Source organism: Oryza brachyantha, chromosome 2 (assembly GCF_000231095.2).
Source record: "Oryza brachyantha chromosome 2, ObraRS2, whole genome shotgun sequence".
NCBI lineage: Eukaryota > Viridiplantae > Streptophyta > Magnoliopsida > Poales > Poaceae > Oryza > Oryza brachyantha.
The window spans coordinates 7911991-7976508 of NC_023164.2; the positions used below are offsets into that span (position 1 = coordinate 7911991).

The 64518-nt window shown below is 42.3% G+C and overlaps 5 protein-coding genes and 1 pseudogene across 6 annotated transcripts; 3 read left to right on the forward strand and 3 right to left on the reverse strand.

The window, feature by feature from the left end:
* Positions 1–3128, reverse strand: part of LOC102717041 — a 6987-nt pseudogene extending 3859 nt beyond the window's left edge.
* A 1054-nt stretch (positions 3129–4182) lies between these two features.
* LOC102717319 lies at positions 4183–4986 on the forward strand. The gene has a single exon (XM_006648491.1). The coding sequence runs from the start codon at positions 4183–4185 to the stop codon at positions 4984–4986; it is 804 nt and encodes a 267-aa protein (XP_006648554.1).
* A 14710-nt stretch (positions 4987–19696) lies between these two features.
* On the forward strand, positions 19697–23107 carry LOC107303615. 2 transcript variants are annotated; one of them, XM_015833664.2, is made up of 7 exons: positions 19697–19815; positions 20830–20929; positions 21090–21369; positions 21579–21675; positions 21999–22123; positions 22619–22697; positions 22772–23107. In XM_015833664.2, exons 3-7 carry the CDS (start codon positions 21099–21101, stop codon positions 22803–22805), a joined length of 606 nt encoding a protein of 201 aa, XP_015689150.1. In that variant the 5' UTR covers positions 19697–19815; positions 20830–20929; positions 21090–21098; the 3' UTR covers positions 22806–23107. The 2 variants fall into 2 exon arrangements, with proteins under 2 accessions (XP_015689150.1, XP_015689151.1); XM_015833665.2 differs by having other exon boundaries at positions 20865–20929.
* Positions 23108–28782: 5675 nt separating this feature from the next.
* LOC102705404 (glutelin type-B 2-like) lies at positions 28783–30568 on the reverse strand. The gene is made up of 4 exons (XM_006647114.1): positions 30241–30568; positions 29882–30144; positions 29307–29777; positions 28783–29208 (listed from the first exon to the last, which is right to left on the reverse strand). The coding sequence occupies exons 1-4, from the start codon at positions 30566–30568 to the stop codon at positions 28783–28785; spliced, it is 1488 nt and encodes a 495-aa protein (XP_006647177.1).
* Positions 30569–39333: 8765 nt separating this feature from the next.
* Positions 39334–42015, forward strand: LOC102705692 (ubiquitin-conjugating enzyme E2 variant 1C). The gene is made up of 4 exons (XM_006647115.3): positions 39334–39496; positions 40919–41058; positions 41329–41454; positions 41556–42015. The coding sequence occupies exons 1-4, from the start codon at positions 39457–39459 to the stop codon at positions 41694–41696; spliced, it is 447 nt and encodes a 148-aa protein (XP_006647178.2). The 5' UTR covers positions 39334–39456; the 3' UTR covers positions 41697–42015.
* An 897-nt stretch (positions 42016–42912) lies between these two features.
* LOC102705977 lies at positions 42913–55562 on the reverse strand. The gene is made up of 18 exons (XM_015833892.2): positions 55522–55562; positions 52862–52991; positions 51915–52064; positions 51652–51768; positions 51495–51579; positions 50755–50863; positions 50589–50656; positions 50354–50479; positions 49563–50259; positions 49130–49445; positions 48434–48637; positions 48282–48342; positions 47898–48011; positions 47609–47722; positions 47444–47530; positions 44773–44829; positions 44398–44558; positions 42913–43311 (listed from the first exon to the last, which is right to left on the reverse strand). The coding sequence occupies exons 2-16, from the start codon at positions 52966–52968 to the stop codon at positions 44803–44805; spliced, it is 2382 nt and encodes a 793-aa protein (XP_015689378.1). The 5' UTR covers positions 52969–52991; positions 55522–55562; the 3' UTR covers positions 42913–43311; positions 44398–44558; positions 44773–44802.
* Between the last annotated feature and the right edge of the window lie 8956 nt (positions 55563–64518).

Consider the following 64518-nt stretch of genomic DNA (forward strand, 5'->3'; position numbering starts at 1 on the left):
CTAATAGTGTTCTAATGAGACAGCTTCAATTTCTCATTAAAATTATCATCCTGATGGTAATTACTTACTCTGTTCAAGATACGCCCACTAGGAGTGGAGTCAAAGAAAGACATTGAAGCTCAGAATATACATCGGTGCATCTTGTTGAATAGCATCATTGCAGTCTTACATCCAGTCATGACAAGAAGATGGGATCTTATGAAGATGAATAACGAGCTAACAAAAGCTAATGCAACATATACAAGTACTGTCATCAAGCTATTCACCGGAGGATCCACATCTTTAGATATTGGAGAAGCCCAAGCCATCCATAAATTGCTTCCAATTTGAAGGAGTTGAAAAATTATCTGAGCAAGCAAAATAAGTGGTACAAGTGCTCCACTATATGCCATTGTAATATTATTTCCAGTAGACAGCGAACCCAACCCGCCCTTTCTCCCTCTCTTCTTGAACCAACTGACCATTTTGAACAATTCCTTCTGGCCCATTGTTGACTATTTTCAAATTATCGCTTGGGTGTTCCAACCTGTCAAGAGTAGATAAGGCGTCCTTATGGGAATAAACTAATTTTTTGAATTCTTCTCCAGAATTAAGAATTTCAGCGTAATCCCCTAGTTGTGTTATCTGTCCATCTTTCAAGACCTAAAACAGGGAAAGGAATTGACAAGGTAAAAGGTTGTTGCATGTAACATAAATAAATAGATACACTTGAAAATTCTTGCTAGCTCACCATAATAAGAAGCTGAGCATGCACTCCTGAAAAATACAGGTTGTAGTCAATAATTTTCATGCTGTATATCTGCTGTTGAACCCAAAAATCATGGTCTAGAAAAGACTACTTCAAAACAATTTAGCTAAACATGCAATAGAAAAATCAACAAAAAGAAGTATGAAATGCATCTGCTTGGGGATGTAACGTGTAAATCATTCATCATGGGATAGACAGATACAATATACAGCCATTGTCATCTAAAAAGTATATCTTAACTTCTTGCTAATCAAGACGGTACTCTTTGTATGCACGATATGTAATCGATAAGGGCAAAGTAGGTCAAAATACAGGGAATTAATTGTCAAAAACTAAGCAATTAAGCCATATATTGTTCCATGTACATTGAAGAAAATCATCTGTTTTGGACTCAGTAGAGTAAATAGCTAGCAGATAACGGCACAACTACTGACAGTGTAAGAGATTTTTTTTTTACTAAATTGACTAGGTGGAAATGGAGTGTTAATATTTGAAAACCGTGAAAATGCAAAAATCAAATTTATAGAATCACAAGTATAATGAACCAACAATAAGTTTCTAGTTTAATGATCATTCAATTATGCAATAAAACATATTAAAATACAATTTACAGAATGAAAAAATATACCTTGAACAAGTAAGACTCAGTATGAGCATCAACTGCACTGAAAGGGTCATCAAACAGAAAGATATCAGCATCTTGGTACAAGGCCCGTGCAATTTGTATCCTTTGCTTTTGGCCACCATTTAGGTTAATGCCTCTCTCTCCTATAATTGTTTGGTCACTTAATGGTAATATTTCCAAGTCCTTCTTAAGACAGCATACTTCAAGGATTTTTTCATACCTTTCCCTATTCATTTCTGTGCCAAAAAGTATGTTATGTTCAATTGTACCACTTTGTATCCATGCCGATTGGCTAACATAGGCAATCCTACCACAAGTTTGAACCTCTCCAGATAACCTTGGTATCTCACCGAGAATGCAAGACAGTAGACTTGATTTTCCAGATCCAACAGTTCCACAAATAGCAACTCTCACCCCTTGCTGAATACGGAAGTTCAAGTCTCGGAGAGTAGGCACCTCGGAAGATGTGTTCCAAGAGAACTGACCATTACTCACCTCAATCAATACATCGGTTATACCTCCTGGAAGTTTAGTTACAGCATCACTCGAAAGTTCCTCAAGGTGCATGAAAGAGCATATCCTATCAAGTGATACTTTGGTCTGGATGATCACAGATACCATGTCTGGGATACTATTGATTGGTCCTTGTAGCTGCCTAAATGTTGCCAAAGCAGACAATACTTTCCCTATTTCTAATGGAATGCCTAGAAGCAAACAAGTTCCAAAGGTGACCACTGCAACAAAAGCAGGAGCCCCAAAAAAGACAGATATTAGCATCGCTGAGGTGTATACATCTTTCTTCAACCAATTCATCTCTACCTTCCTCAAGTCCATGATCTTTGACAGGAAGACCATTTCCCATCCTTGAAGCTTGAGAATGCGCATGTTTTGTAACATCTCAGACATTGCTCTCATTCTAGCATCCTTGGCATTCATCATTTTCTCTTGGTAATTTTGCTGGACCCTCCCTGTAGGTAGATTAACTAACATTGTCAAAACAGTGGCAGCAAGGGCTGCAAATGCTGCCAAACCAAGAGTAGAGAATAAGATCAGCATTGCTAGAATAATTTGCACAGGAAACAGCCAAAGTTCATGCATTGACCAATTGAAATCTGCCACACGCTCGGCATCAAGGCTAACGGCATTGATGATCTCTCCACTCGAACTGCTTTGCCTGGACTGCCTGGAGAGGCAAAGGCCCTTTTGGTAAATAACAGCAACAAGAGCTGATCGCACACGCACACCAAGTTGTTGTGCTCTGAAGACCAAATGCCTTGATGAGAGGCCTTCGATGAACTGTGCAACAACAAAAGTGAACACCAAAAGGTAGCCTTCTTTAGGGGAGCGTGGGCTTCGATTCAGGTAGTCGACAACGTACTCAATCAGGTATGGACCAACATAGGAAGAAACGGTACGGAGTAAGGCACAGATTGCAGTAACAAGAAGTAGTTTCCATGTTGTAAGAACAAGAGCTTTGACTAGTTTAATTGCTGTAACACCAGTGTACTTCCCTGTAGCAGAAACTGAGACGAGCTTTGCCTCAAAGTTAGGCAGGATCCCATGGACACAGTCATTATCATGCAAATTTGGCACGTCATCGAGATCTAGCGATTTCCTCCTTCCAAGATCAAGTAACGGCCCCATCCAAGAAAAAGTGATAATGCTAAAGAATCCAGCATCTGTGAAAACTGATCTACTGGCTGAGGCCTTAGATGAGCAAGAAGCTGGACGGTCCAAAAGTGGCTGCTGCTCCATGATAAATGAGTAATTCCTGAATGCATAACAACAGACTGAACATGATTAGAATTTAGAAATAAGAACTTATGGAAGAAGCAAACTAGTGCTAAGTGTTAACATCCAAGAAACATGTAATTTAAATATGTCCAGTAATATGAATATAAATTACAGGTAATTTGGTTAATTCACATAAATGAACAAAACTGTGAGTGTTAAAGCCATATTAACAGGCACAATAAAAAATATATTATGGATGAAACAACACCATCCCACTGAATTCCATTGCCAACTATGGTAAGGATGACACTAGGGAGCTCAAAGAAAACAAAAGTGGGACTTCGGTGAAGGAGCCAACCCAGATTACATAAACAGCATATGGAATATATATTTTAGAAAAATGTATCCGACATCACAATCCCCATATAGAAACTTTTATGCCCTAAGATATATCAGGCGAATATACAAAACTCCTATGGAGCAAGAGGAACTAGAACGGTTTCAGGCAAAGATCAAAATCAATGCGAAAATTTGTAACGTAGTCGCGGACTCTAGCCACAGTTGGAAAGATACCGTTCGTTCTAGGCTATTCGGCGGGAGAGGAGATGCAAGAAAAGAAGCCGGCGATCTCGATGTTGCGCTAATTACCAAGTCACATCGTCCAATACTGCTCTATCTCCACTTCTCGCTCGTGGCTCACGTACGTGAGTTCATGGCGATTGTATCGCTCTGACCGCATGCATGCAAGTTCATGCGGGAGTATGCTTTGTTTTTCTGTTAGGGAGTGCGTGCGCACGTCAAGTCTTCCGCCGTGGGATGGCACGGTTTCCTCGGGGGGCATGGCGAGGTGCCGGGTCAGTAGGATCACATAGAAACAGCTCGATCGTGGGATGGCACGATCCGTTAGTGAGCTGCCAACGTGTGTTGTGTTTTCCCTTTAAAAGTTCAAGCAATGAACTGAGAAAAGCTGTCAAGTTTCAGCAGCTCAAAACCTTGCTCCCGCGCACAGAATTGCCGTAGGAATTCCGTCGTTTGCTGACAGTTGGTATAAGAGCTTGGTTAGCTCCTTGGTGCCATGTCGCCGCGCGCGCCGCCGCGACCATCCCGCACACCGCCACGCAATACGCCGTCACCAAGACCATCGCGTTCACCACCCCCTCGCCCCTCACGCACGCCACCGCGGCGTCGTGCTCCGGAGTCACCACTGCGCTATGAGCGCGGGCGTGGCTACGGAACCCAGCCACCACGCATCGTCCGGGAGTCGAGCGGCTCCATCCAGTACCCAGTCCTGACGAGGACCAACTACGAAGAATGGGCGCTCCTCATGACGGTGAATCTACAGGCACAAGGGCTCTGGCACGCTGTGGAGCCATACGAGGATGAAGAGGTCGAGTATCGCGATGATCGGCTGGCGCTAGCCGCGATATTGCGTGCGGTGCCACCGGAGATGTTACGCTCCCTCTCCATCAAGCGAACGTCGCAGTCTGCATGGGAGGCAATCAAGACTGTCCGGGTCGGCACCCGGCGCGTACGTGAAGCGAACGAGCAGCTACTTCGTCGGGAGTTTGGCGATGCTCGGTTTAAGGATGGCGAGAACGTCGACGACTTCTCCATGCGCCTCAACGGGATCGCCAACAACATTCGCACCCTGGGCGGTGATCTCCCCGAGGTAGATGTTGTAAACAAGCTGCTAAATGTTGTCCCTGAGCATCTCTCGCAGATAGCCATCTCGATCGAGACACTACTCGACGCCCGCGATCTATCGATCGAGGAGGTCACCGGCCGGCTCCGCGCCGCCGAGAAGCGCAAGCCCAAGCCCAAGGAGATCGTTGATAGCGGCGGTCGTCTGCTGCTCACCGAGGAGCAGTGGCAGGCTTGACTCAAAAACCGCGACCAAGGTGGTGACGGCGGCGGAGCCACGTCGGGCACCAGCGCCGGCAACGGCGGCAAGAAACTGCGCGGGAATCGGCGAGGGCGTGGGCGTGGCCAGGAACACCCCGGCGACAAGTGTCGCAGCTGCGGCAAAATGGGCCACTGGGCCAAAGATTGCCGTTCAAAGCCCAAGAAGGCGGAGGCCCACGTTGCAGCCAAGGAGGAGGATGACGAGCCCACGCTGCTCATGGCTCGTGCCTACATGGTTCAAAGGCGGTGCGCGCCCGTTGAGCCGGAACCTGCATGCAGCACGGTGCTCGTGACGACGAGCGCTACGAAGGGTGCCACGACGCCATCGCCGGTCTTCATCCACGAACCAAAGGTACTTGCGCACTTCGACGGTGATCCAGATCCCCCTGATCTGTGGTACATGGATACCGGCGCCACCAACCATATGACCGGCACACGGCGGTGTTCGGCACTGTCAAATTCGGCGATGGCTCCGTCGTCAAGATCGCCGGCTGCGGCACAATACTGTTCGCGTGCAAGAATGGCGAGCATCGCGGCCTGACCGGCGTCTACTACATCCCGCAACTCACGGCGAACCTCATCAGCATCGGACAACTTGACGAGAATGGCTGTGAGTCCCTGGTGCGGAACGGCTTTATGCGCGTACGCGACCGGGATCGGCGACTGCTGGCAAAGATCCCTCGAGCAAGAAACCGCCTGTACTCCATCCGACTCACGGCGGCGCACCCCATCTGCCTTTCCAAGCGTAGCTCCGACGAGGCGTGGCGCTGGCACGCGAGGTACGGACATGCTAGCTTCCAGTCACTGAGGAAACTTGTGCAGGGTGACATGGTGCGTGGATTGCCATTGATCGATCATGTTGATCAAGTCTGCGACAGCTGCCTTGCCGGGAAGCAACGCCGGGCTCCATTCCCGGCGCGAGCGAAACACTTCGCCGAACACCTGCTCGACCTGGTCCACGGCGACTTGTGCGGGCCGATCTCGCCGGCGACACCAAGCGGGAACCGCTACTTTCTGCTGCTGGTGGACGACGTGAGCCGCTACATGTGGCTTACTCTCCTGGCAAGCAAAGACCAAGCACCGGCGGCCATCAAGCGGTTTCAAACGGCGGCCGAATTGGAGTCGGGGTGCAAACTCAAGATCCTCCGGACCGATCGCGGCGGGGAATTCACGTCCGTCGAGTTCGGTGCCTACTGCGCGGACCGTGGTGTCCAGCGTCAGTTGACGGCGCCCTACTCCCCGCAGCAGAACGGGGTGGTCGAGCGAAGGAACCAAACGGTGGTCGCCATGGCGCGCTCCATGATGAAAGCTAAGAAGCTCCCTGCTCGGTTCTGGGGGGAAGCAGTGTCGACGGCGGTCTTCCTCCTCAACCCTGCTACCACTCGAGCGGTGTCCGGCAGAACACCATACGAGGCATGGCACGGCGTCAAGCCAGCCGTGCACTTCCTGCGCACGTTCGGGTGCGTCGCGCATGTCAAAAACACGAAGCCGAACCTGAAGAAGTGGGACGACCGCAGCACCCCGATGATCTTTCTGGGCTATGAAGCAGGCTCGAAGGCGTACCGGGTATACGATCCTATGTCCAATCGTGTGCAGGTAACGCGCGATGCCGTGTTCGATGAGGCGGCTAGCTGGGACTGGACTGCCGGTGGCAAAGTTGATGACGCCACCGACTTCGTCATCCAGTACACCACGCCAATCGACGTCAACGCCCCGAGCTCGTACTCACCGTCAGCAACCTCAACACCTACGCCGCCGACTCCACCAACTCCGGCGACACCAGATGGTGAAGCGGGCGGAACTCCGCCTGAGTTTGTATCTCCTCCAAGCAACATCACCGATAATTTAGATGCAGATCACGACGAGGAAGTCCCACTGCGATATTGCACCATCGACAACATTCTCGGAGACACGGCGGTACCGGGCCTCGCACAACGCGAGCTGGACGCCGGTGAGCTGTTCTTCGTGTCGGCTGAAGAGCCTGCCACGTTCAAGGAGGCGGAGCAACACAAGTGCTGGCGACGCGCCATGATGGAGATGGACTCCATCACCGACAACAAAACATGGGTCCTCGTCGATCCACCGCAGTTGCACCGGCCGATCGGGCTAAAGTGGGTGTACAAGGTGAAACGTGACGAGCGCGGTGCCATTGTCAAGTACAAGGCGCGCCTTGTCACGAAGGGCTACGTCCAGAAGGCCAGCATCGATTTCGAAGAAGTGTTTGCACCGGTGGCACGCATGGAGTCCGTGAGGCTCTTGCTCGCCGTCGCGGCGCACGCCGGCTGGGGCGTCCATCACATGGACGTCAAAAGCGCCTTCCTCAACAGAGAACTCGTCGAAGAGGTATACGTGCAACAACCCCCGGGTTCACCGTCCAAGGACAGGAACATAAGGTCTACAGGCTGCACAAGGCGTTGTACGGACTCCGGCAAGCCCCTCACGCCTGGAACGCCAAGCTCGACGACAGCCTCCTGTCGCTTGGTTTCAGGAAGAGCACCAACGAGCATGCCGTCTACACGCGCGGCACGGGCGACGCGAAGCTGATCGTCGGCGTTTACGTCGATGATCTTATCATCACCGGCGCCAACCAAGCCAACATCGACAAGTTCAAGAAGGAGATGTGTCGCATCTTCAAAATGAGCGACCTCGGGCTCCTATCCTACTACTACCTCGGGCTCGAGGTGAAGCAGAGCGAGTCGGGGATCTCACTCGGGCAGGCGGCGTACGCCGGCAAGCTGCTCGACAAGAGCGGCATGGGGGACTGCAACGCGTGTGCCATCCCAATGGAGACACGCCTAAAGCTGAGCAAAACCAGCGCGAGTCCACTGGTAAACGCGACGGAATATCGCAACATCATCGGCGGGCTGCGTTACCTGGTGAACACGCGGCCGGACATCGCCAACGCCGTCGGCTATCTCAGCCGTTTCATGGAAGAGCCCCATGAAGACCACCAAGCAGCTGTCCCTACGTCAAGGGAACTCGTACATTGCAGGGACTCGTCATCACAGCATTCACTACGTCAAGGGAACCGGGAGCCTGCCCCTACTTCACGGGTTCAGCGACAGCGACATGGCCGGTGATCTGGACACGCGCAAAAGCACCAGCGGGGTTCTGTTCTTCCTGGGAACCGGCCCTATCTCGTGGCAATCAGCCAAGCAGAAGGTGGTGGCTCTTTCCTCATGCGAGGCGGAGTACATTGCTGCCACGGCCGCCTGCATGTCAAGGAGTCTGGCTAGCTCGGCTTCTGGAAGATTTGCTCGACACGAAGCCTGGAGCGCCGGAGATTAAGGTAGACAACAAGTCTGCCATCGCAATGACAAAAAATCCCGTCTTCCATGACCGGAGCAAGCACATCGACACTCGTTATCATTTCATCCGGGAGTGCGTCGAAGGCGGGAAGATTAACATCAGCTACGTCCGAACGGAGGAGCAGCTGGCGGACATACTAACCAAGCCGCTGGGTCGTGTTAGGTTCCAAGCACTGTGTGAAGGAATCGGCATTATCAAGCTGCATGGCGATGGCGACAAGAATTAGGGGGGAAAATGTTGCGCTAATTACCAAGTCACATCGCCCAATACTGCTCTATCTCCACTTCTCGCTCGTGGCTCACGTACGTGAGTTCATGGCGATTGTATCGCTCTGACGCATGCATGCAAGTTCATACGGGAGTACGCTTTGTTTTTCTATTAGGGAGTGCGTGCGCACGTCAAGTCTTCGGCCGTGGGATGGCACGGTCTCCTCGGGGGGCATGGCGAGGTGCCGGGTTAGTAGGATCGCATGGAAACAGCTCGATCGTGGGATGGCACGATCCGTTATTGAGCTGCCAACGTGCGTTGTGTTTTCCCTTTAAAAGTTCAAGCAATCAACTGAGAAAAGCTGTCAAGTTTCAGCAGCTCAAAAACTTGCTCCCGCGCACAGAATTGCCGCAGGAATTCCGTCGTTTGCTCACACTCGAGCCCCACCGGCAAAGGAGCGCGGCAGCGGTGGCGGCCGGCGAGCCAATCGCACTAATGCGGCGGCAGTGACAGCATCGCCCCCCCCCCCCCCGGCGCTCGCACGATGGTGCCCAGCGATCGACGAGCAGCGCCGACTTGCCGCCGCCGCCGTCACTGCCGCCGCCGGTGAGTTTTCTGTACTGCTCTTGTTTTTTTAGGCGATGTATCGGAAAAAGGATGCGGCTCCTTCGTAGATTTGGGTTTCAATCGCTTTGCCTTTTGAACTACAAGCGAAATGACTTATTTATAAATTAAATATATTTAGCGGATAAAAATTTTATAGACATGTTCATATCAATTTAAAAGTAAATATTTGAAATAAACTAGGATGAATTAATTAGCTATTATAAACTATAAAAATAAATTAATCTGATTTTTTAAAATAACTTTTACATAAACATTTTTAATAAAAAACATACCATTTTACGGTTTAGAAAACGTGTGTGCGAAAAAAATAGGCAGCCGACGCTCGAACGCGCCAAAAATTGAGTACAGAAAGCGTCCCAAACCAGCCGAATCCATTGTTGTTTTATGCTCAAACAATGCCGCTACCTCGATCAGCGTGTCAGTGTACGGGTGGCCGGCGACCTAGCACGTAAGGGTGGACATTACGGTTACTTTGGCTATTTCGGTTTAGTTAGTTTGGTTTTAGGAAAAATTCGGTTATCAGAAAGTTAGAACCGAAATTAGTTTAGGAAAGTTAAGACCGAGCGATTCGGTTTCGGTTTTGATCCTAACTAAAATTTGACATATTATGGTTACAACAAAAAATAATATGAATTGAAAACAAGTTGACAACACCTTTTTTTTATGTCTTTTATTTTATTGTTCAACAACTGAAGATGACACAAAATCATAAATATATCTTTAATCACAGCATCATAGTTACATATTTCGATAGGTTTTATAGGTTAGGGCTTTATTGTATTGCTATTTATATTACTTCGGTTTTTGGTTAACCAACAATTGTAAGTGAATTAACTGAAATTATTCAGTGGTCATAACTCACGACCGAACTAGTGACAAAAAGAATAGTTTTGGTTAGTCCAGTTCGGTTTTTTCTGCCCACCCATACTCGCCCACTTGGCTCACCACCTCTTTGTTAAATGTTTCACTAACTTGGATCAGTATCTCTTCTATTAAAGCCAGATGACTTTATCGCCAATATATAGGCTCGATAAACCCTAGATCTACATGTGAGTGGCAAATACACCATACTTTAAAACGTATAAAATTTTAATCCCACTTAGTCTCTCATCCGCACCCATGCTAGATCTGCCCATGCTTTCCGTCATGGATGGCAGTGGTGATGGCCATAGGGGTTGTGGGTAGATCAAGCCATGTGGATTGGAGATGGCTACAACAAGGAGTGGCTTTGACAAGACAATGGTGAGTTCAATGGAGGTGATGTATACAAATGGCCAGATCGTATGACATAGAGAGCAAGGTGAAGAGCGGACAAATGGCCCGTCTGAGGCGCTGGTGATGGTTGGAGATCTAATTGCCACTGGATCGAAGTCTGGAAGATGTTCATGCCACTAGATCTGTTCCTGCAGCACTGCAAAGCCAAGCGATAAGAACCTCTTCTTTTGTGTATCCCTTCGATGGTGTCCGCGAGTGAAAACATTAGAAGTCAGAAGTTGTCACAATGGACATAACAAATTTGGTCATCAAAATGAGTAGGGCAGCAGATGAACATAACTTAAGCTCGGGTTACTTCTCAAGAGCACCTTAGTATGGTTTTATGGACCGGTGAAACAGGCAGGCCTAAATTTGAAGCTTAGTCTTGGTTTTTGTTTATTTTTTTAAAACTTTTGTTGTTTAGCTATATTAGACTGAAATTTAAGTTATCAGGTAACTTTTGGCGAGTAAGTTAGTAATTAATATGGTTATGGTCTTTTACATAGGGTTTTTTTTGCTCTCGTGTGTACACTTTCTAAATGCTAATCGGCGTATTTTTTTATAAAAGAAGTTTTAATATAGAAGTTCGTCTTCTCACATTTTTAAAGTGGATTTTAACTTTATATTAATTAATTCTATTATTTATACTAGTAAATAGCTATTGATAATTAGAGAATGAAAAAGAATGCAACCCATATTGGTGGATTTTTTTCACACTAGTAAAAAGGTTTATCTATGCCAGGGGTAATAATCATGCAAAAGGAAAACAAATTAATGCCTGTTTAGCCTGCTAGCTGTGAGCATAACTGCCTAATTAGTGAAAATAATCTCACCTGCCATATATTAAAATTGCAATTGAATGTACAGCTCACTGACTAATGACTCATTTATATCTATATATCACAATGTGAACTAATTTATATCTATATATCACAATGTGACAAAAGGAAGTTGGAAGACGTCTAATTAGCCATACCTACGGTATGGTTTATCTGATTTATCAAAATCTTAGGAAAGAAACGCACATTTTTAAAATAAATATGAAGATACTCTGAGGGATATTATCAAGAATTTTTAGAAAGTTCATTTATTACAATTACAAAAAGTAATATATTACCTTACCTTCTCTGTAATCTAAATTGTCAAGTCATGCAATCCTCTAATAACACTGGTTGCCTTTTTCACAGCTCGTTATGTAATGGGAAAGACTAGCATTTGCTTGCAATGATAAATGTTATTTTAAATCAAGTTTTCAACTTTTTAAACATAACTAAAAATGTTAACCATGTTCAGATCCGGATGGTTTTCACTTGCGTGACAATCCAATCAAAGAAATATTTAAATTTTGATGATCTTGATATCAGTATTTGTACACTTCTCTTCTTATTGTCCCTCGGAGGCTCTGAGCCTCTCCCTGTCTCAGAGCCAACATGCCAAATCTTCCTAAATCAAGGCTCACAATTCATTGGCTGGTGCGAGATGGATATAAGAGTTGGTTCATATAGACCCTATTTAACATGTGTGATATAGTTAGCCGGTTTATTGTTTACATAGGCTTAAACTAGCATTCCATATAGTCCAAAACATGGATGAAAAGTTGGTGAGGTGGTTAAAACAAACTGTGTCGAAAATTGAGGGCGATGGTTATACCGCTTTCGCAAGCTACGAAGTGTATTTGAAGACTGGACAAATACAAATAGTTGAGAGGAGCGATATTGATTTGTTTCTTTTGAAAAATGAAAAAAATCTCACGAAGATCCATTTTATATTACCATCGTGTAAATGGATAGGATAGAAAAAAAAAAGAAAGAAAAACCAATGATTTCAAGAATCGAAACAGTACATATAACTGACCTCTTGACGACGGCGAATACCCCACCCGCCGGCTCGATGGATCAGCGCCGCGCCGGCTGCCTCTCGCCGACGCACGAAACGGCGAAAGCAAGCCAAAAAACTCGGCGAATTCGCCTGCCTGCCTGGGCGCGCAGCAATCGATCGATCGAATGAGACGCACGCAGAACGCGATGTCACCGGCCGGCATGCAGGCTGCTGGCGTTGCGCGTGCGTGACCGTGTCTGCCGGCCGCACGCGCTGCTCAACCGACTGCCCTGCCCAGGCGTCTTCCGTTGGGGGTGGCTGGCTTCTCATATATATACTGCTACGTACGCGTGGATTTAGTATCTTTATTATTAATTAGCTTGCTGGCTCTCAGCATGATTGCCTAATTAACAAAACAATATCGCATGCCATATATAGATTTTGAATTATAATGTACAGCTATTTTTTTCTCGGTGTTTGGGGCAAGTATAAAGCTAGAGTTCAATATTCTGCAACTGTAGCGCTTGCTCGATGCTTGTCGGCTGTCCTGTCGCAGCTGACCGGGGCTTTTCGAGTTTACTTTTTTTTTTCTCGCCGTGAACTTTTGAATTGCTTTTAATCATTTGTTTTAGCTAAAATATTCTATATAAATTATAAAATTATAAAATGTGTTAATGTATCTTTTGTAATAAAACAAAGCACAATAAACCAAGTGATTTAATACTTTTATGTATCATTAAAAAAACCAAATGGTCATTTAAAAGTTAATAACGTCAAATAGAAAAATAGAGTTACTCCCCGTCTAGTAAGAACTTTATTTTTAGCCTGTCTTTTATTTACCTATAAAAAAATAAAGACTATAAGGGCATTCATAGTGTGCATGAAAAAATAACCTTAAGCGATAAAAAAATCATTATAGTCTATCTTTATACATGAGAATAAGAGTATTGTTAACAGTAAAAATGGGATTTTAGCCCTTAAATGTCATGAATCAGACTAATGGCTGAATTGGAGTAAAACCGAATCGGGCTAGTGGCTGAATCGGACTGGCGGAGGGTTAATCGGATAGGGAGAAAAGAGTTTGATTGGAGGGTGAGATAAATAGAGATTGATTCGGGTAAGTTGCAGAGTCCGTTTGGAAACAAATACGTGTAACATAATAGCTTAGTTTCGGTATTAATCGGTTAGAAAAGATAGTCTATATTTTGTTAAGATTAGTTAAAAGATATGCATCCATATCAGTTTGAGTCAGTTGTAAGGGTATAAATACCAAACCCGATAATTTGTAACATATCAGATAGAGACCAATACATCTATTTTCGGCGCATCGCCACCAATTCAGATGGAGCAAGCTGTCAACACATGGTTAATCGACTTTGAAACGTAAGTTCGTGTGTGTCAATACATCGAATAGATTTGGTATGACTTTCTCGGTTTGGTCTGATATTCTATATAATCTATTCAACAGTTTATCTAAGGTTCTATGATTTCTTTTAACTATGTCTTAGTTTGAAGTGGTTGTATATCCTCGATCACGAGTTATGCATACGTTTGATTTGGTTTATGGTTATGAATTGTTAGATGCAATTATGTCTTGGTTTTGTCGGATCAATTGTGTTTGGTTGAGTTCATGATTATAGATTATATTTGAATTCATGCATGTTCGTTTACTGGAGTTTTATGTCAGTGGTTCATCGGCTAGCTCGTTAAACTTACAGATTGCCAATTCATCTATAATTATATTGGTTCTGATTACATACTGTCTCGGTTTGGTCCGATCGATGATAATTTGATCCGATATGGTTAAAGATGTTCTCTTGAGCTGCTAGGTTTAACGGGGTGAGTTGGTAAATCGCATTGAATTAATAGTTAATTATCAATGCTATGCAAGGTTGTTTTGAATTAATATATGTCGACCATCGGTATCGGCAATAAACTATAGGGTGGCTAAAAGACTAGGAACTCGATGGTTAGGATGAAGACAAAGTTTTAACCAAGTTCAGGCTCTCGGCTAGCAAGATAATACCATAATCCTGCTGAGATTGTATTTGGGGATGTATGATTGTGTGTCCCTCGAATGGTGCCCTGTACCCCTTATATAGTGGGGATATTGCTTACAGATATGGTAGAGTCCTAATCTGATAAGACTAAGATATATCTTATAGATACGGTCAGGTCCTGTATGTGCATCATGCAATCTGGCAATTACCAAACTCTTGGTCGATCCAGTACTGATATGATTACCTTCCTATTCATTACCCATATGGTTGTATGTATACAGGTAGTCATCGGATATCCCTAGTATAGGTATCACACAATATGTAACTGTTAACGCCAGATTTTGGCAAATAGCTGTTATGGGTTGAAACATAGCTAGAAACCGAATCGGATGGGAAAAGGTGAATCGGCTGGAGGCAAGAATTTGGAGGCGGCAGAGATGCAGCCGATGGAGTCCAAATCGGACAAGAACTGGAGTCCGATTGGGCCCAAAACTTAAAGATAGATTTGATGATAGCTGTGAGTCCATGTCGAATAATTAGGCTGTAGCTTAGAGTTTGTTTAGGATTTTTGTATTTAATTAAAGTCTGAACACTACAAGTTAGTTAGGAACGGATTCTTATCCAGGTAGGTTAGTTAACACCCGGGGTTATAAATATGTGTGCCCGGGGTCCTTGTAAATCATCTTCAGATCAATTAGACTTGGTGCATCGCCTCAAAATCTTTGACTTGCTTGAGCTTTTGGCGCGGGGTTTGTCAGCTTCGCAATGTAAGTTCATGTTTGTCAAAACCCGTCGATCAACTAGAACAGGACTGTCTCGGTTAATTCCGATCTCCTTCCTGGTTGATCGGCGGGCTGAGTTCTGTTATTGCTTTAATTCGTCTTGGCTTGAAGTAGTAGTAGTTCTCGATCAGATCCTCGTGAGTTCTTCTGTTTGATCTGCTAGCATGAATCTGAGCAACTCGATTCTGTCTCGGTTCGGTCCGATCAATTTGGTTAATTGGGTCTGGGTTATCAGATTAGATTGGTGCTCGTAAGGGTTTATCGCTGGAGTTCTAGCCAGCATTATCCTAAGTGATCTATTGATTCATTTATTAAGTTCATTGATCTTTATATTTCTATGATTATATCATGCTAGATTGCATACTGTCTCGGTTAGGTCTGATCTATGTATGTGGTGTGATCTGTTCATAGAAATATGTCTGATCGGCTAGGTTTAATGGATGAGTTAATAGATTATGTTGGTTTGCTATCCTGTTATTCGCATGCTGCAATGATTAGTTAATTTCTTGTATGATTATATTTAGATCTGTACTATCTCAATTGGGTTCGATCTTCTAGATCTAGTAACGACATACGTGTAGTTGGTTGTTATTGTTTCATGCTAGTAATTTGTATAGCATTCTGGTTTATGCTAAATTCCACACTTGGTCTCCTATCGGCTGTCGATTTTACGTGAGATAAGCGCTGAATCAGTCCGATCAACTGATTAATCTTAAGGGTGTCTCGGTTGGGTCTGACCTTTTAAGATTAATTGGTTGGTTGGTCCGTTTAGTGTTTATACTGCTTCTAACTCAGCCGATTGAGCATATTTATACTCACTATCATGAAATTCCTGCAAAGCCGATTGTCTAGTTCATCGGCTAGGGTCCTGTGACGGTATCGGCTATTCGGCCGATAGCGGTTTTGGGGTTATCTGTTTCCTATGTTATATCTTGTCAGTTACAGGATCAAACTGACTGGCACACCCAGTATTTCTAAGAATTAGGTCCTGCACTAGAGTGGTCTAAGATTGATCCCTAGGCCTACGTGTGTGACTGTTGATTGTTTTTCAGTGTCAACAGTAACCATACTTAAACCTGAATTGTATTGACTTAGTTCGATCTTCTAGGTTTAGGTTGGATATGTGTGAGTTTGTTTAATATTGCTTATTATTGCTTATTAATTTAATAGTTTAAGCCGTCAGGCTTAAGTTGTGTAAATACCCTTTATCGGCTAGGAGTTATCAGGATAATAATCGGTAAATAAATTGATCATCAGGTTAACTCTGGAACTATCTTGGTTAAGTCTGATTTTTTAGCTGTGATTTTGGTGATTGATCAATTAATTATTATGTAAGTAATTTGGCCGATAAAGTATGTTTATGTTTTCTTATCATAAATTCCTTTAAAAGCTGATCGATACCATTTATCGGCTAGGGTCCTCAAATCAATATTGGCCGATAAAGTATGTTTATGTTTTATATCTTATCAGTTTTAGGGTCAAATTGACTGGCACGCCTGTTTTCTATTTACGATTATAAGAATTTAGGTCACGCGCTGAAGCGATCTAGAAGACTTCTAGGCCTACGTGTGTAACACATCATAAGTTGGCTTTTGGCGTCAACAAGCATACACCAAAATATTGCTATGATGAACCTTAAGCTTAAGACTACACCATAAGTAATAAGAAATTAGTTCATGTCTTTTCAATGTATGCATATATTGGATCATTGGTACTTTTTACTGGTGGGTCCCAGCTTAAAATGAATAATGACTCTAAAAATTGTAGTGCTTGTTATAGGTAAAAGACATATGCATATGGTCCCACCTTATAGCTAATGTAATTTTTAAGCATTGAGGATGCCCTAATGGTCTTCACCTTTTAAACCTTAATGCATTTGTTCGCTATTTTTTTAAATTCTAATGCATTTGTCTCATATTTTATTTAATAATTAAAAAAATAAAATCCTTACTGTACAAACAACATGAGACAAAAAAATAAAGTTTTTTGGATGAAAGTATTAGTAAATGGTTAAAACTATGATTTGCTGAAGATGAATACTTAGGTCAAATCAACTTGATCACTATGTTCCACAATATGGTTGTTGACCTCATGAAAGAGCTCAGCATGCCAGCATACCAAATCATTGTTCTTCTTTTCATTTTTATAATATGTGAACATTTATCCTTCCATCATTTTTATAATATTTAATAAATAGCATTGTCCAAAATATAACACAGAACTATATCCAGTCTAAATTATAGGTACACTTAGGACAATTAATGCTAAGTTAAACATTTTACTTGCCGGTTAATAGCCAAAAAAAACGATCATGTAAGGTCGATGTTACTAAATTTATTTTTTTGAGCATGGATGTTACTAAATTTATTAATAAACAAACTATCATTTTTTTTGAAGCATCTAGGCCCCGTTGTTAATTTTGGTAATTAATGACAAGCGCTAATTGTGAACTAACCATTACACTTGAGATATGTGTTTCAGTTTAGATTCAGTCATGTGTGCCCATGGATAATTATTGATGGATTAATCTTGATGGCGCAAAGCAAAATAGAAGGAGTCCGTAAAACTAGAGTTTAAGTTTTAAGTTGATCGAGGTGAAGGGGCGATCAAAATTTTCCTAGTTGATCTTTAGCTTTGTCGTACTATTAAGATGGGTAATGACCTAGCAAAGAGATGATTTTAATTGCCACATTAGGTCATTTGCATAAACACTTAAAACATATTTTCATTCTTGCAAAACTCACTGGAGTCGGCCAGACCAAGGTTGGTCAGACCGATAGTCGCAGGGCGGTCTGACCGACGATGTGACCGCCAGGTTCAGCCGGTCTGACCGCCGGCTCCTGGTCGGTCTGACCGGCCCCCTGGAGGCTGATTTTTGGCCTCTCGGGGTGGCCGATACAGAGCCGACGGAGCCGCAGTCGGTCAGACCGAGCTAAGGTCGGTCTGACCGGCCACTTAACTCCGGTCTGACCGGCCTAGCCCTTGACATCATCTGACAGAGCTTCAACGGCTAGTTTTCTAGCCGTTGCGCAGTAGCACGGTCTGACCGGCCACATACCTCCGGTCAGATCGGCAATACACAGAATTGGGGCATTTCGACCCCAACGGCTAGATTTTGTTGGTGGGGGTATAAATACCCCGCACCAGCAGCAAGGGAGCTCTCTTGACTGTCATTTCATTTGCTCGCACCCCTTGCATCTCTTTCACACTCATTTGAGCTTAGGGTTCATCCATTTAGTGTGTTTGAGGGAGTTCTAGCCAAGAATTAAGTGCATTGCTTCATTGTAGAGCTAGTGTGGCATTTAATCATCTCCACACCGGGTCATCGCTTGTTACTCTTGAAGGTTGCCGCCTCCTAGACGGCTTGTGGAGGAGTTGCCCGGTGATCTCTCCAAGAAATTGTGGAAGAGGCCCGGCGCCGGCTTGTGAGTGGCTCGGTGTTCGTCATCTCCGGAGTGGAGGAAGAACAACCCTAGTGATCGAGGCTTGGGTAGTCCTCTCCTTGGGCTGGCTCCCGCTTTGCCCACCCCTTGACGAAGGGGGCGTGCGGTGGCTTTGTGGTTGAGCGGTGGAGTTGGGCTCGCCTCAACGGGGAGTAGGAAACCGCGAGTTTCCGAACCTTGGTAAAAAATTGCTTGTCTCATTGTCTTTCTTGCTTATCACATTTACATTTGTGCAATTTACATTCCTAGAGATATACTTGCGATCATTTCACCCTCGGATTGCAAAACTAGACTTAGGTGGTGTGATTTACTTTCCTAGTGATATAATTGAGCCACTATCATCCTAAGATTACAAAACTTAACTTAGTTGCTTGTGTAGTCTTGCTCACCTTCAAACCTAGCAACTTAGGTTAGTTTTGATTAGAGGTGATTTAATTTTTAATCGCCTATTCACCCCCTCGAGTCGACGTATTGATCCTACACAGGCACTGACGTCAGTGAGCGAGGGCTGTCAGCCCCATGTCGGTGGAAGAATAGACGGTGCGGCCGCCCGCTGCTTGTTCCTCTCCACGGCCTTCTCATCCGCTTGCCCCGGCGACACGCCCCGCCCCGCCCATCGCTCGCTGTCCGGCGACCTCTCGGCTGCCACCGCCCACCGCTCCTTCCACGCCCCGGCAAACTCCCGGCCACGCGCCCCAGTCGCCGCCCACGCTTCGGCGATATCCCGGCCGCCATTGCGTGCCCCTGTGACCTCCCCACCGCCTGCACTCCGGCACCTCCTTCGACGACGAGCCGCCGCTCCTCGAGGAGCTCAGCATCAGCACGCGCCAAATCTGGAGCCACCCGCTCGCCGACCCCTCGCCCGTCGCTCCTTCCACGCCCCAGCGAACTCCCGGCCACACGCCCCGGCCGCCGCCTTTGCTCCGGCGCCCTCTCGGCTAGTCGCCGCCCGCCACTCCTTCCACACCCCGGCGACTTCCCAGCCGCCGTCACGTGCCCCTGCGACCTGCCCGCCGCCCGCGCTCCGGCGCCTCCTTCGACGACGAGCCACCGAGCTCCTCTCGGCATCACCACACGCCAGACTTGGAGCAAGGCGCTCTCCATCCTCCACCCGCTCTGCTCCACCGACCCAGCGGTTCTCCATACTACCGTAGTGCTTTTGTATATCAAACTGCTATACCGTAGTGCTTTGTATATTTATTGTTGATGAATTCTTATTCATGAATATATATACTTATTTCTAAAAAGATAGCTAACTGAAGCTACAAGAGCAAATATATATTCATGAATTTTTTTTGGAATCTACAAGAGCAATGGTTATCTGAAGATCTCTTGCAATGGAGGTTTGAATCAGACGTGATGAGAGGTCAGTTGTTATTTGCTTACTTGAGTTAATTGAGTTGTTCAGTATTATGTGGGTTGTGGGATGATCAAAGGTATTTTTCATTCTGGGCAATAGATCATTCTGGGCTGTGGGATGATCAAAGCTATTTTTCATTTTGTAGGTAGGTCTGTACATGACCTACCATGTTAATATCTGAAGCATGTGGTATTTTTTTAATACTTTGCAGCAATTTTGGGGATATATTTGATGTTAAACATTTCATTGACACATTAAGAGATGACGTGCACATTGTTAAATTTCTTCCGAAGAGATTTGGTGCAGAGGAACATGTTTCTTTATGCAACTTTCACTAATTACTGCCACTAGCATATTTCTCATTCGTTGCAACGAGATTTAATTATGATTAGTTTGTAGTTTTTCTTTTGTAGTTGACAATCTTGCATAAAAATGATTTTTTTTCATAGGTTCAGTTTTATGCTATGCTAGACTAAAAGCTACACAAAACATCAGAGTGAATGGATGCGTTTTGTTTGTATGATTAGGTCCTCTGGTATTGGTTATTAGATACTGCCATGCTGAATTACTCATAGCTGAGAAATGCTATTAACCCATCTCTTGCTTTTATGGTTGTCCATCATAGTTCATTTGAAAACTGAAATTGTTGCATTTCCTTACATACTTTCCGTGCATTGTTAGGTGGCGTTTCTTTATTTTCTTGGTGGCCATTTTGCATGTGTAAATAGGTTGGCATGCGAGGATTATATATTTCGAAACTCCGAGATGAGGGATTAAAGTAATTTAGTGGTTAACAGAAATGCTAATAACATATTAGCTCACACATTTTTGTATTATACTATTATAGGTTAATTTCATTAGCGCCCTAATCAATCAATTTGGCATTTTTCTTGTGGTTTATCTTATGAAATTATATGTGGAAACATTATATCACACTTCCAGGCTTGAAATCAGGATTTGAGCTGTGATGATTAATTTCTTACGCACCAATATGATCACTTCTCATTGTGTTGCTTGTAGGTGGAGTTAAACATGACCTTGTTCATTCTTGATAGGCAACATTGGGTGCTCTTGTTGTTGCTTTTGAAGGTTTTATGCTACTTGGTTTACTGGAAAACAAGTAAGTTCATATGACTGTTCTATTCATTCATGAGGATATATATTCAGAAATTTACATAACCTAAATTTGGTGCGTTATAGTTTCAAATATCTGGTGAGAAGTGACCTTACACACAATGTAATGATTCTGATAAGGTCTAAGTTTATTCTATTGTGAATAGGGTACAAAGATGGCAGCCATTGTTTATGATGATCAAGTGGATCGTTTAGATCCCCTACTCCGAGAGGGTTGCACATATTATATGTCAAGGATGTCCATAGAGCCAATTAGGATGATGCTACACCAGTGGCTTGCAGACCATGCTTTTGTGTGTGTTTTCACACATGAAACTACTGTTCGTATGATAACAGACATGAGTGAGAGGATATTGCCATTATTCCCTCCGTTTATGCCACTCAATCAAGTTTTTGAGTTCACCTATCATAACGACATATTTGTTGGTAAGTAGTTCAATTGAGCACATAATCAATATTTGTGTGATAAATAGATGTTCTGGGCTGTTCGATACAGCTGCTTTGCAGCTATAGGCTGTTGTGTTGTGCAACGTGCTTCATAATTTCTATGTTGGGTTGTGTAGCTATAGTTGTTGCAAAACTACGACCGGTTTTACATAACACCCTCCTTATTAACACACCTTTTACATATACAGATGTTATTGGAATGGTTATATTTGTAAGCACTATAGGCTTTGTGAACAGCTACAGCAGAAGAATCCCATATAGAAATGTTCTTATAATTGATGGTAGGTATGTATGCACTTTGTTTGCAATTCTGTTTGAATTTGTGATCATAAGGCTAAAATATATGTAAACTTATGGAATCGTTATTTATATTTTAGAGTTATTATCGATCAACTTGTATAGTCAGTATGGCCCCCTTTGATGATTTTACCATATTTCTCTATTGTAATCATCCTTTTGAACCGCGAAAATTTTTTCCATACGTAACACTATTGCATTTCAGTGGCCATTAACTAATTTACCTACAGTACAGTGCATTATGTATTGTACCTACATGTATATTTTTTCTTACTTATTGCATTTCTTAAGACATATCTATGTTTATGTAGCTTCAAACCTGTGAAGTTAGTCATTAAGGACAAAGTGATTACCAACCATTTGACTAAATGGGTGAGATGCTCTGATGAGCAACCTATTATTGTAGCAACCATGCTTAGAGCAAAGCGTGAACAAGGTAAGATAATGTGTCCTTGTTAATTTGTGCATATAATGTGAGTTTGGACCAAGTGCATGAATATTATATAGTTAGTAAAGGTCTTAGCACAACGTTTTTCTTCAGAAAATGTGTGTGTGCATATAGGTCAAACCTTTGTGGAATAAAATTGTACATTTCTTCCTACAGCCATGTTTTGCATTTTAATTTTCTCATGTATAGAAGCTAAACTTAAATGTTGAAAGAAGTGAACATTTTTATTTAAAATGCAGCATTTTGTTGCAAGGAATATAAGCCTGGAGTGCAATTGCTACAAGCACCTGTCTTTCTGTGATTGTACTCATTGCTTAATCTTGGATGTACTCTCCTCATCCAGTGACATGTTTTTTTGAGAATTTGTGTCGTCCTTGTTAATTTGTGCTGTCCTTGGCTGTACTATCCTTGTTAATTTGTGTTAATGTTTATTATTATGAGGAAAAAAAAACCTTCTAACATGTATGCGATTGTTTATTTCAGACCATAGTTTGCATACTGCATGCTTCAGCAGGGTGCACTTTGATCCTAATGTTGCAGTTGCACGTGAATTGAAGCGCTGGTAGGTAGAATTTTAACAAACATATTTATCTGGTCAATTATTATTGACATTATTTATTATGGATGCTCTTGTAGTCTCAACAAGGAGCTTACCTTAAGTTCTCCATGATACTCAAAGGGCATGATACTCAAAGGGGAAGTGGATGCATATCTTTTGGAGAGGATATTTCAGCTATATCCTTAACTACTAGAAGTGCAAGATTCACTAGGGTTGAATTAGATGTGATTCGCTATGAAAAAAAGTAGATGTTGATCTTTTGGTTAGAAAAGTTAGAGCTTGGATGCTTGGTAGATTATGATTCACTGTGTCATTTCTTTAAGTATGTGTTTATATTGCTCTATCTATTTTCGGTTGTAACTCTATAATGCCACCCTATGTTGTGATTCGTGAAACTTTTATGTCTATATGCAATGCTGCTATAATGTGACAAATGCGTTTATAATTGTTTATTTAAGCTATTTTTCATCATTTACATAATATGAATTGTTGGTGTAAATTTTTTCCCCGTTGCTTTGAGCATGTATATATATATATATATATATATATAGGTGTAGCTACTTCCTTCACGTCTAAGGTGCAAGGTGCAGAAACACCTCTATACATATTTCTTCTCTCTTTTAACAGAAAGTACAAACTCTATACATATAGTTATATCATTCAAATGAGATTTAATAGTGTCCATATTTTCTATTGGGTGGGAGCAGAAACAGTTATGAAAATGTTTCATTATGGACGTGCAGAGAGTAGCTACACCTATTAGTAGGATCTAATTTTCCTATATATATATATATGAAATTTTCATATATATATATATATATATATATAATTGCAATAGTGGTGAATTACGTGGGGATCTCTGATGCACTGGGCGTTTCTCCATTGGTGTTAGCATTTGGTGTGGTTGTAGACAATATCATCTTGGCACTCTATTTCATGACTTTCTACTGGTAGTATAGTACTACCGGATTACCTCTAGCATCTAGGTTCTGGGTTAAGATTAGGTTTCTTATTCAGGTTATAACCTAATCCAGTTGTATCACCATTGCATTATCTGTTTTAAAATTTTATGAAGTATGAAGTCTCTTAGGCCATTTGTAGACACTGAAAATTGGAGGGATGATTTTATTTCCTATCAATATGATATCATGTATTGAATTACCTGAGGATTGATTTTATTTCCTATCAATATGATATCATGTACTGAATTACCTCTAGCATCTAGGTTCTGGGTTAAGACTAGGTTCCTTATATTCAGGTTTTTAGAATGTAATCCAGTTGTATCACCATTACATTATCTGTTTGAAAATTTTTATGATATATGAACTCTCTTAAGCCATTTGTAGGCACTGAAAATTGGAGGGATTATTTTACTACTAATTATTTCTAAGAAGTCTGCTGGATGGACTGTCATGCATACTTGTCCTATGTTTATCCTGAGCTGATGCGTACCGACAATAGTTTGCTTGTGGCAGATCTCAGACAACTTGATTTAATAGGAAATCTTCTCTTCGTGGAAAGTATGTACTGTGAGAAATTATAGTTTTCATATTTTTAAATTAGAATGAATATAAGTTATACAACTTTGTAAATTGAAACAGGCATAGAAAAAAGCTGTATGTTGTATCTCACTTCATTAGAATTGTGCCATGTTGCGCTTCTATGTATGTATACAATGGAGTTGTGACGGAATTATTGAGGATACATTTATTTTAATTTATTTTGTATCATTTACATAGTATGGAGTAGTTGGCGTGAATTGTTTTTCCGTTGCAACGCACGGACACTTAACTAGTCAAATTAACATCTTGAACACGGTATCCAAATCTAAAAATAGTTATATTTCGGAACGAAGCACAATGCAATAAATTGTTGATGAAACAACAACACACTTGCGTTTTAAGTTTTATGATATAGCAATTGCAAAGTGCACGATGATATAGCGGTTGCATGTTAAGCCTTAGAGTATAATTATTGCTAATGAATTATAACGGTACGACATCTACGCTCATTTAGTTTGTGTTGGATGCATGGGGAGGAAAAGAAAGAAAACCCTCATATTGCTTCTCCCTCTGTTGCACTTGTAAAGTAGTAAGATTTTCACTGCTAGTTGTTTTTAACCGTTTATTAGCTAAAAGTAAACCAGATAATTCTTTAATGTTTTTATCTCAGCTATATCAGACAATATATTACCTGAATTTAACCTATTTTTGGAAGAAAGAAGAAACCAGCCATCTCAAACAATATATTACCTGAATTTACACCGATTTTGGAGGAAATTAAAAAGAAACCATTAAGTTATCGGATCCGATTCGGATCCACACCAACCTCCCCCACCGGCACGGTGACGGTGCGACACAGTCTACGCACACCTAGTTACCTACCTGCACACCTCTTTGACAAGTGGGGTCCACCGAGTAGAGGGGCCGACCTTTGCCAGCAGGTTTAGGACGCGTCGTCGAGGGATGGGGGTCTGACCATACGCGTCAACATGTCTCGGATCTTCTGTGGCCCGGTCGGCACGTGGTGAGACACACATTTTGCGAGGGAGGTGACATGTTCACGCGTAGGATCTCGTATTCTCTGTTTCATGGAGGTGGATGGATGGACACCGGGAGGGATGGTGGAGCAAAGGATCCCGGAAAGATCAGGTGATGCATTTGGCCGAGTTGGCATGATTTGTGTTTGGCCGAGCTCTCCCGAACTGCTAAACAATATTTTTTTTGTAAATAAAAAAAATTCTATATAGAAGTTTATAATCTCACCGTTCTAAAATAGATTTTCAACTTTATATTAATTAGTTTAATTGTTCATACTATTAAATTACTATAATAAATCAGATAATCTTTCATCTCTTCGTCCCGTCAAATGAACACAGCCACTGCACTGCAAGCACTACCCGATTCAGTTGTGCGACTGCGTGTCATCTTCCATTATAGGCTTGGCTTGTGTGTCTCATCCAAAACAACAGTAATATTTTGCATTGCTGCCTTACTCGTCGGTTGTCATGTTCTGGTGCCAACATTTTGGATGCGTCGTCAACAATACGTTAGGAGATATTCGCCATTTATTTATTAGCTAAAATTAATAGGTACCTCTAGTTTTTTTTACCCGTGGTGACAATAGCATGTTTGGTCATCATCTTTTCTAGGCATATATTTATAAAATTACTGTAAAAACTAAATTAGTCTCCTTTTCATCCATGGGCGGCTCCACAATTTCGAGGACCCTAAACAAACTCGGTGCCATAAGCACTTTAGGCTAAATATTTTTACTTGTAATATACATTGTATAATTATTTATTCTCTAACGTGATACAAATAAACATAGTTAACATGATAAACCAAGTATAAACTTTTAGGGGTTAACTTAAAATTTAGTCTCGGTTCTAAATTTTAATAAATAACGCTGACACTAAATTGAAAACTAAAATAATGGAACTGATTGAAAAAATGAAGCGAATCAACAAAAAATAGTTTATAATTAAAACTTTTATATTTGTGTTCTTATCAATTTAGAAGACAATACTAGAAAAAATAACTACAATAAGAACACCTTGAAATCAACTCTAATTTTAAGTTTCAAAATTCAAATTTAGGTACAACAAAAGTAAATGATAGAGCTACTAATCTTAACTAATAGATAATCATCATCTAAATAGTTAATGATGGCAACTCCTTGGGCTAGGTCAGCAGAGACAAAAGGGCCAGTGGGTATAGGCTAGCACGATCAAGTTCATGCTACCACTTGGCGAATCGGCTATGGCACTAGGCTTGCTCGGTCCCCAACTCATGAATTTTCATCTTATTTTGACGAGCACATGCAAAATAATTACACAACAACAAAAATTTTGGAAATATGTTAGTCTAAACCAAATCAACACGTTGAACATTAGTTTTTTTCTCCTATTTTATTGCCAAATATTGTGGAGTCGGGAGACGACATCCAACCACCACCAACATTGATTATATATGGCCAAGCTTAAACTACATGGACACCATTGAAACAGTAGCCATAATACAATTCTTAATTTCTTTTTAAGCACTAATTTGTCCCATCTTAATATATGTAAAGAATGTTAAAAAAATCATGTATAAAGACAATAAATGCCTTTGCAGGATCACAGTGAAGTCTTATCCCCAACAATTGGTCAAGAGAAGACAACGATTGATCTAAAGCTATCAAATAGAGGACTTCAAGTGTGCAACTTCCCCGACGTTGTTCAAAGTTTGGTGGCCCAAGTACACATTTGTAGTTATATTTCAAGGAGAGATTTAATTAGTGAGATGAACGGAATGGCTTATCATTGACCTACTTGTCTTTTGAGTGTGTATCAAATATTGTGGAATGTCCTTCTAAATCACGGCAACCACATTGTAATTCCAACCTTTCCGAGTCACAATGATGTGTTTAGTACAAGATACTCACGGGTTGTCATGTTCTGGTGCCAACATTTTGGATGCGTCGTCAACAATACGTTAGGAGATATTCGCCATTTATTTATTAGCTAAAATTAATAGGTACCTCTAGTTTTTTTTTACCCGTGGTGACAATAGCATGTTTGGTCATCATCTTTTCTAGGCATATATTTATAAAATTACTGTAAAAACTAAAAGAGTCTCCTTTTCATCCATGGGCGGCTCCACAATTTCGAGGACCCTAAACAAACTCGGTGCCATAAGCCCTTTAGGCTAAATATTTTTACTTGTAATATACATTGTATAATTATTTATTCTCTAACGTGATACAAATAAACGTAGTTAACATGATAAACCAAGTATAAACTTTTAGGGGTTAACTTAAAATTTAGTCTCGGTTCTAAATTTTAATAAATAACGCTGACACTAAATTGAAAACTAAAATAATGGAACTGATTGAAAAAATGAAGCGAATCAACAAAAAATAGTTTATAATTAAAACTTTTATATTTGTGTTCTTATCAATTTAGAAGACAATACTAGAAAAAAATAACTACAATAAGAACACCTTGAAATCAACTCTAATTTTAAGTTTCAAAATTCAAATTTAGGTACAACAAAAGTAAATGATAGAGCTACTAATCTTAACTAATAGATAATCATCATCTAAATAGTTAATGATGGCAACTCCTTGGGCTAGGTCAGCAGAGACAAAAGGGCCAGTGGGTATAGGCTAGCACGATCAAGTTCATGCTACCACTTGGCGAATCGGCTATGGCACTAGGCTTGCTCGGTCCCCAACTCATGAATTTTCATCTTATTTTGACGAGCACATGCAAAATAATTACACAACAACAAAAATTTTGGAAATATGTTAGTCTAAACCAAATCAACACGTTGAACATTAGTTTTTTTCTCCTATTTTATTGCCAAATATTGTGGAGTCGGGAGACGACATCCAACCACCACCAACATTGATTATATATGGCCAAGCTTAAACTACATGGACACCATTGAAACAGTAGCCATAATACAATTCTTAATTTCTTTTTAAGCACTAATTTGTCCCATCTTAATATATGTAAAGAATGTTAAAAAAATCATGTATAAAGACAATAAATGCCTTTGCAGGATCACAGTGAAGTCTTATCCCCAACAATTGGTCAAGAGAAGACAATGATTGATCTAAAGCTATCAAATAGAGGAGTTCAAGTGTGCAACTTCCCCGGCGTTGTTCAAAGTTTGGTGGCCCAAGTACACATTTATAGCTATATTTCAAGGAGAGATTTAATTAGTGAGATGAACGGAATGGCTTATCATTGACCTACTTGTCTTTTGAGTGTGTATCAAATATTGTGGAATGTCCTTCTAAATCACAGCAACCACATCGTAATTGCAACCTTTCCGAGTCACAATGATGTGTTTAGTACAAGATACTCATGTCGTCTACAAAATTGACACGATAGACAGTTTGTTCCTTCATGTATAGGAGAATTACTTGAATCTAGCCACATACACTCTAGTTTATAATAGAATGTCCATGCTAAGTAGGTGACTAATGAAGAAAGTTGTAATCTTTATTATTGCTGGTAAGGAATGGAATCACCACCAAATGTCATAAACTTGTGGTGTTTTATTTTGCTATATGCTGATACAAGCTGTTAGTTACATTACTCCGAAGTCTCGCTTTCGGACTCATTCGAGAATCCTGGGTAGGATTGTTGTTGAGATCTAGGGGTGAAGGCACCATGCTCTTCTCCCCTGTTGTTCTTGAGGCTTCTGGCTTGCTCGCTTGAGATGCGATACACATTAGCAATCACATCAACAGGCAAGGAATGGAATACCGAGTTTTTTCCTACAAGCTGGCTCACGAAGGCATTAGCATTTGTCTTGATTGCAATGTATTGGAATCCTTCACGCTGTGCTTTCTTCAAGACAACATAGTGTTGTGGAATGATCAACAGTTGTCCTGGGCGAAGTTCACCATCGAACACAGTCTTGCCAAAGTTACTAACAACCTGAACACGACCGCGTCCTTGAATGGTATAGACCAAACTATGAGCATTGACATTCCAGAATGGTGAGAGAATAGCATTCTGTATAAAGGATTACAGAGTAATGTCATATATGCCATAAATCAAAGAATTTTCAACAAAATAATTAAAGAGAAGACATGTTACTATAAAAAAAATACCTGATACAAATTTACTCTCGTAGCACTCATTTGGACGAGGTTAAGGATGGGGAACTTCTGGCTATTGAGACTTGTGGTCCTTCCAGCACGTGGGTTGTATGTATCAGCACGACTAGGGTTCTCAATGTTCATCCTGGCCTTGATTGTGCAGAAGTTCTCGTCCAATCCATTCCACCGGGAAGATGTCTGTTGTTGCTCACTGTACTGAACTTCTTGGTATTGAGCTTGCGCTTGTTCTTGTTGTTGTGTCAAAGTGGGTTTCAAAAATTGAAGGCCATTCTTTACATGTATAATCTCTCCACGTTGGTCATTTTGGCTCTGTAACCTCTTTGTTGTTTCTGTACTTATGCCTAGAGCCTCACTTAGTATCTCAACACCGAATCCGCTGAATATGTTTTGCCTAGAGTGTTGCTCAACTGAGCTACCATACACTTGTTGAGCTCTCATGTTGTTACCGCCTAATAAGAACTCCTGAGTTTTTTGTCAATGAAAAACACAATGGTTAATAGTATGAATTGTAGCGTAAAGCACATATTAAGCACAACCTTGATCGAAATAATTGTGAAAAAAGTTACCCTTTGCCTTGGTTCAAGCTGATTAGCACTGTTTTTTACATCATAAACATATACGGCAACAACTGGCACATCACCATCGTTGTAGAACCAATGTGCAACACCAGCCGGGAGCACAACAATATCTCCTTGCCTAAATTGATGGATCTTTTGGTGCTCATCTCTAAACTTTTGGCTCTGACTTTGTTCTTGAGGCAAAAAATATTGGAATTGCTGCTGGTAAGTAGGAGGGCAACCGGGGAAGGTCAAACCAATATAACCTCTCCCTAAAAATAGTAGGTGCACAAAACATGAAAACATATTCATTTGGCCACGAATATCATAATGGAGGAATTTTGCATTATATTTATCATTATACAAACCTTGGATGATATATACCAAGCCAGGAGCATTGGTGTATCGAGGCACCAGAAGGCCTTGAGGCTGAATGACACGTCGGATGACAAAAGTACCTGTGCACTGGAACAACTCATTCTTCTCGTCAAAGTACTCAGTCACCCCAGCTTCTGACCTCACTTTCCGAAGAGGCTCAAATGCCTGTAATCTATCGAATCTACACTGTCTCGAACTTCCTTGCCGAGGGTTGTCCCATGGGTTTGTACTTGGATTAAATAGCTGGGCCATTGAACCATGGCATAAGAGAAGAACACAAAAGTATATAGAAAACCGAGAGAAAACGGTAGTTGCCATAGCTATTTTTAGATGGTAATGGAACTTAAGATAATTGATGTGAGTTCAAGGACAGATCAGGCCAGTTTATATAGCAAAGAAAATAATCTTAGAACACGTAGTGATAGAGTTTGTTGCACGTATGGACAATACCTACCTTGTAGTGTCAAAATAATGCATAAGCATGGCAACTTTTCATGATCAAGCTATACAGATCATGACTCAGCAATGACACATATCGTGTGCTTTTGGAGCAATACAAATGGAACTTGTTAAGAAATGTCTATCCATACTCTTGATGTGTGACTTTTCCCTTACCAGTGTATTTGTTTTTGTGCCATAAAGTTTCTATACTAGATAAGTTTAGCCTAGCTTTAAAATAACAAAATTGTAAGTCTGTTGTCATTTTTGCGTGGCATGCTATACTTGATATGTAAGGTGATCCTTCAAACTAACAAATTTATAGGTTTATTGTCATATTTACATCACACACGACACCTTCTAATTAAGTTGTGAGGTAATAAGATTTTTATATTTTAATAACTTTACAACTATCTTATGAAATCTTATTATTTATTTTGATACGGTATCCACTTTTTGCCAAAAGTGGTTTAGCTATATATATCTTTTTTTATGATATGTCTATCCATATCTTATTATGTCTCTTTGCCTTGTTAGTATATTTGTTTTTTGCAACATAAAGTTCCTAACGGTTATATGCTTAGTCTAACTTTAGAGTAACAAACTTGTAATTATGTTGTTTTTATGTGGCATACTACACTTGATAAGTTGGAGGTTCATTGATCTTTATGTTTGGTGTCATCTTTTTTACATGCCACGTCACGCTTGATTTTGAAATAACAGACATGCAGTTTTTTTGTATTTTCTTGTGGCGTATTCCCTCTTACACCCTATAAAATAAACCTGTCAATGAAACATATTGGTGTAAATAGTTTTCCCATGTAATTAGCCTTTTTTAAAAAAATTACAAAATGTATAACTTGCCTATGAAATGAACTCAAATGATTTTAACTATTTTGGAACAACTCATTTGATTAATTTTACATGGAATATTTTGTTATCTTTACATTATTTTGTTTGATTGAGCTTATATTCCATGCCACAGGATACAAGGAAATATATTTCCTGGGTCCTAGTTTATCTCAACTATCCTAGATTTGGCCCACTCCCTATTCAGAGCTAGCTATGCCTTCTATGATGGTACCCGGTGTCCATAGTTTTCACATTTTTCACAGTGGACCCCTGAGTGCTTCACAATCAATATGTAGTCTTTCTCGTGATTCATGACCAATGCCAAGTGCTCCAACTCTCTTGATTGTTGTTTTTGGGTGCGCTCATTCTTCTTGATATCTTGCAAAGAGGCTGTGGAGGGCTTTGTTGATAACACTGACAGTAACCCACGAACTCTACTCACATTCAAAGACATACTAGTACAATCATCATGAGAAATCAACTTATCAAAGTGAGTAGTCAGAGTCACCATCTACGTTGATCCAAGCAAGTTGCCATCATAGCAGGTTTTGATATTTGAGCAGACTTCATAATAATATCTTGGCAAAGTTTTCTATTCTTCCATGACCACTCGATGATTATGTGAGTAGTTGAAAGGCACACATATAGGGATACAAAGTACAAAATTTTAAATGCATGTATGTAAAAACATACCGATATATCGTCCTTCGTTATCTACTATCGCACAAGTGAGAGAACTCGAACCACCTTGTTAGAATCATCCTCTTAGCAATTGATACAAAGAGCTTTGGTTATCGAAAAAGCACCTTGTCAGAGTCATCCTCTTAGTGATAGAGACAAAGAGCTTTGGTGATGGTTCTGATATGAAAGTACATGATCACTAGCTAGGATGAATCGTCCAGACTCAATATATGATAGAGACCTTGTCAGAAGTGTTACTTCTTGAAGTCGTCTTTGACAAATACCTCATGGACACCAAGAATCCTTATTCGATGATAACTACCCTCTCTCTCTCCCCCTGATTCTCAGCGATACAAACACGACAGCAGTGGGGTGGGTGACAGGCTATAGCAAAATGGGAAAGAAGGACGAAAGTGATAGGTTACCTATGAAAGCACCCACAATAGCGAGCAGTTAAAAAATTACAAAATATATAACTTGACTATGAAATGAACTCAAATGATTTTAACTATTTTGGAACAACTCATTTGATTAATTTTACATGGAACAATTTTGTTATGTTTACATGATTTTGTTTGATTGAGTAGGGTATTATCTCGTATACCGAGAGCCAAACCTAGGTAACCCCGTGTCTCCATCTAACCATCAATCTTTGTGCCTCGCTAGTCATCCCATATATATTGCCGATCCAGATCATCGACTGATGGCACGCTAGGTAGGGGCAATGCTACTTCGATGGTTTCGATGAGATCAATTGACCCAAACTCGAAGATTACAAAGACAAAATTTCCCCAGGGCAAACTTTTAGGTTTGGCGGCTTCAGACTTCCCTCCGACCAGTATGGTGCACTCTCTTTCATAGATTCGGAATCATCCAGGAAATAGTCTAAGGAAAAGGCATGTCGCTTTGTACAGTCTTTAGTAAACTAAACATTGTTCTTATTTAAGCGTAGAGTCAGGGGTTACAACTAATAGGTGCATATTCGATGTTCCTATCTTTTTCCTTTATTTGGAGCTCCACAGCCTCTACAATCATCCCAAAGTACTCGGGATCACTCGGAAAGCGCTCGGGGATATCCCCTCATTTTGGTGCAGGTTACCTAAATGATTATAAAAAAGTTGACATTGTTTTAAGATAGATTAATGTGTGCAAATATACATGCCTATCACTAGGCAAACATGCATAATCAAATATAACTTCTACTAGCTGAAAAAAAAATGACTATGAATATGGGTACAGTAACAGGAGTCTAATTTAACCTATAGAGGCTGAATTTTTACATGCATGTTTGTGGAGTTACATGTCACATATGAATCAATCTTGTCAATTTTTATTCAATTCCTTATAACTATTTGGATGACATACAAAAATGAGGGGCAATCCCCTTGAGGCATTATATCCATTTCCCATTATGGGGGGGGGTGCATGCATAGGTCTGTGTAGAATTGGCAATGGTGCTCTATTGGCCTATGTCAGTAGGCAGGTGTCACATCTAGAAATTTCTCATACGAATTTACGGACTTAATTGTATATTAAAATCTCTGTCCAGGACCAGTCAGTATACACAAAAAGACAATGTTGATTACATAACCATCGTTCTTAGAAACAACTGAAAATAACATTTATTCTAACAGAAATGCAGCGGAAAAGATAACGTAGACTAGCTCCAGCGGGTACGGCTCTAGTCCATAGGCAACGCTTCGACGGCGGAACAGCTCACTCCTGAGAATCACCTCCATCGGATTCAACTTATAACACAGAAGGGGGAAATTGAGCAAGGCTAAGTACAAACCACTGTACTCAACAAGCAGCACGAAAAGAGAGTAATAAATGATGCATAAGGATCATCAAGGACAGGCTAGGGTTAGTTGCAATAAAACAACATTTAATAAATAACAGAGATTAAACTAAATAAAGGTAATTAAGTAAATAAAGGAATAAATAAAGAAATAGCGGTCGTAAAATACCACATCACTATCCAACGTTACACCACGCTGCGACAGGTCCAACCACTACTCAACGCTACACCACGTTGCAGTAGTCCCAAGTGAAAGCCAGTTTATCCAAGTCATTAAAAGATTGAACTAATCATAGTGAAGCTGGGATCCGCCCGTGACCGTGGGCACGGCTATTCGAATAGATTATACTCTGATCAGAGGTGTACTACGGTACCCACTAGACGGACTCCACTGCATGACATACCACCATGATATACCAGAAAGGAGATCGTGATAGGACCCGTCATATAACCCTCCCTATTTAATCGCACCGCACTTCAGATTTCACCCCCTCCTTTACACCAAGTCAGGCAGCCCCCTCTCGTGCCTTGGTAGATCTGGAAGCAGCAGAGGCCAACGTTACACCACGATGTCCCGTTCATACTCTATCACGCCTACCCTTGCCTTGGTACATCAAATAGTTCGAAGCCATGCTCTAAATCCCACCTTACCCATTTCGGCATGTGGTTAGCACTAAATTACCTCTAGGGTTTCCTGTGAATCGGTCCTTAATCGCTATGGGTGCGACTCTCACAACCATGCACCCACAGCCCACCATTATCAACATTTTAGTTAGCATTAACCTGAACCGGGTAATGAATCACAATTAACAGCTATTCAGAATTACTAATGATTAAAGTGTGATCCCATCAGCTACTTGTTCTAAGCACGGCTAAGCATTAACCTAGGCCTAACTCTACTCAAGTTACCCCTGGTATTAGCATGAATAAAGTTGGATAAACAACGGCATAATAATAGGTTACCCATAAAATAAATACAATAAATACTTTAATTAAAACCATGCATGTTTGAATAAATAAAGCAGAGAATTTGCAATAATGGGTTCAATATGATCAAAGATGAGTGCCACTTTCCTTGGTCTGGTCCTTGGGGTACTTCGGCGATGATCTCGAAGTAAACCGGCGCTTCGGCGGGGTCTGAATCTCAGCAACAAAGGACAAAAATGAATAAACAGGCACAAACTCTACTGAAACAGCAAAGTAAAGTATTTTTAATGGATTCTTGACAATTTTGTGAATTTAATGAAATTTGAATGGACTTAAACGGAGACCGAATGAATTAGTTATGAATTTTAGAAGTTTTCTGGGTTTTTTAACTAAACAGAAAAGTCCTAAACCATTTATTGCGCAATTAAAGGGGCTGCTGATGTCAGCAGGGGGAGAGAGCGTTGATGGGTGGGGACCACTTGTCAGTGGGAGAAGGGAAGGAAAGAGGGGATGACACGTGGGCCCGAGGGAAGGAGAGAGAGGAAGAGGGGCGGCTGGCTGACAGACCGGGCCCACCAGGCGGTGAGAGGGGAGAGGCGACCGAACAGGGGAGGGGTGAGAGGGCTCGGCCGGTGGCTCCCGGCGGCGGCAGCGATGCGCGGCGATGATGGCGCGCAACAGCGACGACGACGAAGGCGGCGGCGCACGACAGTGACAGCGACGGGGCGGGAACGGCAGCAGTGGCCGAACATAGGAGGAGGGGTGGCGGCGTGCGGGGAAGGGCGCCAGCTGGTGCGGCGGACCCGGATGTGCTCCGGCAAGGACGGGGCGGCGCAACAACGGCGACGAGGCGGAGGTGTCGGCAGCGAGGTGGCACAATGGCGACGAGCGGTGGGGCGCACGCGCGGCGGAGAGGCACCGGTGGGCAACGACAGCCGAAGGTAAAACGAGGGGAAAGGGGAGGAGGGGTGCTCACCGGCAGCGACGAAAGCGGCAGAGGGTCGGCGAGGTCGAGGCGGAGGTGGTGACACGGGTAGGCGGCAACGACCGGCGTCCGACAGCGAGGTCGGATGCAGCGGCGGTTCGGGCGGGTGGAGAAAAGACGGCGGCGGCGCGTAACGGCGGGGGATTTATAGCGCGGGGTGGCCGGCTAGGGCGGGGACAACGGTTGGAGACCGTACCGGCCACGGGCGTGGGAGGCAGCGGCAAAACCAGCGGCGGCGGTGTCCCGCTCGGACACGGCGGCGCCGCGTGGGCTGGCTTGGCCATGGGGAGGTGGCGCGGACTTGCGTGGGGAGGCGAACTGGGCCGAGCGGCTACGGCTCAGGCGGGGGGAGGATGGAGCGTGCGGCGGAAGGGAAAGAAGGAGATGGGCTGGCTCGGCTGGACCGGCTCGAGGGGAAGAGAGGGGAAGGAGGAAGAGGGGAAAAAAGAAAAAGGAAGGGGAGGAAAATTGGACTTCGGCCCAATTTGAGAAGGAAGGGAAAAACAAAGAAAAAAGAGGGAAAATAAAAGCCCCACTTTTGCTGAATTTTAATTTAAGTTTTTGAGCAAAATTTTATACTCTGCAATTTGAGTTTAAATCCCGTTAACGATTTACGGACTTCGATTTACTTTAAATTACTCCTTCTTTAGAGAGGTTTTTCCTGAATTAATTAAGCCGATTATTATTTGCGAATTTCTTTTACGAATTAGGCTTAGGATAAAACTCCGGGTGTGACAGCAGGCAAGCATGTGCTTTATTGGATCACTCGAACACTGTCATGGCCAATGTGTTCTGCGTTCTCCACCTCCGCCTTTTCCCTTTCACTGCCTCTAATTTCAATTTGAATATCTCATCCACTTGATTCTCTGTCTCTCTTCTTGCGTTGCTTATGCGCTACTGTTCTTGCTTAGATCAACCAACGAGGTGGCGCTAGGGCTCACAAAGAGACTGCGGATATTTTCAAATTGCGATGGTATACTCTCATGGCCATCTTAAAAAAGAACTTATCAGGGGCACCAAAGTTTAGATAGTATAATACTCCATCCTATCAAAAATATTTATTATTTAAGAGAATATTTCGTCAAATTTTGAAATTTTTGATAAGTGATTTTGTGTTCAGATAGAAGGTTTGTGAAATCACAATAGGACTTTTCAAGAAGAAATTATTTATGTCATTTGTCTTGTATTTAAACCAAGCATTTAAGGTATTATCTATTATCAAAATTTTAGAATTTTAATCAAATTTTATCTTAAACGATAAATATTTTTTACTGGAGGTTGGATCATTTATAATCAAATCTATAGAACAATCAGTATATGTATAGCACATACACGATTCGATTTAATTGAAGCTGTAGCTTAGCAATGAAAGGCCATGAAGGGTGAGCAGTAGCTAAATAAGGTAATAAAAATATTTTTATTATATTGATTAAGAGATCATACGTGACTTACCTTTGTATATACCTTTATAAGATATGTTCTTGATACTAACGTGGATTAGAGAAGAGTTGGCTCAGCTTCTACCTTTGAACATGTCCTAGTTCATTGAGTGAATCATATTGCCATATTTGGTGTCTTCTCTTGTGGCTATATAATTGTATGGTAATTAATTTTCTCAAATATTTTTTACTCTGACTACTATGCAAAAGACTTTTCAAATAGAGGGTGCCATGGATGTGAGCTGATCAATGCGGCTAGGTAAGTTTGATCGTACAGCTAGGTACTTCGATCTTGACCACACATTTCGCAATGGTCATCCCACATTAGGATTTGCCAAATTGTCACTCTCGAGTAGCACTTACACACTAGAATACCATCGCAGGCAGAAATGCCCTTGGCCCTTCCCTTCTATCCAACCTTTAGCCTCACAACCATCGTTCCCCGCCCAACACTTGCAGGCGCCACCTGCAGCTCCGTGCAATTGGAAAGGACGGTGTGGTCTGGGTTGTGTCGAGTGATGAGCGCTGCTCCTCCTTGCACGCCACCGACACCGGTCAATGTGTCGTTGTTTCCTATCAGCACTTGCTCAGCCTATACCTCTTCCTCCGCCTTGCCGGCGACTCTGCAGTACCACCAACAATCCATATTGGAGGCCATGAACTGCTAGAAGATCGTGCACATCATCAACCTCATGGTGTTTGGGGGAGTGGGCTTAGCGAATTCTTGGGTTGCTTTAGGAACCTATTTCATTGTCGTATGGCCTATACCAAATCTAATGTGGAGTTGCGTGCATAGACCTTTAGATTGTGTCATCGCACCTCATCCGTCAAGACAACTCCATGGCCACCTACTAGCCTCGATAGGAGGTTCCATTGACCCCGATACCTATCTTCACTATTGGGATCAGTACTCTTGACTCTCACCAACTCTAGCCCATATGCAAACAAGTCTCCATTGCACCACCGGCCTCTACCTCCTCTCCAGCTATTGTCCGCACTTGCTACCTCGGTCACCACCAAGCCTAGGCACAAGGGCATTCCAGGTGCTCGCCATCAATGTTGGCGCAAGTTTCAATTCATCTTCTCATCCTTGCTGGCAAATTAGTGGTTGCCACCTAAGTGTAAGGCCAAAGGGGGGCCAAAGGGGGCCAAAGTAGAGTCTAAGAACAGGCATTTCCACCCATTAACGCTGCAAAGGGTATTCATGCATGCAACCTCATTTGAGATCGACATATGTCAAAGTCCATTTTTCAAAATGCAATTTTATCATAGCACCATTTTTAGGGTTGTATAATAGCAATTTTTCTTTAGACAACACTAATTCCATCCCTCAGGTATATATACTCCATCAATTTCAATTCATAAGGTGTGTTCGTTTTGTACTCCGTCAAGCTTTTCTAACTAATAATACAAAAGTACATCAATATTAAAAAAAATTATCATTAAAATCCACCATAAATATGTCCTGCTAGTGTATTTATTTAATATTGTAAATGTTTATTACTTTCTACAAACTTAGTCAAAAGTTATACTAAAAAGTCAAAGTTGCAATAGTTAAACCTGTGATAAAAACAAAATATCTTGCATTACAAAACAAAACAAGGACACCCACGGAATCACATTCCATTGGGATGAATAAAAGATAGCAAGTGCAAACGATTCATTCTCCATAATAATAAAAAAATATTCATTAGGTGAGATGCCATTTCATAGATTGAAAAAAGAAAGAAGAAGATCGAATAGATGCTATGCCCTAGAAAATAAACCAGCAAAAGAGAAGATGAGAAAAAAAAATAAGGAATACCCCCCGTAAAAATACACATTAGCTGAGCCAGCCAGAAAAGTCCAGCCAGCGCTCGAGCCGTCGAGCCGCGATCCAACGGCCACCGCGCGTCGTAGGTCACCCAAAAAAAGAGAAAAAGAAAAGAAAAAAGAAAAAGAAAAGGAAACAGAGGCAACCGCAGCTTTCCCTTTCTTTTTCTTCTTCGTCGCTCGCGAGCGGAGGCGAAGGTGCGAGCGAAACCCCCCAAACCCCACCACCATCTCCTCCTCCTCCGCCGCCGCCGCCGCCACCTCTCGATCGGCGATGACGCTGGGGAGCTCCGGCGCCGGATCGAGCGTCGTCGGTGAGCGATTCATCGATCCCTCGCCCCTTTTGTCCTGTACACCCCCGGGGGTGGGGGGGGGGGGGGGTGATAGAATAATCTTTGTGAGTCCCGGGATCGCGCGCGATCCCGCCCCGATCTGGTTCCGCGTGCTCGTGGTGCGAGCATCGCCTTTGGGGTCTGGATCGATTGGGCGTTGGTTCGGTGCGGATTGCCACGCCGCTATGTGCGATGCGCGGGGGGATTGGATGTCCTGATGTACGAGATTTCGTGGGGAAAAAATTGCTCGTTTTGATGTTTCGTACGTACTGCTGCCGCCGTTGGTTTTGGGTCCAGGAATGTTGGATTGATCGACGTAGTGCGTTCCGTAGGCGTTTCCGCGTTTGATTATGTAGGCAGAGGTTGTGTATGATTATTTATTGGGTACTTGTGCAATTGTGCATCTAATTCTCTTGGGGGATGGTTGTCTACCTTGCCTTGAGACTGCCGGCCTCGTAGTTGAGATGCTTGACAAGCTCCATGGCTCCTGTTGGTTGCTCCAGCATCACATCGCGTGGTGTATTTGTGCCGAAAGCCATCAATGTCATCAACAACTTGGATATTAGATGTAATAACATGGATTGGTGATTATAGGGGTTGAAACGGGGGAGTGCTGCTACTGTGGTAGCATTGCCGTCGAATTGGTGGTGGTTCTCAGTGAATAGGGTTGTGCTACTCAGCGTAATGCACTTAGGAATTTGCTGATAGTGGATTCGTCTATGTCGGTGGCACTTTAATCACATATATGTGCAAATGTACCTTTTCCTCTGGTACTGATGAACCTGTTTCTGCTGAAAGTGTAAAGAGAGAATGGTATAGCTTATTAGTTATGCTGTAAGGATTATTTATTGTGTTCTTGTATGAGTTGTGCTGTTCAGCCCATTGATGATTTGGTATGAGATAGAAGTTTATGGTGATCTCGTGCTCTGCTGTTGTATAAACTAAAAATATATTTTTCACCATGATGAGGAGATAATTTGAAGAGATGATGACACACTGCTTTTTGGGGTAGTCATGTAAATATCTAAGTACTATCAAATGATTTAACATACCAATGACAACATAGAGAACAAAAGATGATTGTGCTACAAGTTTCTATCATTTTGTACTGTACTTTTTGCTCTGCTATCTACTGGCTATGCAGTCTTTTCTCTTTTTTTTTCTTTGTTTCTGGTTCTTTTCATGTGATACACAGATGATGCATCAAATATCATTTCTTGCATTACTACATGCCCATTGTGCACGAGTCGAATGCAAGCATTACCATTTTGTTCATGTTAATTTGTGCTTCAGTTTCTTTTATCCAGTACCAGTATTTAGTTTGTAAAAATGGAATCATGCCATGCAACTTAGCATATATTGCATTACCTCCTTATGTGACTGACATTTATCTTTGAATGGCAGTCCCTCGGAACTTCAGACTTCTAGAAGAACTTGAGCGTGGAGAAAAGGGCATTGGTGATGGCACTGTGAGCTATGGAATGGATGATGCTGATGACATTTACATGCGTTCATGGACTGGTACCATCATTGGCCCACACAATGTGAGTGTGTAATCTTCGCCATCCACTTTTGAGTATTTTTCACACCTTTGTTGAACCAAAAGAAGGAAGCCATTTCGTTCCCTTATGTTTGCTTTTCAAACCTTGAAAGTATATATCAATTGGCTTATTAGTTTTCTTTTACACATGGCACCAAAAAATGTGCAGAGACAAGGCCCTCCTCCCTAAGGAGTTTGCAATTCAACTTTTTTGTTCGAGTTACTCCTCTGTACCACTTTATTTATACCTCTTGGCACTTTCTCTCTTTCTCAGACTGTTCATGAAGGTCGCATCTACCAGCTGAAGTTGTTCTGTGACAAGGATTATCCAGAGAAGCCACCATCTGTCAGATTCCATTCAAGAATCAACATGACATGTGTTAATCACGAGACAGGAGTGGTAATCTCAATCACACACATACACATGTACAAGCTTTCATTTTGGTGGTAAAGTGGTTTGAATTTTCTGATTGATATATCCATTGGTTTGAGATCATATAGGTTGACCCAAAGAAGTTTGGCTTGCTAGCAAACTGGCAGCGGGACTACACAATGGAAAACATCCTAGTCCAGCTCAAGAAAGAGATGGCAGCCGCGCAAAATCGCAAGCTTGTGCAGCCTCCAGAAGGGACATTCTTCTAGAAATGCTCGCTGCCGCATCTCAGTATCCAACAGCAGTGAACTGATATGTTCTTCGACATCTGGTGCCACCTGCGCATGTCTTTTCCAGTTTTTATGTTATATATACCCCTGATATGTGTTGTCAACTTGTGAGGTGCGTTCCTTGTAATTTGCCTGGTCACCTGTTGACAATGTTGAGCGAAGCTGAAACAGTTTAGTTCGGCAGATTGCAGCGACGTACTTGAAACTGTTTGTGCTATGGATGACGAATGCAGCTTCATTACCTAAATGATATTGCTTCAGTGTGTGCTTAAAGTTCGTTGCTCTTTGGACTGTGCAATGTTTTCTAGCATACGCAATTTGGTTCAGTTGGAACTGCTTGGTATACCTTTTTATGGGTTTTTTTTTTGTCAGGGAATAAAATTCCAGAATGAATTGACGGAATCACGAACTATCTACATGACAAAATCAGGTTGTAAAAATTTAATCATTTGTTCTGCATATGAATGTAATCATGCAATCTCGTTGCACAGTAAAGCTACGCGATCTTAATTTATAATCATGTGGTGATAGCGGAATATGTCTGTTAATACACGTATTAGGTCATATTATGATAATCAAACATATTAATTCCATTTCCATTCCACGACGATCTGAAATGGTAAGGCTGGTATGTATTGCGCCACGACCTAAAATACCAGTGCCGGTCGCATTTTCCGTTATTGATCAAATCCGATAACGTTGGCATAGTCGATTCTAAAGTTTGAGTTATGTTTAGTTCAAACTGATAAAACACGTCATTACTTTCATTTTAAAAAATATGTATACACACTTCAGTGAAATTCTGATAATCTCTCTCCTGTATATTATAATTTTATTAAACCGCATAACGGGGAACCAAACCAGGATGGCCTCCCGATTGGAATTGACAAAGCTTGAATCAGACGACAAAGACTGGGAAATAATTACCTCTTTCTTTACCAATGTTGCAGTTTGAACTAGGGTTAAGACATCATTTTCACCTTGTGGACTGCACAAGGTTGTTTTTGTAAAGGGTTTCATAATGGACCTCCATTCTCTTTTCACCAATGGTGAGTAGAATGGTCCAAGATGAAAATGCTTTCCTCCTACCCCTAGTCCAATCTGCAACTTTGGTCAAAAGAGGTGGCCCAAAATGCAATTCACTCGGAAAAAAATGTAGAAACTTGAATTAAGCATAACAAATAAAATTCTCTTGCTCAACACTATACAGAATTAATAAAACGCGTACAATTTGTTAGGCCAACCAGCTTCTGGAACTTGTAGGGGATACAACAAAATAATAAGAAAACGCTTTGCCAAGTTCAGAATTCATTGAACCCAACCAATCGACAGATGATGAATTGATGATTAGTTACTTTCAAGTCATTGGCATTTGGTACCCTGCCACCGATGTAGAACACTACACGATGAAAAATACATGTGGAACAATAAATAGCTCTGCCATTGAAAACAAAGGGTTAGCATTGTGTGCTGTCTAAAATACAAGTTGATTTGATTAAAGATTACATGTACAATTCTGTAATTACAGCATCGTGATGACTTGACAGCAACATGGCTCTGTTCATTTACATCTTCCCACTCCCTCTGCAAAGACCTGGATTAGGTTGCAAATGGAAATCCATTAAAATTAGTCACTTGGCAAGAAAGAAACTAATATCACAAGTCAGCCATATGATCGGTTTGCATTTTTTTTAACAAGAAAAAGCGCCCAATGCAGAAATGTAGCACGGAGTCAGCCATATGACCAGTTTCCTGAAATCTGCGTGCATACTAACCCCTGCCGGCAAACTGGTCACTGACAATCCCTGGAGCGACCGAGTAAAACAGCTAGCCTTTTCACTCGCTCCTTTAGCCACTCAAGCAAAATTCAAAACAATGGATTAAGTATGTTTTATATTTCTAGACCATCTATTATTCTGTGCACGGTAATTTCTATTTTTAGCATGGAAGAAATTTCATTGATAAATCGCATGCAGATATAAAAGCTAATAAATTCATATTCATATCAAATATATAATCCTATATCGCATGAGAATTGGGTATATTATTAAGGACTTTTGTTTGGTGACACCAAAATATTAGTACATTTCTGATTTCGTTTTATACCTACATGGATACTTTAATACCATCCAAAGATCACTCTCTTTCCTCTATATAATTCCATCCAATTTGATCCACAGATGTCATTTCCAGTTACGCAATAAGAAAGAAAAGAAAGAGGTAATTAGCAAGGCCAAGCTCACAGCAGTCAAATGATTCTGCACTATAATTTGGCCTAGCTAATCTGAACACACCAATTTTAGGATACGGTAATCAGACAACTTTGTAACGAGGACAGAGTTTGAACACAGATCATTTTATTTTGGGTGGGTGGGTGGTTTTGTTTGGGGGGTGGGGAGCTATGGTGATAGGAGATTAATGAAGACATGGAGTTTGAAGATAGATATTGGTTTAGGGGGTCTAGTGGTGCCTAACTCCCCTCACCTGCTTCCTCTCTACTTTGAATGTTATTTCATTTGGCATAATTGCTTGTCGTAACTTTGAATGTTATTTCATTTAGCATAATTGCTTTTGGTGAAAAATACTTGGATGGAATGGTATAACAAGCAATAGGGATCTTTTGATGGTATCAATGTACACAGTGAGATTCAGTGGAATAAAACAGGACTGGTGATCTTACAGTGTCACCAAGCCAAAATTATGCAACATTTCCATACCCCCCAAGGCACTCCAGCAAATTCATTTGAGAACTATCTTCCATGATATTGTTGAAAGCTGCTCAATACTGATGGATTAGTCCTTGAGGCTCACTTAATTGATAAAGTTTGCAGAGGAAAATTCCTGTTGTGACAACCAATCAAGATTTCAATAACCAACAAAGTCATTAAAAAGGCTGAATATTTGGTTGGTCACAGTATCACCTATCGACAGCAAGTGTGATTAATGAGCAAAAGGAACATAAACAGCAAATAGTGCCTACAACCAGTTAACTGGAAAACAGGCAGCAATGCAACACTCACGAAAAATAAAATGAGATGTTGGAAAATGTAATTACCTGGGGAAGTATAATATAACAACCAATCATTCAGCCTTCCAGTGCATACCGCTGAATCTACAACAAAGAAAGTAACATAATGTTATATCAATTTTATCATCCCGAATATGAGCATATAATAGTACCATTACCATTATCAAACCTGTTAGCACACTAGCATTAAATTAAACAAGGTAGAAAAGAAGGGAAAGATTTTCGCAGAAATAAATAAACTCCCAACCAGGCTTGTATCTGGCCAGGTGTCTTGTTGCTGCCCTAAGTTTGCCCTACTAATGGATGTAATATTTTGCTAAGAAAATGAGACAAGGACACTATTCTTGCTAGTTTCAGCAGACCTGAACCAAATGCATGACAACCTGATTAAAATAGCAACAGGATCTAACCACCATAAGTGGCCTACCATTGGCTACAAATGAATCTTGGGTAGCAAATCATACAGGTTAGCAAGTGAAATTAAGTTCATGGTAGCTTAATTTCCAACACAAAAGTCTAACTGTTAACATAAATAGAAGGCTCCAAAAGGTAATCATTGCCTATTGCCTAATTGGAAATCCAAAGTTTCAAACTAGATGCATAATTTATTTCCAGTTACCTGGAAATTTTGAGATGAGATTGTGTTGATTATTTGTGATGGATAATGCCAATTTCTGTACTCCATAATCATGTGTTGTTGCTGAAAGATATATTAGAGTTATAATGAAAATCAGGGTGAACTGTTGCATCTTTTGTGACTTGTTCAGAAAAAAACCTCCCACTGTTAGATTTCAGCCGATTGCCATGCAGTTAGTTCCAACTTTATTTCATGCCAAATTACCAGTACTGTAAAGTGGAAACTGGCTGATGCCATGGAGTAGGCAGCACATGCCCCTTCATGCGTTGGAGCTTGGACACAGAGCCAGTAATACACTAATGGGCTGTTTGGTTTGAGGAATGGCCGAATGATATGTTCCACTGACCACTTGATCCCAAAATAAGTTGTTTGGTTTGGGGAATGAAAAGCAGTTGTTTGCCTCAAAAAAAAAATGATAAGCAGCTGCCCATCATCACCTTGGAGTCATTCCACCAAATTTTGAGGAATGATCTTATGATGGGCCATCCATCTTAGATGATTTGATTCCGCTCAAACCAAACAGCCCATAATAAGATGAACTGCCTTGTCTTAACACTGTATATTTGAACCAGCTAGTTCGAGTAAAAACCCACATAACTAATTAAAAAAAATATGCATCTATATGGCAAAGTGCCACTCAAACAGAGTATCTAGTCTCAACAACCAAGATGAAGCATGCTTTATCTGTAAAGACCACATGGTTCATGGTTAGCCAAATTCTCTTAAAGCTCAGAGCCCATGCGCAAACAGCAACTAGCTAATACTTCTGTGGAAACTTTGACCCATGATCATTTGGTACAGAATTCCTATATTTAGAAATGTAAATGCTGGTTACATGTCCACTAAAATTTCAGCGTACAGGATAAAACCACCACTACCAGACAGACATGGGCCACAAAAGCTGCACCGAAATATGTTCCGGTGGTAATGTATCAGATTAAGTAAACCAGATAGTTAACAAGGTATGACAAGGGATTGGAAACCTTGCGATTACCAGCACAGTTACCGCTCCTGAGCCACCAGCTAGTATCCAATATACTAGCCAGAATAATTCAATTTTAAATTCTAAACCACATGAATCATATATATTCTTGCAACACCATGTGTTAAGTACATTTGTAATAGAGAAAAGTGTGACAATCGAAAAATGAGAGGCGCATTTAATGGACAAGGGGAAAAAAACTCTAAAAAGTCATGCTGCTTGTTTCCACAGCTCAAGGCCAGTCTAGTCAGCATCACCTGCCATCAAAGGTCAGAATATCGACATCTGTTGACTAGCAGGTATCTGGCATACCAGCCATAATAAAAAATAATAATTTGAAATTGTATGAACTGTGTGTTTTCTTGCAGTGGCATGTGTACACATTTGTATTATACAATGAAATCAAAAAAGATAGGCACATCACATTCAATAAGAGAAAAAAGGAAAATCAAACAAGAGACTCCCATTGCTCATCGCCACAGCCCAAACCACTTCAACCAACCTCTCTTGCCATCGTACAGCTAGATTCAATAAATGCCTTGGTTATACATATATTTCGCGGTAAGAATATGGACTGTTAGATTAGATACAAACCATGTTACTACAAAAGATTGCATTTTGACCATCTTGATTTAATTGTGATGTTTATTGTATTTTGTATGCCATGTCTATGAAAATTACCAATCGAATTGTCACTAATTGCGATTGCATGCTGAATTTTGAATTCAAAACCTGTTATGAGTAACCTGCTGTAACCGGTTTAGGAATTCAAATATTTGGACCCCCCCCCCCCAATGTCTCCCTTTTGGAACCGGTATTAAAATCTTGGGTTAGATGCAACAAACACTTTGGTTATATGAAAACTGGAGAAAATATGCATGTCACTACGGATTTCGTTTTGATGGTTTTGATCTAGTTGTGACGTATTAATATGCTTTATGATAAATCTGTGAAAATTACACATTAGCCATGCCAAAAGATTGCATTTAAAAGACAATTACCAATCTTTTAAGAGGTAGGTATTTCATTTCTGAACTGGAATTCAAAGCCTTGTATATGACAACTGGCAAAAAGTGTACCTCAAGCATATTTTCCTCAATAAAGCAATTCAACCCTGTGCTTGTGGTGTCTGCTCCATTGTGCTGCAAGATCCTGAGCTTTCCTTCCTGATGCAAATGTGGATGCAGAATTCAGCCATGCAAATATACATTGCACACTACCGATCGATTTAATTTGCTATTTACCTTAGTCCCATAAACAAGACCACCTCCAGGGGAAGGATGGAAGCATGCAACGTTTACTTCATCTTCAGCACTAGGAAGAACTCTTACTAGCTCCATGTCAGATACTCTATAGACCTAACATAATGAATAAGAATAACGAGATTAAATCATAATATTGGTCATACAAAAGCAAAAAGGCATTAGGATTTGTCAACTACAATAAGAAAATTGTTCCAACTTCAAAATTTGTCAATCCCCAGTATTCTGATAAATCTACTTAGTTACTTATGTGTAATTTAACAACATGTACCTCCAAGATAGTGTATACAGGAACTCCAGTCTCCCCATCCATGACAATGCTCCTAAGCATAGAGTTATGACGACGACCATATGCCAGTAGTATGTGCTCTGAAGTGGGTGAGAACTGCAGCAAAACAAGTGCTCACCAAGTTAACTGATGAAAGTTGTTGGATTGCAAATCAACACTTCTCAAGTTTACGTCAAAAATACAAGAGGTGGTCAACTCTACAATGCTGCTACTGGACAATGCTCGAGACACAAGGCACAAGTTTGATAGCATGTTAAGCCATAAGATGTTCCAGCTCTCAGTTGAGGAATGGCAGCACAGAAGCCTGCTTATCTTTTATAACACTACAAGAACCAATAAACGCGCACAAACAAATAAGAAGTTAACCTGAATGGAAGTTAAGCAATGAGCAGCCCTTATTGCTCTTGATGTAAGAACTTCGCCGAAACTGCAAGTATAATTTCAAAATAACTAGAATATTTACAAATGAGAAACCTAGCAAAGAGTAAACTGTAACAAGAAACTGATGAGAAAATTACGTTGCTTCCTCAAGAGAATAAACCCGGAGCTCATAAATAACTCGGTGAGAAGGCAGTGGATGACGAGTTGGTGATGTTCCGGCCCCTGCAGAATCATACTGCACAGGCAATTGACTACCACGGTCACCTTCAGTTTGAGGCAGCAAACATGCAACACATGCCACCAGAAATCGTCCACAAGGGGAAAAATGGGCACCCATTTCACTGCAATGATAATTAACTTCAGAGTAAGCAAAGAAGCATCAACAATCCACTGCACCTTGGAGTTTGTCAAGCAAATTTCATCTCAGACATTTAAATGATACTCCATCCACCTTACAATATTTTTCCACAGCCCACCATGCACTCAAACTAAGTAAATCTAAAAAATAACAAGAAAAGGCCGTGCATACCCTAGCATAGCAAAATGCAACCAGTTTACCTCGTCAAAAGCATTTAATGAATGGAAACAATGTACAACTACATTCTTGATTCTCTTAATGGATAAAAAATTTGCAATGGAGAGACTGGATAATATGGACAAACATTGTGAAATAGGGCAGTAAGTTTTTGTTGTTGCTGGATACCATAATTTCCCTAATCTATGCACTTATGTACATATTCAGACAAAACAATGTAGGAAACAACAGAAAGGAAATAAAAGTTTGTGTTGTGCAGGAAATATGTGAATAAAAGGAAACCAAAGCACTGTAGCACCTGCAAAGAACGGCATGAGAAATTGTCAGCCGGCATGCTTCAGGTTCCAAAGTAACACATGGATCGTTAATATCATGCCGCCATATTCTAAGCTTCACTGTGCAAGGTAATTCAGCAGCACCAGCAGCGAGCAGTGAGGTAGTAAGTTCAGATCCAACACCTAATGACACAGCATGAACCTCAGCTTCATCAATTTGGGGGCCTAGAAGTGAACTCCCAACCCCACGTAATGAACCCACAACATGACGACGAGAAGCATGATGTTGATTTGATCCTCTAGAACTGCCAATATCAATCGGAATAGATGGAGAAGCACCTGCAAGTTCAAATTACACGAGTTTAGTGATTCCTTAGTAAAGTAATCAGTCTTAGAATTGCCACCAAAGGGTGGGCCTCCAAGGGCATCATCATTTAGAAGTGTAGGATGCAAAACCTGTATGATTTTGGCCCATGAACCAGCCCTGCAAAAAGGGAAGCTCCCAGCTACGTGAGTCACTGAAGAGATCATGATGATGATTGCCACCCTCTGAATTTCTTAGGAACATGTGAACATCTAATCCACTAGATGAATTCATTGGTCTACCACGGCGGCCATCATGTCCTGAAGGCTGAGATGTTGCTGGAATTGGCATGCTGCTGCTCAGGGAGGGCATTTGCACATCGTCTCTAGCAGTAGAATTCTCATGATTACTAGTGGAGCTACTGCCCTGTAATCTGGAGCTAGGTTGCCCCCTGTCAATCTGCATTTCAACTCCACTTAAGCCAGATGCAGAAGCTGTACCAACTATACCATAGGAAGTAGATGATTCTCCAGGGCACACGTCCATAGGGGTAACAAGTTGATCAGGCTGTTGATTTTCAACATCCGATACCAATAAATTTTGAGCTAAAGATGATGATCTCTGGTGTGCATTGGTTGAACTAGTAACCAAATCATTGCGAACCAGACGTAAAGTTCCATCATCCCTGAGATATGCAGGCCAAAGTACGCAAGGTGATGATGAATTAGCCTCATGATGTGGGCAGTTTCTGGAATTAATATTCGCAAAAAACACTGCTGACGGGTAGTTTGAATATCCTGAAGAGGTCGCAAGGGTCAACGGTGAGTCCGCAGAATCAAGATTATTAACCTGAAATTGAACATCTATATAAGTTTGATTGGAAAAATGAAGTTATGGTTAGGAGGGGGGATGCAAAAGTACAGAAAAAGTATATTACTTGTACCTCTGCCGTAAGAAGATATGGGGCACCAAGTGGGTGAAAATGCACCGCTCTAAGTGAGCGGCGGGTTCTTAATATCATGGTTGGAGCAGCAGCCTCATCTCGTTTATTGTAGTTCCATATGTACAGCTGGCACAATAGATTGCATTGAGCACTATATGTTATTTGATCACTGTTCATAAAACAAGCATAGAAAAGACATCTTTTTTTTGTTTCAAATTCAACACTGTAGTCTCACTTTGTGACCTGATGCAACTGCCAGAATCTCCCCCCTTGCATGAAATGCTATTGATGCAATTGGCCGATCTATCAAATAAACATAACTGAAAAATGTTAGTATTATTCAGATTTCACCCATGGAAGAAGGAAACATATACTCATCAGGATCTGTTTAGATATATTACGGAAGTCCTGAGATCCAATACAGTCTGAGGTTTTAGCATCCCATATACGAACTTGCTGATCCAAACTACCGCTAGCAAGGATATCAGGATGTAGTGGATGGTATCTAACCTGAAATAGAACAGAAGAAACTCAAAATAATAAAAAATAAGATTGAAAAACAACATTTGTGCATTTTTATGTAAAATATATATATAATGCTCCCTATGGACTAAGCCTATTGCTAAGTACTCCAGTGAATAATGATATGGGTACAGAAATGACAAGCTCATATTTTTTTAGCCTGGTGTTTAGTAAGAGAACATCGGTTGTTGGGTTGTTTATTTAAAGGTCGTTTGTGACTTAACCCTGAGTCATTTTGGTTTATCAACATTCCCTGTAAGTCAACATACCATCCAAAACTGCAAATATATCCCCCTAGGCCCCTACAACAATGTTTGTGTTCTCCATTTCTCGCCCTCAAACCTTTTACAAATGATGACGTAGGAAGTACATGCCAGTATTATGATAGCATGACAGCTGATTTGTCACAATTTGATGAAATACAGGCGACACAGAGGAACAGGATTATTTGGGCACTGAAATGACTTTTGAAGGTGCCAATAAACCAAAATTACTTGTAGGAAGGTAGCTAACAAAAGCAATGACTTGTAGGATGGAATCAGATTTATCCTTTATCTATAAGAACTTGTAGCACATATTTACAGACTGGAACAAGAAATGGCAGCGTTCATAATCATACCACCCAAGGCGTGCGCCGATGTCCACTCAGCACTTTCAAACATTTCCCAGTTTGGTAGTCAATTATTTTAACAGTATGATCGCCACTGCTCGAATGAGATGGAGTTAGTCCACATGCCTTCACTTTAACCCTTATATTCCACAAATAGTAAACTTACTGTGTGGATGCAAGTGTTTTCCCATCTGGGCTGAATGCAGCTGCGATTGTAGACCTAGGGGGTGGCAAAAGAGGACAATATTTGGCAGACCAATGATGCAGGGACTGTGATTCTGCCCTGTATACAGTAAGGTTTCAAACATTTCCCAGTGAAACGTTAGATATCAGATTGAAAGCACAATATATGTAACTCAATAGTTAAAAGTTTAATTTAGACAATGAAGAATTGTTCTTAAACCATCCTGGTCAAGGAAGGCTCCTTACCATGAATATATATCATGTTTAGCATCTGTAACTGCATATCTTAATTCAAAGAAATCAGCATCTCTTGCCAGAGATTTGCTCCAAAGCTTTTTAGCTTGGTGTTTTGTTCGAGGGGAAATCTCTCGCTGAGCTAATAGATCAAAGATGTTCCTGAAGATAATGTGCAAAGCAAGTTATATCCAACAAGTGATCATATATTATGGTACTATTAGGCAAAAGTTACTGAAAATTTTTTTTATAATATTCTGAAGATGCCCCCTCATGCAGTTTATTTTCGCAGGGGAGCATGGGGATACCACAAGGCTCAACGGTGGCATTAACACTACTTGTGCTACTATCAGGGAGCTGTGTTTGCCACTAAGCAATTCCCACAGTACTTAAGTCTAATGACAACAACACTGTGTTGGTCACAAGGTGATTTTTCAAATGACATTCAAGACGAATGTTGCCCTGAAATTTCTTAAGCATAAGAATTAAGCCAATAGGCCATAACATTCAAGATGAATGTTGTCCTGAAAAGCCAACTCATGCAATATTGACCTTTTGACATTTCTGCCAGTGGAGATAACATTTTATCCAACATGGCTGACCTCTAGGTGCAATGGTGTAAAAGCATGCCGAATTTATTCTCATAGCCTTGGTCCATTTTCTGGAATAAATATGTGAGGTCCTTTGCACAACTGTTGTTCTAATAGGTCGTAGTAGGCTAAAAATAGTAGAATACATAAAAAGTTGAAGTGCTAATCAGACTTAATTAAGTCACAATAGGATATAATTCCTCCTTTACTGCATCAAATATTGCGCATGAATGCAATATATTAGTTCAAAACACAATCAAACAAAGCCATAGAATTCCTTTTAGCAATTGAAGTGTAAGAATATTTCTCATAGGACAATACCTACTTCTCTAGCAGAAAATTAAATAATGATGTTAAGTATTCATTTACCTTTGCATAGATCTTCTTGCAGAAGTTGCTTGACATCTAGAAAACGAACTAGAATATGATGCTTGCGCAGAACTATGCTTTGAACCTTCTGCCCAATGTTCAGCCATTTCAGGCCTTCAATAATGTGGACCTAAAATCAATTCAGCAAACCAGATAAAACAAGATATAAAATGTTAATCCAATTTTATGATATGTAACGGAAGTTAACTAAAAGGTTTTTAGAACAATTCTTCAAAAAAAAAAGCAAAAACATCCCAAAATCTAACATTAGAAAATACAGTATAGTTCAATAAAAAAAATTAGTAAACATCACATCAAGACTATTGACAAGCAACCTATCTTTATTTGAAATGATCAGTGGTTTATGGTGATTAGCATGTACTCCATCCCAAAATAATTTCATCTTTCAAGTTCAAATTTGAACTAGAAAGATGAACTTATTATGTGACGGATGAAGTAGATATAATTTGCCACAGATGTTTAGATTATCATTTGACCTTACATAGTGTAGGTTTATCTCAGGCAATGTTCTTTCAGAGCATCCAGCAGCAGTGCTGCCAAAGGAAAACAAAGTGTACACAAGCATAATAAAGAGACGCAGCGAAGAAAATGCATCTGAAATTGTCCAATGTGTAGTGCACTATGCGAGTCATGTGCTACTAGCAAGGCACTGAGGCACCAAAAAACATTTCCCATCAAAAGACTGCTTAGGATATAACACAAAGCCCAATTAGAGATGGCTGCTTAAAAGTCTTAGGTTTTAGTGAGTTTGCTGGACAATTAGCAAATCATATTTGTAATAAAAAATATTGTAAACTTTGATTAAAAAAATAAAGGTGATATGGCATGCTACATATATTTCAATGGTTTATTTACTTCTAGCAGGTTAAAAAAAGCTAAGATCTCATCTCATTAGATTTTTTAGTGAACTGTCCACTCACTGGAAATACTTTCCACATGTGATTTTCAAGGCTGGAGCCCCTCTTTTTGTGCTTTAGCTGTAGGCAATTGTGGACCTAGCATATTAAATATCTATATCTATACTATTCTAAAAGAAGGTAATGGTGGTGGCAGCAAATCTGCCTTCCACCAATTATATTATTTCAAAATAGTACTATATATTGGTTATATTTTTCATCTCTAAAAAACCAGTTCCAAACAATACTAGCATCTGTATAATTCATATTTCTCTGTAGCAAAGCATGGGTATTTAGCTAGTAATTGTCAGTTTTGCAAACAGGCTTGTAAAGGACCGTGCATACATCACATGAGATGATATTTTTTCCCTGCTGATAGAGTTGCATTCAGTTATAAATCTGAAAACCTGTCACGGAACACTTGTTTTTTAAGTTTATTCCACGTAAGCTGTTTCAAGGATGCTTGTGATTGACAACAGATTCAGTAATACATTTGATGCCCACCACTCTTGTGAGTTAACAATGCATGGGAACGTTGCAAAACAAAAAAAATATAAACTCAATCTTTACTTTTGGACAAGCATAATTTATTTATTCATTCATTCATAAAAACATGGAAGCAATTCTGTCCAAGAAAGGCCAACATTCTGAGCTCACATTCTATGGCAAACATACATAAAACAGGCATAGATCAACAAATCGGCACCAAATCATTAAGAGGGACCATGCATATGAGATTAAAATTGATGCACTATACTAAAAACAACCATACTAATGAAATCATGAAAACAAAGAAGGTTCGATGCATTAATGCACAGCAAAAAAAACTACTGCATAGATTGCAGCAACCGTAAGTGTCGAGTGGCACCAAGACCACATCCCTGCAGTTCCACTCAAAACCTATTGGATGCATCATGTGCCAACTGCCAACATGCCAAAAAGATCCGCTTTGCAAATCCAAACAGCTCTGCTAGAATCCAATCACCAAATTGCCTCACTTTCTACCAGAGGTCTGGGATCATAGTACAAGACAGGAACTGTGTGCATGCCCAAAAATACCAGCATTTGCCACGGAACCCACCGACAGATTGCACTTAGCAGCGAGCGAACAAATCCAAGGTCAATCCAGTCCTAAAACATATTCAAGGACTAACTGTGCAGGATTCCAAATATACTCTATTTCCACAGATAAGGAGGGCAACTAAATCCATCAACCAATCCTATGGCTTACCAAGATGAAGAGATACTAGAACACATATAGGGAGCATGGAATCCATCAACCAACGCTAGGGCTTACAAAATTCACAATGGAAGTGAGGTGAACAAATCCACTGCCTTCCTTTAAAGGAGTATAGATATCAAATTTATATTGTTTATTCAACATTTTATTGTTCTTATATTGTACTTGGCATACATCATTTTGCCTTTTTTTAATTCTAAACTACAGCTGATTAGGAAATATTAGTGTAGCTAATTTGTGTAAGGTTGAAAGTATAGCGAGAATATAAAGAGTATCACAATGTTCTAATTTTGAAGACAGGAAGACAAAGTATGCTTATTGGTGTTCAATTTAAAGAAAAACATGTTCATCTAGTAAATTTTGTGAATTCAATACTTATAAGGATATTCTTTGATAAGAAGGTGTTTCATGTGCAGATCTAGAAGAGAAGCTAGGGTTAACGCAACGCTGTTCAAGAAAAAGATGTGGGCAGGGAAGGATGACAGAAAGAGGATGACGCTCACCGGCGAGAGAGGAAGGACGGCGGCGCCACCGCTTCTCGCAGCAAGGAGATCGACGGCGGCGGCGGAGGGGGGCGGGCGGGCGGAAGCAGAAGGGGCGCCGGCGCCACCCGCTTCTCCAAGGATGGGGAGATCGGCGCAGCAGGCGGCGGGGCGCGGGGAGATGGGAGCCGAGGGCGGTGGGGGCGGGCGGAAGCAGAAGGACGGCGGCGGCGGCCACCGGTTCTGGCAGGATGGATGGGGGATCGGCGCAGCAGGCAGGCGGCGGGCGAGGAGAGAGAGAGAGGAAGCCGAGAGGAGGGGGACGCGGATCTCTGTCTGACTGACTTTACCCGCGGTGTCACTTTGCCCTCGTCATATCCACCGTCCGCCTCATCCAAGGACGCCGTTTCCCCACGTCCTGCTCTAGAGCAACTCCAAAAGTCCATGTATAATCCTAGTTGAATTTAGAGTTTTAATAGCCCTGTAAAAAAATTAGAAGACTTAAAAAACACAGAGAAAACTGACATGCTATTCATAAATCCCTTGACTAGCCATATTTAAAAACCAGGAGATCGGATCAGATTGATACCGGACAGCTCGCACAGCTCTCCTGCCGCGACGGCTGCTGCTGCCATATGTTGTCGCCACAATTCCTGCCTGTCAAAAGTATTGTTTCTCAAAAATGCAATTGTGTGTAGACATTTTGTGTGTTCTAGGAGAAGAAAGTAAATTGAGCAATTCATAAAGATATAGAAGGATTGTTCGAGTGCTCTTCAGAAAGAACGAAAGAAAAGAACAGTTCTTCGTGGAGAATTCAGTGATGTACGCGGTACTTTTCTTCAGTTTCATCAATGTACCTGTCATTATGTTCGAGGACAAATTCAGACCTACAACAAGAACACCTTGCATTGACAATTTTCTGAATATTTACTCTCTCCAACATTTTGTTTCCATTGTTCGATCATCGGCGCATATAACCTTGTTATTCGTTTTAAACTTAACAAAATATCTGTACCAAGAATACTATAATTTTCAGGCATTTTCAGCACCAAGTAACTCGGTGTAATTGACACAGCAACATGCTTGGTCATCTCATTTGCACTTAAAAATTCAGGATGAACATCTGCACTAAAGATTGATTTTGTACCAAGAACACTATCATTTGCACTAAAGATTGATCATCTGCACCTGAAAGATTTTGCACCAAGAATACTATCATTTTCAGGCTCTTTCAGCTCCAGGCAACACAGTGTTATTCAGTAATTGGATACAGCAACATGATTGATCATCTGCACTTGAAAAAATCAGATGCAGTACTGGGACAGTGCACATCAAACGCTTGATACAATACATACAGGGGCAGTGGTTACGAGGGCACCGGATGGCGGCAAGCGAGGGCACGGCAGGGTGACGTCGGGCGAGGGCACGACGCCGGGAGGGCGTGGCCGCAGCAGGACGAGGCGAGTGGGCGAGGGCGCGATGGCGGGAGGACGCGGGCGCGACGGTGGGAGGGCGAGGGCATGGCTGCGGGAGGGCGGGGACGCAGGACGACGTGTGGGCGGCGGCCCGTGGGCGGGAGCTGCGCGCGGGAGGGACGTTCTCTCGGACACTGAGCGAGGCCGGCTCGCGAAACATACCTAGCGATCACAATAATATTGCTAGCCAGATAGCCATCCTACCGAAATGAAGAGGCTATTGGATTAAGATTTCTCTGAAGTTTTTCTATTTTTACATTAGCAACTCAGTTTACATAGGCTTTTGGAGTTGCTCTTACATGGAATAATTAACTTTTTTGCCGCTCTTAGAAATGGCGCTAACCTATTTACCACTGGGCCCATATGTCATAGACACATAAGGGCTCACGTGTCATAGACACATAAGGGCTCACGTGTCATAGACAGCGGGTGACAAATATGTTATGTGTCATTTCTAGGAGTGGCAAAAGGTTAAATGCCCCGCTTTATGTCCTTTTATACTATTATATATTATCCATATCTCACGCCGTCAACCATAGTTTCATACAGTAAATAACTTTGTCATTAAGAGTGTTATTGTATTTGTACACATAGTACAAATTAACTGGTATTACTCGGGACTCGTTATCTCACAGGACAAATCCGACTATTCATATCAACCGTGTGAGACCGAATGGTTGAGATTGCCTCCATCTCGGTCACTGTACACACTGATGTGCTTCTTCTAGATTAGCACCCCTCCGCAATCATGGTAAACCCTATCCGCTAGCCGCCTCAACCCCCTCCTCGAAATCACACCCAAATCATCGCGGGGAGGGTGTAAGCGTCGCGGCCACCATCGCGCCTCATCTCTACCTGTTTGTGTTCCCACTAAAGTCCTCGTCAATCTTTGACCAGCGCACAAATGTCATTTTAGCCATTTCACTTCCTTGACCATAATAGCTTTGTCATTACGGGCACCGCCACATAGACTTGTAGGAGGATGAGACCCACGACATATTAATGGTATGATGAAATTAACATGACAGCAACAGATCCACCGCCCCTTTGATCCTTCAGGATGAAATATAGTTCCTTTTCTCTTCATTAATTTATTATCACATCATCGAAAATGTTGACATAATATCCAATAATAAATGGGTTAATTAGATCCATGCCATTACAAATATGCTGGTTTAGAAAAATACCATTATAATTTAACTATTTGTAAACATGCCATTAAAATTAGACTAAAACTGCTTTTATGCCACTTTGTACGTCCGACTAGGCATTTTACTTATTTTTTGTATACTGTATTTACGTATGGACAAAATTGCCCTCATCATTTGGTGCTAAGTTTGCTGACAAGGGAAAATTCCCCAGCGAGGACGAGGGAGAGCGCGCCGGAGCCAAGGAAGGTGAGGCGGGAGGGCGGTGAGCTGGGGACGTCGCAGGCGAGGAGGTCGACCGGCCGACACGGTGACAACGCAGAGACAAGGGCGGTGGGTGGTCGGCGTGACGGTGGAGGAGTCAATGGCGGCGGGCAGTCAGTCGATGCGGCAACGACAAGGCAGCTGGCCAGCGCTAAGATGAGGAAACCAGGTGGTCGGCGTTGCGCGGAAGAAGCCGGACGGCCTGCGCGGCGACGGTGGAGCCAACGGCAGTGGGCGGCCGACGCGGCGACGGCTCGACAACGACGCGGAGACGAGGGCGGTCGGCGCGGCCACGACGCGAAGACGAGGTGGCCCATCGCGGCGACGACGTGGAAACGAGGGCGGCCGGCACGGCGAGATCTTGGCTCGACTCCATGAGGGCCTCCTCCCTCACCACGCCAAGCTGTTGCGGCGTTTATCCCTAGATCTATGTACAATGGGTCTTAATTCGGGAGGAAGAACTGGTAAGAAGCACAAAACCATCCATTCTGGTTCTACATTTGTTTGAATAAAATGTTTCGCCAATTGCATGCGTCTAATAAAAAAACTTTTCTTATTTGTCTTTTTCTATCTTCCCATTCATCTCCACTATACCCCTCGTCTTCTAACTCCTTCCATTCGACCGAGGAATTCTCTAAAATAATTCGCAAATCCAAATCTGCTAATTGTTCTCTAATAGCACTCGCACATTTCGAACAGGCATGGATACAACATCTATAGGATAACTTCCATCTTGAGCGTTCTTTCTGACTTCCGTGTGATATCCGCGATCTCTCTTGATCCGTAACTCAATACAGAAATCCACGGGTTCTGTCAAGTTAGCTATAGGTTGTGCCTTATCAACGATTTCTACGGAAGGTGGTAAGATAATATCTTGAACAGTTATGTATCTAGGACCTTTGACGCAAATTGATGCGTCTCTAACTCCATAGAGATTACTTCTTAATACAATTTCTTTCAAATTTAGTGTAGAGTCAGTGATAAGAAAGAAGAAGGGCATTTTAGGTGAGATGGAAATTCGTTGGTCTGCCATGTGGGTCCAATAGGGTTCAAAGCGTATAAAATGGCATATCTCTAATAGAAGGATAATTGTAATGGCATGTTTACAAATAATTGAATTATAATGGCATTTTACTAAACCAGCATATTTGTAATGGCATGGATCTAATTAACCCAATAATAAATTTTCCACTATAGATGAGCTTAAAGCGAATACAATAAGATAGTGTAAGCGGACTATAAGAATTGACGCCTCATATTTTTGTTTACGTGGAGGAGAGAGAAAGGATAAATAAGAAAAGCAATGCTTTATATTTGTAGCTAGTTGTGGGACAAACTTTAAAAATTGTGTGCGAGAAAATCTATACCCAACTATTATATGAATCAACTATTAGTCGGATACAGATGGTCGAGCCACTTCCGCTTCTGCTTCCCTTTCATGTTCATCTAACTCGTAGACCTCGAGCAAGAGCTACCACTCGTCTAACCTCCCTTGTTCCTCGGGATACACAGGAACAAGGCGTGGCGAGTGCGAACAATGCCACTGGCCTCGTAGGTAGGCATGGCCCCGAGGATGTTGCCTCGCTGTGAGTCGCGGCACAAAGGGATGAGGTTGGCTTCGTTGAGTCTAGACCGGTAATCCTCTTGAGGATAGTGGTTGCCTCGGTTGGGGACCCGTCACTGTCTGCCCTTGATGCACTCACTTTATATCATCGGCATTGATGCACATCCATGCAAGGCGACTATAGACTTGGGGAAAGCCAAATGACGTGCCATGAAGTCGCGCACCACTATTGGTAAGGTGAGCCCGACGCAGCGGAGATCATCACGTGATTGAGGATGGCCTCAAATTCTAGGTCGAGCACTAGTAGCTCTTTTTAAGAGGCAATGGGGGTTGCCTCTTCCCAAGGAAGATGGAGTTGTGGGTGTGGCGGCATGTCAGCACAAGAATCGGTCTTCGCGCCAACTATCTACCTCTTCTGTGGCATCTAGGGGATGGAGTTGTGGGTGCTTGAGCATAGAGTAGCAACCCTTGATGACCTCGAAGACTTTCTTGCCCTAATGTAGTGCAAAGAACAACCGGAAGAGGGGGAGCAAGGGTTGCATCCCCACAAACACCCCGCAAAGGTGTGCGAAGATGACCATGGTTGCCACAACGTTCAACGTCAGGTGCACCATGTAGATCAAGTGGAGCTCTAACACCTTTAGAAATAATGTCAAGAAGGGATTAGCCCTAGGAGAGTGATCGTGAAGAGGAGAATTGATGCCTTCAAGCCCACTAGCTAGGTTGCTCTGCTGACCGCTAGGCCGAAGGTTGATGACGACTAAGGGTATGTTTGGTTCCTAGCATCTAACTCATCTTGGCTCAGTGTATGCATGTGCCACTTGTTTGGTTTCTTGGATAGGCCGGTGAGCCTGGCCCTGGGCATGCAAAAAGCAATCAGAGCATCGCTCCAACGAAATGAGCTAGAGATTCATTTCTGCTCAACATGGCTAGCTTGAATCAAGAAAATAGAACTTGTGTGCAATGTTTCTACTATATATTTCACAAGGAGACACATATGCATGAAATCAAACAATTTTTATTGAGGAGACATGCTGAGCAATCCTAGCTTACCAAACAAACCGATATGCATGCTAAAAACAAGTTCAGCCGAGCCAGGATCTGTGGGACAGACTAGGCCATCCAGCCTATAGGCAACCAAACACACCCTAAGACTCCCGTCTAATCGCGAGTGGCTAAAAAAAGCAATGATTGTTGACAGCAGAAGATTGTTGGAGTAGGGAACAACACAACGGCCTATGGCTGAAGGAGCATGAGAGGCTAGAGGTAACAAAAGGGTGGAAACTGAGAAGTTGGAGGTGTTGGTGTGAGCATGCGGCGAATCAATGCGGGGTCTCCCTTCTTATAGTTTCATCTCCTTGCTACCCACACCGGCATCAAATCCGGGGCACCACCTCTCAGATGGTCCTTGGGATGCCGTATGCCACATGTCTTGTGGCACATTTCCCTAGGTGGGTGTTTCCCTTCTCTTACCCCTAATTTATGGGCTTACTTGTCACACCCGGAGTTTTATCCCAAGCCTAAATTTGTAAAAAAAATCGTAAATAATAATTGGCTTAATTAACTCAGGAAAAATCCCTCTAAAGAAATTAATTTAATTAAATCGAGGTTCGCAAATCGATTAACTGGATTTAAACTCAAATTGAAGAAGTATAAAATTTGGCCAAACAAATTAATTTAAAATTCGGCAAAAGTGGGGCTTTCCTTTTTTCCTTCTTTTTCTTTCTTTTTCCCTTCCTTCCAAATTGGGCCGAAGTCCAATTTGCCTCCTCTTTCTTTTCTTTTCCTTTTTCTTTTTCCTCTCCTCCTTCCCGAGCCGGCCCAGCCGAGCCGGCCCATCTCCCCGCTCGGCCAGCCCAGCCAAGCCGTCCATTCCCCTCCGCGCGCGCGCCCTCCTCCCTCCCTCCTAGGCCGCCGCTCGGCCCAGCTCGCCCGCTCCCCGCCTCGGCCCAGCCACTCACCGCACCGCGCAAGTCTGCCGCCACCTCCCTCACGCCACTGACAGGTGGGACCCGCCTGTCAGCGACCGGTCCAGGCGCCGGCCGAGTCCGCCTCCGCCCCGCCTTCGCCGCGCCGCCGCCGAGTCCGCCTCATCGCCGACTCGGTCTCCAACTACCTCGCCGCCCTAACCGCGCCACCCTCCCCTATAAAGCCCCCTCGCTCTCGCGCCACCGCCGCCTTTCCTCCGCTCGACCGAACCACCGCCGCGCTCCGCAGCTCGTCGCCGCCGTTCGATCTCGCCGCCACCTCTCCGCGTCGCCACTGCCGCCTCGACCTCGTCGACCTTCCGTCCGTTTCCGTTGCCGCCGGTGGGCACCTGAACACCCTCGCGCCTCTTCCTCCCCTCCGCCACCGCGCCCGACCTCCTCACCGCCATCGAGCCATCTCCGTCGCTACCGCCAATCAACCGCGCCACCGGCCGTCATCACCTGTCCCGGGTCCTCGCCGACTTGCTGCCGCCTTCTATCGCTGCCGGTGAGCCATCCCCTCCTCTCTCCCTCTCTTTTTCGTCGCCGCCGGGTCTCCTCGCACCCGCGCCGTCGCCGGGTGCCGTGCGCTGCCGGCGCTCGCCGCCGCATCTCTGCCCGACGTCGCCGTCGCCGCGCGGTCGCCAAGCCGCCGCTACCGGCGCCCGCCGTCGTCTCCCTCCCGCGCACTGTCGCCGTCACCCTCGGCACCATGCGCCGCCACCCGTCGCATTGCGCCGGCCGTTGCCGTCGTCGCCCTTCCGCCGCTGACAGTCGTCGCTGCGTCGTCACATCGTCACCGCCGCGCCGTGCGCCTCCGCTGTCGCCGCCCGCCGGTTGCCGCCGTCGGTCGAGCACTCGCTCCCCGCTCCCCTGCTCTCCTCTCTGACCGACGGGCCCCACCCATCGGCCTCACCCTCTCTCCCTCGCCCCGTGGCCCACCTGGCAGCCGCTAGCCGGCCATCCCCCTCTCCCCTCTCTCCTCCCCTCGGGCCCACCCGTCAGCCTCTCATCCCCTCGCTTCCTCACCGACAGGTGGACCCCACCTGTCGGCGCGCCTCCCTCTCTCCTCGCTGACATCAGCAGCCCTATTAATTGCGCAATAATTGATTTAGGACTTTTCTGTTTAGTTAAAAAATCCAGGAAACTTCTAAAATTCATAAGTAATTCATCTAGTCTCCGTTTAGGCCCATCCAAATTTCATTAAATTCATAAAATTATCAAGAATCCATTAAAAAATACTTTCTTTTACTGTTTCAGTAGAGTTTGTGCCTGTTTTATTTATTTTTGTGCTTTGTCGCTTAGATTCGGACCCCACCGAAGAGCTGATTTACTTCGAGATCGTCGCCGAAGTACCCCAGGGGCCAGAGCAAGGCAAGTGGCACTCATCTTTGATCATATTGAACCTATTATTGCAAATTCCCCGCTTTATTTATTCAAATATGCATTGTTTTAATTAAAGTATTTACTGTATTTATTTCTCGGGTAATCCTTATTATTATGCCGTTGATTATCCAACTTTATTCATGCTAGACCAAGAGTAACCTGACTAGAGTTAGCCCTAGGTTGATGCTTAGTCGTGCTTAGATCAAGTAGCTCATGGGATTATTTAATAATCATGTTTAGCTCACAATAGCTGTATAATGATTCATTACCCGGTTCGGGTTAATGACAACTAAAATATTGATAATGGTGGGCTGTGGGTGCATGCTTTTGAGAGTCACACCCATGGAAATTAAGGACCGGTTCACGGGAAACCCTGAAAGTAATTAAGTGCTAACCACATGTCGAATGGGTAAGGTGGGATCTAGAGCATGGCTTCGAACTATTTGACGTACCAAGGCAAGGGTAGGCGTGATGGAGTATGGATGGGCAATGGTGGTGTAACGAAAGTCTCTGCTGCTTCTGGATCTACCAAGGCATAAGAGGGGACTGTCCGACTTGGTGTAAAGGAGGGGGTGAAACCTGAAGTGCGGTGCGATTAAATAGGGAGGGTTATGTGACGGGTCCTATCACGGTCTCCTTTCCGGTATGCCATGGTGGTATGTCGGCGCACGTTCAAGTGTAGTGGAGTCGTGTCTTGTGGGTACAGTAGTACACCTCTGATTAGAGTATAATCTATTCGAATAGCCATGCCCACGGTTACGGGCGAACTCCCAGCTTCACTGTGATTAGTGAACCTTTAATGACTTGGGTAAACTGGTTTTCACTTGGGACTACTGCAACGTGGTGTAACGTTGAGTAGTGGTTGGGCCTGTCGCAACGTGGTGTAACGTTGGACAGTGTTGTGGTATTTTACAATTGTTATTTACTTATCCTTTAATGTATTTAATTACCTTTATTCGATTTAATCTCTGTTATTTATTTTAAATGCTGCTTTATTGCAACTAACCCTAACCCGTCCTTGATGATCCTTATGCATCATTTATTACCCTCTTTTCCGTGCTACTTGTTGAGTACGGTGGTTTGTACTCAGCCTTGACTAATTTCCCCCTCCAGAGTTAGAAGTGGAATCCGATGGAGGTGACTCTCAGGAGTGAGCTGGTCTGCTGTCGAAGCTTTGCCTGTGGACTGTGCCGTACCCGCTGGAGCTAGTCTAC

Bases quoted from the DNA above. Each gene is read 5' to 3' on its own strand.
- LOC102717319 (XM_006648491.1), top strand. From the start codon at position 4,183: ATGTCGCCGCGCGCGCCGCCGCGACCATCCCGCACACCGCCACGCAAT.
- LOC102705977 (XM_015833892.2), bottom strand. From the start codon at position 52,968: ATGGCTGAACATTGGGCAGAAGGTTCAAAGCATAGTTCTGCGCAAGCA. The intron at 48,012-48,281 runs GTTAACTTCTTA...GTTTTGCTGCAG, and splicing joins ATTGCTTAACTTCCATTCAG to TTCTCACCCACTTCAGAGCA. The intron at 47,531-47,608 runs GTAAATAGCAAA...CATTTGCATCAG, and splicing joins GTCTTGTTTATGGGACTAAG to GAAGGAAAGCTCAGGATCTT.
- LOC107303615 (XM_015833664.2), top strand. From the start codon at position 21,099: ATGGCAGCCATTGTTTATGATGATCAAGTGGATCGTTTAGATCCCCTA. The intron at 21,370-21,578 runs GTAAGTAGTTCA...TTACATATACAG, and splicing joins TCATAACGACATATTTGTTG to ATGTTATTGGAATGGTTATA. The intron at 21,676-21,998 runs GTATGTATGCAC...ATGTTTATGTAG, and splicing joins GTTCTTATAATTGATGGTAG to CTTCAAACCTGTGAAGTTAG.
- LOC102705692 (XM_006647115.3), top strand. From the start codon at position 39,457: ATGACGCTGGGGAGCTCCGGCGCCGGATCGAGCGTCGTCG. The intron at 39,497-40,918 runs GTGAGCGATTCA...TTTGAATGGCAG, and splicing joins CGCCGGATCGAGCGTCGTCG to TCCCTCGGAACTTCAGACTT. The intron at 41,455-41,555 runs GTAATCTCAATC...GAGATCATATAG, and splicing joins TTAATCACGAGACAGGAGTG to GTTGACCCAAAGAAGTTTGG.
- LOC102705404 (XM_006647114.1), bottom strand. From the start codon at position 30,568: ATGGCAACTACCGTTTTCTCTCGGTTTTCTATATACTTTTGTGTTCTT. The intron at 30,145-30,240 runs GTTTGTATAATG...TACTATTTTTAG, and splicing joins CTTGGTATATATCATCCAAG to GGAGAGGTTATATTGGTTTG. The intron at 29,778-29,881 runs GTAACTTTTTTC...CAAAAAACTCAG, and splicing joins AGCTTGAACCAAGGCAAAGG to GAGTTCTTATTAGGCGGTAA.